Raw genomic sequence first — 72089 nt, forward strand, 5'->3', positions numbered from 1 at the left:
TTTACGATGCAGACGTCGTAGGTTGGAGACAGAGATAAAGAAGATGAGGCAGAGCTAACAAATAGAGATACAATTTCTGAGGGTTCATATTGACCAGTTTAAATCGTTATTCCAGAAGTTTGTTCCTCCTCAAGTAAATAACTATATCTATTTAAATATTTTACATAATTATTATATATATTTTTGTATGAGCTTAATAAATTATAATATCTTATAATTTTTGTATTTTTAACTTCTAAAGTTTCTATCTTTTTTTATAGATTTATAATACTTCCAGCAATGGACCACTGATAGCCCTTAGACTTTTTTTTAGGAGTTTTATATGTTTATATTTTTAAATTTTTTGAAACACATCAAGTTGCAATAGACATTCAATCATATTTGACAGCGTAAATGTAATCATATAAATATTTGCTATTTTGATATATGATACACGTGTTATTATATGACTTCTGATATATATATGTGTTTGGTATATATATATATATATATATATATGTATATATATATATATATATATATATATATATATATATGTATATATATGTATATATATATATATGTATGTATGTATGTATGTATACAGATTTTTTTAATTTTTTAAAATAAATTTTAAAAAATAGTTTATACTTACAATGTTACAAAGCATTGCCAAGTTAACGATACTTTAAAGTGTCATTACAAGATACACAAACGATGCAAATAAGCATCATCAATTGATAATTAGTGATGCTAATTTGCATTGTTAATTAGCAACGCAAATAATTGTTGTTAATTAGAGACGCTTTAGTGCTGGTGCTCTTCGTCGATTAACGACGCATAAAAACGTCGTTTTTCTCAGCTCATGATGCGAACTAAAAGCGTCATAAAATTATTTTCTCATGGTCATACTGCTGATGCTTTTGCAATGCTTTAGAAAATACCAGAGTTCGGTCACGCAGCACTTTTTTGTATCGACTGATGATTTAAAAAATATCAGCAATGCCAGAAGTTCTTGTAGTGTTACCATCCTATAGAATGGAATAGCGTATCAACTGTCTATAAATTTAAACCAGCAAGCTAATACTTTTTAAGTATTTTATTTAATTTTTCTCGATGTTTATAGACGTATTTTTCCAGCTCATGCTGTAACAACCCAGGACCTCACCCAAAATGACTAGCTGGAAGGTATTATTTGGGTTCCTTGATCCTGTATAAGTACCCAAGATCTACCCAGCGAATAATCGATGTGGGACTAAACACACGCCCGCACGGGTCCTCACACATGCCATCATGCCTTTCGATCCGTTCTAGTATGAATGATTTTAAGCTTCTCAACTGAAAAAGAAGGGGAGGAGCCAAGCATAATAAGGAGCTCATCATGGTTACGTAGATTTGCATCATTATAATGTCTTGAGAGAAACACATGCGAGCAAAATCCTTGAAGGGGATCTGACGGAATCTCTATATTCTATGGTCTAAAGAAGCACTCTATGGCTTTCCCCATGGCTTCTTTTGTTCATGCTGCACATCAACACATAATACCATCACCCAATGTATTATTGTTAGCCATCCAGTGGGGGCTCAATAAATTGTCCCAAAATGGCCTATATGTCCCCTTTCTCACATGGATAATGGAGGGCTCAGAGCACCAACAGGCTTCTCAGGGTCCACAACATTATGGCACTATTTTGAAATAGCAGATCTTTAGCTACTCATTATTCAGTGGCCTCCCATGGTGCCATCTTTTTATACAACTATTCCCAAAGATGTCTCAAGAAAGTAGAAACTGTTTCAATTGCAAGCCACCTACTTTCCTAAAAGCCCTCAATTATAGAGCTATAGTCATCATAAGCATCAAGATTTCTATCTGCAAGACCAGCTTCTGCAATGCTCTTGTTACCACCTCTAATTGGTATTTCATTTTCTTCACAGCATTTTTCTCCTCAAAGAAATCAAAAATTTGGGGGCTGCTACGCGGGGGTAGGCTTGTCCCTTCCTCCCTCCTACCCCTTTTTTTAAGCAAAAAAAAAAAAAAAAAAAAGAAATCAAAAATTTCTCTCTCAAAAATTTACTCTCCAACTTTTATGGAGATAAGTTTATTTTTGACCAACAAAAGAAATTTTAGCCCATTCTTTGCCAAGGACTTCACTGAAGTAACCCATATCCATCTTGGAGAGCAAATCTGGAGGGGTTATTTTAACTGCTCTTATGCAATGAAATACAGAGATCCATCTCTGTTTTGGAATCCATGTCACTTTTTTGGTGCACAAAAACCCCACTTTACTGCTTAATATCCGCATGCATGCAGCTGCAGCATGAAAGGCAAGTGGTGATTAAACAACTCCAGAGGCACTTACTTTAAAGCGATCCACCCATTCTAATATTATGACAAATCTCCTTGAATGCATCTCCATTCTTTGCATAATGAACTGCAGATTTGCTTAGATTTTTTAACATTAGTTAAATATTCAAGATGCCAGGAAGTTCTAAACAGCACACAACCATGCACGAGAAGATGGAGTAGAGCTTGCTCTAATTAGAAAACCGTGTATAATAAGCTTTGGAATCACGCTACATGTAAGAAATTGCGTAAGATGACAAAAGTAATGAGAGAACATTTGACCCGTTAAAAGGCTGAATAAAGATGAGCCAGCCATGAGTGGGAGCAGATTAGCTGTTCTGCATCAAATGGAAAAGCAGTGCATAAGTTCTAAGCTTTGCATCCCCACCTGCTGGCCAAGATGATGCCCTCCCTTTGTGGACCATGGCAGTCTTGCTGCTGGTTTCCCTACAGAGTTCTGAAACATATCCTCCTTGATGCTTTCTGGGATTTGGATTGAAGTAGTTGGAGTTTAGACAAAGCTAGGAGCTTGTTCTCTGATGGAAAGGAAACATACGGGAAAGAGTAGTCAAATGGCAAGAGGAGCGCTTCATATAGAAGGATGTTTAGCAGAGCACTCGTAAATGAGTTAAAGCTTCTAAGCAATTTTGTAGCACAAACACTCGGTATAAATTCGAATTGAGTTTATAAGAATTAATTATAGCTTTCTTAACGAGAATGGAAGAAGCATACATATCTTAAGCATCCGATCGATCTACATTAAGAGGTATGCTTCGAACCACAAACACAAGGAGGATTTCAGAAATTTGGTCATGGAAGAGCATTCAATTATTTCTAAACATGGAATTGGAATTTGAAGAAAAATCACTTTTTATGTACAATACATGATAACTATAAGCGACGTATGAAAAAGGAAAAAGAACAAAAACATGGGTTTTTATAGTCGATATAATACATTCACCGATGACGCTACAGGAAAATTTTTTCTCATACCACTGAAATGGTGAGAAATGATGGCTGAAACGCAGAGATATGGGAGGCTTAATTGATTCCATTGCCTCCCTTCTCTGAAAAGAATTCTGCCATTGTTATTCCACCCCCTCTTTAATCCTTCTCCTCTTTGCCTTCCTTCAGGCTCATATCGACCACCCCAAAACTCCCATCAACCGAAGCTGGAGGAGCCGAGTTTGAGGAATCCACTGTTGAGCCAGCTTGAATCTCCTTGAACATCGCCATCACTTTTAGCATCGTGGGGCGCCGTAATGGCCTGTCATCCAAGCAGACACAGGCAATCTTAAGGTGCTCTAAGAGCTCCAGCTCCATATTAGGGTCCTCCTTCAGCAGTTCTGGATCGAAGACATCGCTGATTCGAAGCTTGGAGTGCTGCTTCACCCAGCCGACCAAGTTATTATCCCCAAAATCTGATGAGTCTGTTGGCTGCCTCCCTGTGAGCAGCTCAAGCAAGACCACACCATAGCTATATACATCCCCTTTGGTGGTGCACCGGAAGCTCTGGTAGTACTCCGGTGGGACGTAACCCGGTGTGCCTGCAAGTGTGGAGACGCTCAAATGTGTGTCCATTGCGCTCATAAGCCTCGCCATTCCGAAATCCGACACCCTGGCTTCAAAGTTCTCGTCAAGGAGGACGTTGCTCGACTTCATATCTCTGTGAATTATGTGGGGGATGCAGCTATGGTGGAGGAATGCCAGACCTCTCGCTGCCCCAACTGCAATCTTTCTTCTCGCCGCCCAATTTAGCTTGATCCCGGCCTTCTTCCGGTCGTGCAAGACGTCCTCCAGACTTCCATACTTCATGTATTCATAGACCAAAAGCCGCTCTTCTCCAACCTTGCAGTAGCCCAGTAAAGGAACCAGGTTGCGGTGCTTGATCTTTCCAATGGTCTCCATCTCGGCCATGAACTCCCGGTCGCCTTGCCCGCTGACATGAATCAGCTTCTTGATGGCAACAACGCTGCCATCCTTAAGCTGGGCTTTGTAGACATCCCCAAATCCACCGGAGCCAATCAGGCTGTCGTCGTGGAAGCCGTTGGTCGCCTCAAGGAGATCGGCGAACGTGAGCTTGCGAAGAGGCTTCTCGAATGTGGCAAGGTTGATGCTCAGGGCCTCCGTGGCTGTCAGCTTCCAGTTGGAGTTGGCAGGGCCAGATTGAGATCGGCTGTCACTGATGTAGAAATCGAGCGAGCTGTTGCCGTTTTCTTTCTTCCTCCTCTTCCTCTTCCTGGTCTCCACCGCAATGATGATCGCACCAAAAATGCAGAAAAGGGAGAAGAGCAATCCCATTGCGACGCTCCCAGCGAGGGAGCCCCGCCCACCGCGAGGCCTCTGATGCTGGCTGCTCGCAGTGCCATTAGCACTCTGTCCACAAGATGGGAGAGGGAAGCCGCAGAGGCCGGAGTTGTTCTCATACCGGTACCGCGGGAAGGTGGCCAGCTGCCCCAGCACAGGGATGGTCCCATTGAGCTTGTTATTGGAGAGGTCGATCTCGGACAGCATGGAGAGGCCGGAGAAGGAAGACGGGATCGGACCTTCGAGGGCATTATGAGAAAGATCCAGGACACCAACAAAGCGCAGGTTGCCCAGGTCCGATGGGATCGGTCCGGAGAGCATATTGTGGCCCAGGTTCAAGATCATGAGGTAGTACATGCTCCCGAGCTCCCTCGGGATGACGCCGACCAGCTGGTTGTTAGAGAGATCGAGGAAGATCATCGAGCCATTGTTGTTGAAAGTGTACTGAGTGCTCCCCATGTAAACCCGGGTGAAGTTGCAGAACCGCCGGCTCGGCAGCCGGTTCAGATCCTCCGGCCGTATTCCGGCGAACTCCAGCAGGTTCCCGGACCCGCGGCACTCGCTGCTCCCGTCGTTCCTCAGGTACACGTACCGCTTCCCGGTGACCAAGCCGACGGCGATGTTGCCCGACTGCCTGGCGAGGGCCGGCGGGATGGTCCCGTTGAGCTGGTTGTTGTTGAGGTCCAACCAAATCAAGCTCTTGCAGTCCCCGAGCTCCGGCGGGATCGGGCCGGAGAAAGAATTGTTCCCGAGCTTGAGGATGGCGAGGCTGCCGAGCCGGCCGATCCAGGAGGGGATCGGGCCGCTCAGGTGGTTGCTCGACAGCGAGATCCAGTTCAAATCCGTGCAGTTGCTGAGGCCGGCCGGGATGGATCCTGTCAACCCATTATTGTCGAGGATGAGGTTCTCCAGGCTCCGGATGTTGGACAGCTGAGGCGGGATCTCGCCCTCGAGCAGATTCTGCCACATGATGAGATCGCGGAGCGAAGACAGAGAGCCCAGAGTGGCGGGAATGAATCCGCTGAGGTAATTGAAGCTGAGGTCCAGCGACACCAATTTGGAGCAGTTGCTGAGGGACTCCGGAATGCGACCGGTGAACTGGTTGTTCTGAAGGTAGAGCTCTTTCAAGCTACTTTCCTGGCTTTGGCAGAGAGCCGTGGGGATCGACCCGGAGAAGCCATTGGAGCTGAGGTCGAGCAGCTCGAGCATCGAGAGCTTCGAGACCGCGTCCGGGAGGGGCCCAGAGAAGTTGTTGAACGAGAGCTCGAGAATCTCGAGTTTCGGCATCGAAGAGACTAGGGTCTTGAAGGGGAACTCGCCGGAGAAGTTGTTGCTGGAGAGGGAAAGGGAGGCCAAGGAAGAGCACGAAGAGAGGTCGGAGGGAAGAGGGCCGGTGAAGTGGTTGGCAGAGAGGTTCAGGTAGCGCAAACTCCGGCACCCGCCGAAGACTCCCGCCCCTATCACGCCGGCGAGCTGGTTCGCCGACAGGTCCAGGTGTTGAAGACCGGAGCAGTCGGTCATCGCCGGGATCCTACCGGTGAGCCGGTTTCCGGTCAAGTCCAGCCGCCGGACGAGGCCGAGGCTGGAGAGCAACCACCGTAGGTCGGCCTCACCGGAGATCTTGTTGTATGAGAGGTCGAGGACCTCCACCGAGAACCCACCGGAAGGGCTTTTCCCGGCGGGAGGGATCCCAAAGGAGTTGCCGGAGAGATTGAGGGATCTCAGCCCCGAGCAGGCAGCGGCGAGGTTAAAAACATCAACCACCGCCCCCCTGAGGCCATTACCCGCGAGGTCCAGCACAGCGAGTTGGCTGCCACACCGGGACGCCGCCGCCGAGATATTTCCAGTGAGGTTAACGGAGCGGAGGGACAGACTCTCGAGACTCCCGAGGGTCAAGAGATAAGAGGAAACGGAGCGGAAGTCGACGCTGAGGACGAGGCTCTGGAGGGCGACGCCGGCTACGCGACCAGCCTTGCAGTTGACGCCGGCGAATGAGCAAGGGGTCTGGCTCGGGTCCCAGTTTTGGAGGACCTGAGGATTGGGGAGCGATCTCTTGAAGGACATCAGAAGCTCCAAGTCCCCGGCCTCGCTCGATCCAAGCCCTAAGAAGAGTAGTAATAGTAGAAGCAGAAGAGGGAGGAACTCCATGGATGCGCCGTCGAGGTCTCCTTCTCTTTCACTCATGGCGGTAGCAAGGGTTTCTAGAGTTTGAGTTCCGTCATTAGAGAGGCTAGGGGTGGCGAGGGGAGTCAAAAGGTTAGGAGCGAGGAAGAGGACCGGTTATTTATCGAGGAAGAACGGAGGAGGAACAGGCCGGACAGGGTTGTGGTGGGGCCCACAGGCCATGTGCCCAGCTAATTACCGCTTTTTAAACTTAATTAATTAACTATTAGGATAACTTAGTTTTATTCCCACGTTCGGATCTTTGACGGGAGTCCGCCGATCGGACGGCATCGATGGAGGGGAATCTGGCCGAGATTCGCAACGTGGAGAGCGCTCTGCTCGAGGTGGAGTCACGTGGTTCCGAACCTCCCGTTTACGGTTCCCTGTACCGGAAATACCCCTAGATATTGGAATTATTTTATATTTATAGAGGGGAGCTAGGATGGTATTTTGGTCATTTGACGAGGGACAGGGATGGCCGCAGGCTCCAGGCGGTGGCTTCGTGTCTACGGGAAGGGTTTTGGCTTCTTCGCGTAAGATCCGACCCAACGCTCGAGGTCCAGATCCTACGGTATTTCGATTTAGATGACAGACATGCCCTCGCTCTGCTGCATAAACTTCGTACTTGGTCATAGTCGCTCTCGTTTCCGATGCCGGAGCTGCTTCCTCTGGAGGAGGGCATTTTGGTCATCTGGAGTAATTCCACTGTAAAAAAAAAAATACAGTGGACATTTATGTTTTTATTACTTTTTTTTACCCTGCGTGAAATCGAACGCGTAGGTGAAGTCTGCCTCGGTCTAAGACATGGAATGAGCTGTCAACATCATACGAGATCTCGGGGAGTCGGTGGAGAATCGATCTCGGTCGTCTATTTACCTGACGATCAAAACCGTTCAATTGTCGATCTTGTGCATGATGGACGGTGATATTTGGGCCATAGCGGAAGAGGTAGCGGGAAAAGGAGGCAAAGCGGAGGATTTAAAAAAAATCCAAAAGATGATTTATAGCGTGAAAAGGACGAAGCGCAAAGCTAAGTATACTGCCCCAATACGCTCCCCAGTGTTTTAAAAGAAGCCACTCCTTGGGTAAAATTTTAGGCGATATTTGTTTATAGAAATTATAAGCGAAAGCAATTCTGTTGGGGGAAACCGAACGGGGGCGACATAGTAGCCTACGGCAAGTTGTGGCCACACACCCGTGCAATAAATGTAGATGGACCACGAGATGGCGTGGTAGGCCCCACTTGTCTCACGCTCCTGGCCTAACATACCGAACGAAGAGACCCAGGAATTGGACCACGAGAGTAAATCCAAACCCCAGAAAGCGGCGGAGGGTTAGAAAACCATGGAATGGGGCGAGATTACCGGTGCCTCAATATTCAGTCTTTTCAATGTCTAAACGGGCACGACGAGAGTCAAGAGAGATTGATAAGGGGGAAGTGGGACCCAGAGCCGGGAAGGACACGTGCGGCTGTCTGCTGACCGTGACGTGGCGCACGTAGTGCGGGCCCCACGCGGGGTTTGACCAATCGGCAGCGATCTCTGCCGTCCGATGGATGAAGGGGAGGGCCCACCGATCTAAGGGATCGATTGGGAGAGGTACACTTGGGTTTGTATGCGTATCTACGGAAGGGGTCGAGAAGGGCCGTTAGATCGACGGCGCATCTAACTTTAGATTTACCGGCTCCTTTTCGGCTTCCCCGGAGAACGCACGTGAGAGGCCGATGGTAGGCAATAATGGGGAGGAGAAGACAAAATAGAGTGGGGAAGAGACCCACCCTTTCAATGATGATGGTGAGGTGTGTTGTCTGAGAGAGCGAGATATATCATATATGAGAGAGAGAGAGAGAGAGTGAGTGTGTAAAGGGATTTGGGTTGGAGAGGGATTGCACACTTGAGTGTCTTTTGAGGGATGTGGGACTACTTGCCCTGTTTTTCTCCTGGTTCTTATCATGTACAAAAGAGTGTAGATGAACAGTGGACACACGTAGGAAGCAACTATTCCTTTGGATGCATCCCTGGTGAGTAATACCAATCATGGTATTCGCTATCAGTGGTGAAATCAAGGAGAAAAATCAGACATCAACAATATTTTTTTTTTTTGATTGGGATGATTTTTTTTTCCAATATACTAACATTTTTAATACATGGATAGAAAAAAATTTAAAAATAGTCTTCCTGCTCATAACATTTTTTTTGCCTTTGTGACTTGGACTGTCTTATTCTATCCCACCCATTGAAACGTAACAGTTGTTCATTTTGTTTTTATTGAATATAATAAATCACTTATAAATGATATTTTTGTGATAAGAGAAAGAAAGAGGGCTTGTTTAGAATGAAAATTTTAGAAGGAAAGAGCATGTTTAATCCCTACATATTCTCCTCTCTCACGTTTTATGATTAGAGATGTTGGGAACCACATTTTTAGTAGAACCTGGCTATGTTTTGGAATTACATGCTGGGGCCATTTTTTATTTAATGAAAACTAGTTCTTATTTTATATTCTCTTTTCTCTTCCTACCCTCTTTCCCATCCATGTCTTCTTCATCACCTATTACGAAAGTGACGTGTGTCACACAAGTCATTGAGGTGTGGGTGCATTTTTTTCCTAAAAATGTATTCTAAATCGGTTGTGTATCCTCGAATCCTAAATCCTGGAGGCCTTGACCACCGGTATAGCTCAAAAAAAAGAAGAAAAAAAAAAAGGCTCAACCATCAGAACACAACTTAAAGCACATAAAGTTGTTAAATTAAGTATATTATAATAAATTTTGTTATTCTAAGCAAGTTATGGTATCTTGATAGCCTATACTTCTTTTTTTACAGAAAAGTAATCAATAAATGAAACAAAAAGAAATATACTTCAATTTATTCATTTGATATTTTTGAAGCTTTACTGTATAGATTGTTCTATAATTTTACATTAGTATATAATTCTTTGTAATTTTTTAAAATTTGACGATTCATAATTATTTTTTATTTATATTACAGCTAAAGATTGGTGTAAAATATATATCAGTATAATTTAATGAATAGTATCAACTAATCAAGAACCTATCGATGCGCGTTTATATTGTTTTCTTGTATTATATCTAGATTTTGACCTAACCCTAAATATTTTTATTCGGGTCAAGTTGATTATTTAATTATATCTCTATAACTAGAAATATAATAGATGATAAAAAGCATGAAATTTTCAAATAAAATTAAACGAATGATGACCGAAACATGAATTTTCAATCAAAAAGTTAATAATCATTCTAAAGCTACCGAATACAAATTCCAATTTCAAAAATACATATTGATGCATTCGAGAACATCATAAATAAGAATCCAAGAGGAAGGCGTTCTTTTCTTTTCTAGAAAAGTTTTTTTGGAAAAAGAATGAATTTTATCCATTAGACAAATTGTTGTCTAATTTTTTATATTATGATCTTTGGCCATCAAATTTTTGATGATTGAAATTAAAGATGGACTTACTTTAATATTGACGATGCATCTTAGAAATAAAAAGAAAAAGAACCTACATTGTGCATATATATTGTCTTCAATTTGGTGGATTGAAATACCTAGTTTAGTTGGATGAAGTTCTTTAGTATATTAGCCCTTAGGAATCTCTCTCTTCAAGCTCGATCTAGCTCAAACAATAGAAGTTAGCCCTCAGAGCCATCAATGATCCTTTCATTTTTTTTATTTTTTATTTTTTGGTGAAAGATAGGAGGGGGAGGGGAGCGATCAGTCCACCCGCGTAGCAGCCCTCATTGGGCCCCTCTTCCACCAAAAAATATTCGATACAAGTCGCAGGTTTCGCGTGCCTTCTCCGACCCGTGGGCTCACCCCACTGGGCTCATCGCCTTCATGTGTGGGTACGTCACTCTAACGCCATCTTGGTACAAGTGGAAGGAAAGCATGACCGCCAACGAGCTAGTCGGGCGTAGGGCATCCGATCCCCTAATTTAATCGACGCTCGCGCGTTTCAAACTCAGATAACTCAAGCGGAATTATCGTCCCCTTACCACCAGACTACTATCTTGGTGGCATCCTTTTCATGTTTCATTTCCGGCTTTCACGCTAGGGAGGGACTATCCTTGTATTATTATTCTCTGCAACAATATGAGCCTCCATTCAAAGTTCCAATCAAATGAAGCACGGTCTGGCATTGTTGAGCTACCAATCATGGCCTGCAGACAGTGCGGGCTGGACCTCACGTCACATGGTGTTAATGGCGCAGCAGTCGCCGGTGGTGAGGTGTGGGGCTGCTGTTTTTCGGTTGGTTGTCTCCAAGTGAGACGAGACCTGCAGAGAAATCAAAGGGAGAGGCACGGCATGGCCACTGATAAGGACCGTCAAACTGCGAACTAGGTCCCCGCGCCCCTCGTGCTGGCCCCCTGGCGAACAGGTTTTCAAAACGGAATACGTGGCCTAAGGCCTAACTCTTTCCTGCTGTGCTCCGGCTTTCCGATGAGCCAAAGGACTGGAGACGAATGGCCGGTTGTTTCTGATGTGGACCGCCCTTTGCTCAAGACTCTCTCTCGTAGAAAGTCTATCGGCTTCTTTGACCCTAATCGCCATGCTTAACGTAAGGGCAAGCGATTTTTCTCACCTCTCGCTGTCACAGCCAGCGTTATCTGCGGGCTGCTGTTTAAGCCGAAACTAACGATTCATTTGGTTGGTGGGTTTAAGAAAAAAAAGCCGAAACTAAATATTTGACTGATAGTAATAAAATTCTCGCATTTTATTAGGAAAAAAATACTCATAAGCAACGGAATAAAATCTTTCCATCTATGAAAATCATAATCATAACAGACATGATTAATCAAATATGTACAAACCACTTCTTTCAAACATCAAATATTCAAGCATCGACTTTTTACAAAAATTATTTCAATTAAAAAAAATTCTTCCTATAAATCAAATGAGACCTAGTTTGAAAATAAAAAAGAGAGCACATCTTTATCTTCATTCTTTCCTCCGCGTTTGCTTGTGACGAGAATGAACCTGCATACAAAAAACTCGTCCGAAGAGTTCCATTTGAATCACGTGGTTTTCTGAAAAAAGATGTCGCATTTTGCATGCAACAGGCACCAAACCAACCTGCAAGGCTACAACAGAGAAACAGAGAAAAATGGCCGAAATGCTGCCAATCCGATCGGCGACAAAAGGGATATGATTAACATCCACACATCATTCTATCATGATTAGAGCCATGGCCCAAATTGAACACAATACGGTCTATGTGAATTGAAGTATGGACCTCCACCACCTTTACCACACCCATTAAGGATATAAATGTAACCAGACTCATGCAATTTTATACGCAACACAAAGTTCAGGTAAATTACTTCAAACCTGCAAGATTCCTACTCTAGCACCAGAGAAAACAAGTGGTCAAAATGCCAAGTGAATTATTATATGATATAATAAGAGAGTTCCAACATATATTTTATTTATATAAATGTAATTAAGAGCAGAGTTCCAAAAGTGCACAGACAACTTATATCGACCACTAGACAAGCATATGAAACCTAAAGCGGTTCAACAAAAGAAACGACCAAGAGAAACACCCTTGGGATTAACATACGACTACAACAACTTAAACCTCCAGGGCCCAACCTGAGAAACATATATTCCGCCTCTTCTTACCCTCTCTCACATCTACCCAACACGGAGTTGCAGATCAGAGAACACAATGCTGGATTAGCGAGGCTATTGAACTGGATACGGCGATATCATGTTGTATGGGGGCAGCCCTAGGAACAGCCCGTCATCAGTAAGATTCATGAGTCGGGCTGTCAGAATGCATATCCATGGATGAGTCGTTAGAGCTGGGACAATTGGGCTCCCGGCTTTGACTCTGAGTGTTCGCTTCATGGTTCCTAGCTCCATTTCCGGTGGGAAGACAACCACTTGCATAATATCCACTTCCCTGAGCCAGATGGTAGGGTTGAAGACTCCTACGAACGGGGCTGGAAAGAGCATTCGAGAAAACTGAATTTTTTGCCTGATCAGAGTGACTAGGCCGTGGAGCAAGTCCAATTGCTCCCTGCGCAAAAAAACCAGATGGCGGTTGCGAGTTCAAGTTCGTAAAATGCATTGCAGTTTGGAGATGTGGATGTTGGTGTTGAAATTGCAATCTTGGAGAAACTATTGCATCCTCTCCTCCATAATCCATCTCATTCTGCAAAAACAAACTTTAAGTTCCCTAGTAGTTGCCATATATAAATTCACCATCACCAACAAGACCTGTTTAGTGACATGGTAACTGCATATTGTAAAAGCATATGTAGAACATATGATACAGAACAAATCATGCAAGAAAAAAAAAAAGAATGTGCTAACTTCCATTCTTTTCTGCAGCAAGTTGCACATGCATTATTACCACTTTCAAACTCAAGATTAATTACAACGGAAATAACAAATCATATAAATTAAAAGAATGAACTTCCAAACAGGGATGATGAATATAGAAATGTGGAATCCTGACATGGCCTAAAGTGGCCTATAGTTTTGCAACAAGGTTACTAGGTTCATAATAATGATACCTGATTTTCAAACAGTAGGTACCGCATTTAGTTGAAGAATTTAAGATGCATCCAAGCAAAAGGAGAGGAAAAAAAGGGGAAAAAGGGATGTGTCATTTTGTTGGAAAACTAGATACGCATCTAAGCAAAATGAGGGAAATAAAAACCCAAAAAAGTAACAAATAAAAGCATCATATCTTTAGCACAATATGTGGTATGTATCCATGAATCAAAAACATGTTCTCAAAGACGAAAATCAGAAAAATATAGCCAGATAATAATAACAAGGTTAGATGATAATCATTGTGATAAAACCTGGATATATGTAAGTATATCATCTATGTTCACCCTTGACCCTTCCTCATGCTGTCTCAAGATCCATTGGTAGACCTTCTCCTGCATAAATCCAAAACCAACAACGAGCTTGGTAAGCACAAAAGAAGACATATTACACAAATTAACAACACAACGCAATTTATAAGAGAGCATCAGAAGACCTAAGCTACTCAGAATATATCACAATCACAAAATTAGAAGTCTTCTATACAGCATCCCTGCTGACTTGTTATAATCAACTAGTCCCCTGAAAGACAAAGTATATCTATTGAAAAGTGATTATGTAACTGCAAATGCAATCATTCAAGTCATTTGATGGAAAAAGAGGTCGGACATAGTTTCTCTCAGTAACAGAATATTTATAAAGCTCAATAATGGACTCAGCAGACACCTGGAAAACATGTGTATTTATGATGGGTGATTACATTTGGAGTTTGCCAAGGAGGAATAAAAAATCATAGATTAATATGTAATTGCAAAGAAACCCTAAATTGATTGCAAAGGAAGCATGTAATCAAAAGAGCATCCTAGCCAAATAATGACGGCATGTGAAGTGTAATCTTAATATGCTTTGTATGCCTATAGAAAAGAGATCGCTAGCAACCTAAGCAACATTAATTACCATAGCGAAGTCAAAAGCAGCATCAAAGGGACCTGCAAGTCAGCAAAGAAGTGGACAAAGACAAATCACCTCAATTAAGGGAATCGACCATCACAACAAAGTCAATAACAGACTAGCTGCCAATGTATTATTAATCTAATCAGCATATAGACAGGCATAAACTAAAGCTGAAAGGATGAGAGGAGGTGCTCAGCTGATGATGCTAAGAAGACAGTGGAAGATGATAGGAGTATAGCATCGCGAGGAGATTTTGTGATAGTGCACCAATTTGACAGACCACGTGAATGACATGAGAAAAAAAAAATCAAGGTCCAGCAGAGGTTCACCATCGCATGGCCTATGCTTCTTGTAACATTTGAAAAATATAACAGTCACAAGTGTCTGTCATTTCAAAACACAAGAATGGCTTTATTAGTGCATTTCCACTCATCTCCAATGATAATCACAACATCAATGGAGAGAGGTAGAGTGTTACGTCTGTGGTTGAAGGAGCTTAATTGAGACCATAAATAGTCCATGAAGATGGCAAATATGATAAGGATTAAAAAGTTCAACAGCAAAAAGTTTGCGAAGAAAGGTATTCTTCACATATAACTAATACAATGGCTGTTCAGAACTGCAAGAAATTGTGATTGATAATAGTACATTCTCATCCTAGTTATAGGATCAAAACTTACTAAGCATGAACTTGTGAATCACATATTGTTCGATTGAACTACTAAAGCAAGTTTCAATTTTGTAATTCCACTTGCAGGAGATGGAATATTAACAAGGGAGTCAAAATTCCACACCTAGATTAGCTAAAGTGCAGACAAACTGTCGGACACAACCTCCTAAAACTGAGAAATCTTGGCAACCTCACAAACAACATATAACTAATGTTGACCAAGGATAGCTGCAAGAAAGAAATGGTGGCTTCCAGAATTTGGTACTGGCATACATGGGTCATCACAATGGTTCACAATTTGAAATAGGATGCTGATACTCAAATGGAGACACCAGCAAGGGGAGCTCCCCTAGTTTTAAAGATGTGTCAGGTGCAATATTATAGGAAGAACCTCCATAAATGTGGTGGCATGAACCATCCAAGTGTAAACATTGGTAATGGGAGCCAAGAAAGGCATAAAGAGGATAGGAAGTCATATTATCAAAAGAATCTGGTTAAGTAAGATGGTTGCATATAGGAGGAGAGAAAGAACACCATAAATTCAGAGGGTAGATATTCAAAGATGTGTATAATCAGCATAGATATGATTTACGTAAATGCACTCATACATCTCCATATATACCAAACTAGAATCCTAACAGAAAGATTTGGACACTTAGGCTTAACTCTATTAATGCATACCCATTACTAGGTCATTTAGTTTGAATACCCGCACTATTAGGCATGAAGAATAAAGAATGCTTGTGCAAATGCTTTGTGCATTTAGTAGTTGCAAAACTAACAGTTTTAATGACATGATGGAATGTCTTCCTTTGAATTATAGTTTTGAAGCATCCGAACCAAATAGCAATTAGTTTTTATGTGCCTAAGTAGTGCAAATTATGATCACGGAACAATGAAACGGACTCCCAAATTAAATTCGAAGTTACATTCTAACACAGCAGCTGCATTTGTATCTACTTAATGCATAAAAATAAAAAGCTCCAACACATGATTTTATTTGTTTCTGGACATGTTTTAGTTTATGATCAACAGTGGCGTTTCTCAATTTACATTGAGCCATCATTAATTATATACAAATAGGAATGGTCTCAAAGTCTCTCAATGAGCTGTTTTATTAAAATGAATTCTACAGCCGCCTGAGCGCTTGTCTTCTCAATTAGTCAGGCAGATTGAAAAAAACTTTCTCAGCATCCCTTGAAGTTGAATAGCACAAGAGCAAGCAGGGCTTTTCTTTCTTTCTTTTTTTTCCATTTGCAGATGGGGCACTAAAAATGCCCATCTCATAATAAACAGTCTAACACATCCAAGGGTTTCTATCCACCACCTTGAATCATCAAAATATATCACCCTTATATTAAAATAATCTCTCACCCATTTTTTGTGTACATTTCTATGCATGTCCAAGTTATATGATTGATTACATTTCAGGTCCCAGCCTCTTCTTCTCTTATCCATACTCTTCCTCCTCCTCAAACTCCCAATCTAGCCAAATTTCTCTTAAAAGAGGTGAATTTCTTTATTTAATACATCTGTTCCATGGTTCACCTTATTTTATCTCAATTTTCTTCTGATTTTATCTCATAAATATAATGCATTGGAGGCACCACCTAGGGTCAACAAGGTGCCCTTCTCTTTTCTTATTCTTGGAATCCTTAATTTTTCAACAAAAGGCTTCTTGCACCTTTCTTACATCATATCCTTTTTCTCTTTTTTTTGGGGCTAAATCGGATGTATCATACATTATGAGTATGGATATAGCTAAAAAAATCAAAAGATAACAGGTCCCGGAGCGCACCGGATAACCCCCTCTCTATACACATGCTTTGCGGGTGTGGTTGACCACATATGAGGCCACCCAATCCGCTGCCTCTTTGCCTCTCTATATACATGCTTTACCTGCAAGACCATCCCACCACAAACCCTAACCCGGATGTCCCTAAGCAACGGGTGGTAGTCGCCCACCCCTCCCGCGCTCTGCTAGATCAACCAATGACCGTCGCCGAATCGCCCTCGAGTAATACAGCTCTAGTTTGCAGTGCCGCCGAGCATAACTCAAGCCAGCCTAAGCCGCCCTCAACTCAGCCCCCGAGATCGGGGTGTCGAAGATCTGGAAACCACCAGCTGCAATCATCCTCGACTCCGGACCTTTGATGATATAGCCGACACCTCCCCTTCTTCTGCCATCCAATACGCATCTGTCGAAATTTACCTTGAAAAAATTCGAGAGTGGGGGGCTCCCAGATGAAAAACATCGTACGAGACGCTCCACGAGCAGAAGTAGAACCTCAGGTATCTCGAGCTATCAAAGGTCCATCCAACAGTAGCGACTAAGCAATCTCGGACGCCTGGAGCTGGGCCCGCTTGACAACGAACCTCGGTGGAGGACAACTCTTACCAAACGTCCAGGCATTCCTGGCTAGCCAGATCTGATAAGCCATATAGGTCACCACAATAGTCGCCTGTCGGAATCGCGGAGCGATAGCCCACCATCTGATCACCTGTAGAAAGGACGCCGAGTGACATCAAACCTCCAATGGAATCATGGCAAGCTCCTAGATTGTCCTCGCATGATGGTATTGAAACAAGGCATAGTCCACTGAATCAACCACCTGGCACAAGAGGCACTAGGGGTGAATATCCAAACCCCTTCTACTAAGAATGAGTCACATCGAGAGCCAGCCCCAGACAACCTTCCAAAGGAATAAGGTCACCCTTGGGTGCAGGCCGAAGTGCCAGATCCGGGCACAATCCACCTTTGGATGATGCTCGCTCTAGAGTATGCTGTAAACATCATCCACCCTAACCCTGGATATGCAGGTCGAGCTCCACACCCTCACATCGGGGCTGGCATATCCCAAAACTAGCACTAATCGGATCCTCTCCGGAAGTTGGTCTCCAAATAGCTGGGCGATCCGGGTGGTATCCCATCCTGTCCCTTTGCGGCGAAGAAAGTCGCAGACTTGAAAGCCTCCCGAGGCCCCTGGGCCTCCTCAAGCCTCCCGCGCCCTCTGCCGGCATTCGCCGCCGCTTCTTCTCCCTCCCTCCCTCCCCCACTCGCTCTCTCTTTCTCTTCTTCTCCGCCTCCAGCGGCAAACCATTTTCTACGCCGGAACCATACCGATTAGCCATCGATACGGCTCGAAACGGGCAGAATCGTCTGGTTCGGAATGGTTCCGCATATCTTGGTTAGGACTGAGTGCTCTAAAAAGCCTCTTTAGTTGAGTTCTCGCTACCTCCAACAAATCCTTGTAGATAAAAATCAAACACGGAACTCGATCCAATCATGCACAACCCATGAGAGACCCCACATCTATCAATGGGAACTGAGACAACCTTACGTCATATCCCTTCATCCACCAGACACAATGTGGTGCAAATCCAGCTCAGACATCCCCAACAGGTTTAAAAATGGGCTGCTACATATTCACCTCACTATGGCAAGCAAAAAGCAATTGGATGAAAGTATTTTCTAGGAGCTATTACTTAGTCACAAAACAGATCCATGATGCTGTGTAAATTGATTAAATCTAGAGAAAGCAAAGCAATTAGAGAGAGAGGAAAAGATTTATGTGGTTCAGCTTACAGCCTACATTCAAAGGTGAAGACAATTGAGAAAGTTTCACTGGTGATGGAGAATGTACAAACAGAAGAGGAGAAAACCCCGATATAAAAGCCCCCAAATCTCTCAAGCTCTCGAAAAGGCCCAATACACAAAAGATGTAGTCCCAAAAACCCTAGGATAGGCGAATCCTATTTGCATATGAACACCTCAAAAAAAAAGGGGGTCAAGGCCTCAACCCCCGCTGTGGGTTTCAGCGCCCCCCCCCCCCCCCCCCCCCCCGCGGGCGAAAGAACCTAAGTGGAGAGGCCCCTTTAGCATTGAGACAATTGAGATCAGAAGTTTCTGATAATTAAAATGGAACTCATTAAACTGGAAGATAACATGCATAGCATGTCTAAAGATGATATGTCTTTTGTAAAGGTTTTTCCAATCAACAGCAAAACAAAAAAGCCTACAGGCATGTAGGGATGCCCCTGGAACATGTGGAACTAAGCTTCTGCTTTTTAGGAAGTGACAGCAATTGTTTTGTATGACATTCCTTTAGTTTTTCTGACATATATCAACGGTATATGTTGACTTATCAGACTCAAACTTCTAGTTAGCTAGTGTTAATATTGCAGAAGCTTGCAGGCACAAAATCTTTCTAATATTGAAAATGTGAATTCAGTTGCAAACTCGAGCTCAGTCTGAAACAAGAATTTTCTTATGAACTGGAGTACTATAACAAAATAAAATTTCCTTTCTAGAGACCCAATCAATATCAGATGTGAGATGCACAAGCTGTTGCACATCCAATCAATATGAAAAAAGACATCGACAATGATATCAACCTAACTCAATCTTAATGAACACACGTGATAATGAGGTGTGTTCCCCCGTTTTGTCTACCACCTCCGAATCATCTCCCCAAGAAAAGCCATATCTAGATGCTCATCTCATGGTAAGGAGCCCAACACATCCAAGGGTGCCTATCCATCATCTTGAATCATCAAAAATATCATCCTTATATTAAATAATTTCTCACGCACTCTTTATGTACATTTTTTATGCATGTCCAAGTTACATGGTTCATTACATTTCAGGTCCCAGCCTCTTCTTCTCTTATATCTACTCTTCCTCCTCCTCAAACTCACAATCTAGCCAAATTTCTCTTAAAAGAGGTGAATTCTGTATTTAATACATCTGTTCCATGGTTCAGCTTATCTTATTTTCAATTCTCTTTTGATTTTATCTCATAAATATAAATGCATCTGAAGGCACCACCTAGGGTCCCAAGGTGCCCTTCTCTTTTCTTACTCTTGGAATCCTTATTTGTTCAACAAAAGGCTTCTTGCACCTTTCTTACATCAGATCCCTTCATCCACCAGACACAGTGTGGTGCAAAGCCAACTTAGACATCCCCGACAGTTTTAAAAATGGACTACTACATACTCACCTCACCATGGTAAGCCAAAAGTAATTGGATGAAAGAATCTGCCAGGAATTATTCCTTAGACACAAAATATAACCATGATGTTGTGTAAACAGATTAGATCTAGAGATAGCAAATCAAACACACACACACACACACACACACACACACACACACACAGAGAGAGAGAGAGAGAGGAGAAAAGATTTATGTAGTTCAGCCTACGGCCAAATCCATAGGTGGAGACGATCGAGAAAGCTTCACTAATGATAGAGAAAGTACAAAGAGAAGAAGAGAAAACCCCAATATAAAAGAGCTCAAATCTCTCAAGCTCTCGAAAAGCCCCAATACACCTCAAAAAATTTGGTTCTGAGCCCCTGCCTTCGCTTTGGGTTTCAGCCCTCAGGCCAAGGACCCAAGCAGAGAGGCCCTTTTAGCAGTCTACCCTCTAAATACAAAACACCATAACACATGCATTGGCACAAACAAGAATGAAGCATGCTATTCTTTGTTTGGGAGGAATTAAGCACTGAGAAATGTCGATATGTAATTTGCGTCCAACCAGTTTGCTGATTTCATCAGATTTCTGTAGATTCCCCCCGTCCTCTATATCTGACCAAGAAGAAACTTCCGGTTCCACTATAAGGTTAAATTTTATCATAATTGCCACAGACTACAGACAAAATTCGAATTAAGAGGTCCTTAAAATTTCATTTATATTCTAGCCCACCACAAGCACTGAATAAACGAGCATACCATGCAGCAGCTTACAGTGTCCACTCAAAAATTAAAAGAACTGCTAAGAAGAGGAAGAAAGCAACAGAATATCTCCAGAAACTACTCACTCGCTCACGTAAGAACAGAACGAAATAGAATCAGATTGTTTAATCATTCGAAAAGAACGGGAGAAAGCTTAACTTGGCAAGATCATGAAATAAAGAAAATCACAAAACAAACATATCCACTAAATAAAAGAAAAGAAATTGCTCTCCGTCAAAGACAAAAACCACGATCAAGCGACTGAAGCAAACAAAAGTATTCAAAAAGAAGAAAAAAAGAAAAGACAGAAGAATTTCACAGAGATTCCATCCAAGAAGAGCCAGCACAAGTTCTATCAATCAATCTTGCAATCATCGATCAGAGTAACAGATCAGATCAGGGGAAAACAAAAGTTATCCATCCATCAACCAAAGAACCTCGGAACGAACGATTAATCGGTCGATGAGAAGGGGGGGGAGAGAGAGAGAGGCGAACCAGCGCATGGCGCTCGCCGGCCTGGAAGGAGATTTTCTGCTGGTTCATGGCCTGGGTGTACAGCTGGGAGAGCGAGTTGGCCGCGCTGCAGAAGGTGGAGTAGAGCGTCCGATCCACCTCGTCGAGGCGCGTCGCGTCCGATTTCCGCTTCCTCGCCATGCGTTCGATGGAGAAGAACGATCGACGACGAAACCCTAACAAAGGAGGAGAGAGGGAGGAGGAGGAGGAATTGGGGAAAGGAGAACAACTCCTCTCTCTCTCTCTCCCTCCTTCCTCTTTAAATCCCTAACGCGCTTCCGAAACGCCGAAGCCCAAAGAGAGTCGGATTGAGAAAAAAGAGGGTGTTTTATTTTTTGTCTGGTGGCGACGCCAGCTTGCCGACATGGAAAGGAAACGCACGGCTCCCACCCCGCGCCTTCGTATCCGCGAAGAAGGCGCACAGTCTCACCTGGACGAAACCTAGAATGTCTTTTATACGAGTGGTCGATCTGCCGTTTGATCTTTGGGGTGCATGGAAGATCTGGTATCTCGCATGCAATTTCTATGAGGGCATTTGTATGGAATGAGTAATCGACGTGCCACTTGAGCTGCCTACGTGAACTTGATGACGGGGTTACCCATTCACGAAGGCGAACTGGATGACGGGGTTACCCATCCACGGAGTGGAATTCAGCACGGCTATCCAAGGAGCCGAGGGATAACGGCTGCCACCACCCACTACTCTAAGATATCTAGGTCACAGGCCAAGCATATTTTTCGAGAAGTCAATGAAGTTGTTGCAGATTGGATGGCTGCTTATATGGCTAGTTATTTTGGTAGTATCTTGTGAGCTAGAGATGGAGAGTTGTTCTGTGCACTTCAAGACATTTCGTTTTCTGATTTTATTGAGTGCATCCGTACTCGTCGGATATAATCTATTCGCTTTAGCAAAAAAAAAAAGAAGAATGAAATTGGCAGAGGCTATATTCCATCTACTATACTCTTCTAATCTCGCCCGGCACATAGCCTAGGTCTCCAGATAAATCAAGCCATAGATCATGGATTGGGGTTTAGTATGGAGATCGAAGGGGTTATACTATCAAAACAAGATTCTATAGTAAAATTCAGGATTGTAGGATCAATTTGAGGATGTCGGTTCCTTTTTGTTTTTTAATGATTACCCTAGTCACAAGTTCATGCACAAGTAGGCTAAAAAAAACTTAAAAAAATTTAAAAAATATAAAATTGTGTATGATTATTCTTCTAGATGTAGCTTATTATATATTTGTTTTCTAAAAAATGCTATTTTGATATATATATATATATATATATATATATATACACTCTTTGGCCAATCTTGTTTTTGCCTGGATACTTCTCCTCTTGGAATTTTGACTAACAATGGTGATAAGTACATTACGTATAAAATAACTTTATTGACCTTTTTTCATTAATGTTCTAAAAAGTTATATGAAAATATAATATATTAAATTTGTCAAGGGTATTAACATTAAATGGTAGGGTTAAACGATTCTCAAAATGATTATTATTGATGGCGTTAGTCAAGATCCAGCAACGAGGGCATCCATACAAAAATATGATAATTTGAAGGGCACATACATAAATAATAATTGTGGAGGATAAACAAGGGTATATATGTAAAAATAAAAAGAAAAATATAATAGATGATCTATATTTATAATTTATAAAATAAATTTATAATTTAAAAAGAAGTAAAGATGCTTGCTGTACTGGTTGGTAAAGTCGTTGGGCTTAGTACTAATGACTTGGGTTTCATTTGTCTCCTTGATTTGGAATTAGGTTTCCTCCCCTTCTGTTTCTCAAAACTAAATAAATAACAAAAATAAATTATAAAACACAAGCACAATTCGAGGACATTTCAATAGATCGATGGAGGATAATTTGATGAATCACTAATTCAACGAAAAACTAGGAACAATTTGAGACTTTTCCAATAATTTAGAAAATATCAATATAGTGGTCATTAGTTGACTTAGAAAGCTATATGAACTGATGAATTCTTTCTGCTCAATGTGCCTCATGTTCTATTTTACATGCTATATAGCAGGAGGTGTATCCAATTTTGTTTGGTGGTAATCAAATTTAAATTGATATCTTTCCTCCGCACGTGGGTTGATCTCTTATGCTTGTCTGATTGTTTGCTCTTTTAGGATAGCAGCACTTCTTGAATTTAGAATGTTGATAGTGTAGATCACTCTTTAATATATGCTCTATTATTTTATGCTGCATCGTTAATTAGTTATTGATTAATAAATATGTATAATTTGATTAGGAGGAACAAGAGGATTTCTTTTAATATGCTTAACTTAGATCTTTCAAAAAAATATAGAAATAGGAGAATATTAAAGTAGGATTCTGGGACCCTTTTTCACTGGTTCTATATAAAATTGATCAAAATACCTCTATTTCTATTAGTGATGCTTGCCTTTACAAAATTCAGGTCCACCTTCTCCTTTAATTGGAAGCTATTATAGCTTCATTAAAATGGACATGACTCATGAAAATAATTGTGAAAAAAGCAAACTTCTATGAGAACTAGATTGTTGGGATTTGTATCCTAAATGTCAATCGTCAGCATATTGATGATTGAATTTTGTAAATGAATTGATAAATTAATAAAGTGTTATTTGGCATTATTCATCATTTCATCTTCAAATGAACTCTTATATGATGAAGTTCTTAGGACTTATGTTATGATAAAAGAGGATTTATCTTTGAGTCCTTAAACTTGTTCGCGACCAAATGATATGTTGTTACTAGGACGACAACATTATCGAGATTAGGTCGTTGTGTGACATATACGTTGGTTGTCCTCTTAACCAAGGAGTGTGGAGATACTGGTATGCTACACAAGTAAAGTGTAGGAGTACATTTCACTGAACGTGATCAATTCCGGAACGCTCTACTGTCGAGAGATGTTCCGAGTGAATATGGGTATAAGTTTGGCTCTCTGACATGAGACCGCAACCTGTGACTAGCAAACAACTCATTGTACTTTGGTACCGGACTACCTGAATTTCTAATTCAGTGACAGAAGGTCACTGGGTGCAGTCAAGTACTTGCGTAGTCAGTTGTGAGTCAAGATGGAATTGTCCCTTCCTGATAACTGGAGATAATGTCTTGTAATTAATTTAGCAAAACCTTGGCCAGAGTAATCCCAGTGAGGAGTCACGGGATATCTAAAATTAATCACATAATGGATGTACTAATTATAGGGTTGACAGTGAGCTCTAAGTCATCCTGGCATTAGGAGTCAAAGGGATTGAATTATACAGTAACCATAGTGTAGGGTTCCAGAATATTTGCTTCGTATATATTCGGCCTATCCGAACGTCGGGTACCATTGCTAGATGGTTACATCGATTAGTGTAAGAAGTCGTTCCTATACTACCGGCATAGGTTCGAACCTATGAGGTCACACGGATAGAAGATTCCTGATCGATCAAGAAGGCTGATGAATGATTAAGAATCATTCAGTGATAATTTGGTCAATTTAATTAGCAAATTATCTTATAAAATAATTAAAGTAATTATTGAAGGATTAATTAGTAATTAAATTACTAATAAACTCAATTTGATTGAGTAATTGTGCTAAGGATGAGCCAAATTGAATTAGATTCAACTTTGGGCTCAATCAGGGTTTTGACCTGATTGGATTAGGTCGGAACCAAAAAGGATTTAAGCTGATCAAATTAATTTTAAATTAATTTGTATTTAATTGGGGATTGACCTAATTGGATTAGGTCCAACACAAAGTAATTAATTCAATTTGATTGAGTTTGGATGAGCCAAAAATTGAATTGGATTCAATTTGAGCTCAATCAGGATCTGACCTGATTAGATTGGGTTCAACCAAATTGCTTTTTTTAATTCGGGTTTGACCAAATTTGATTAGGTGCAACCCAAGAGGATTAGGCTTAGATGATGTAGCAATTAGTGGTGACATGGAATTGGATTTCATGAATTTTAAATAAACCAAAATTATTGCATGGCGCATGGACCCATTGCTTGACACATGGCGACATTGTTTGTTGTTTGAATTTGAATTCAAACATTAAGCAATATATTAAATGATTTCATATATCAAATAACTTCCCTAGCTGGCGTGTGAATCTCTGAATCATTTAAATTCGAATTTCAAATGAAATATATGCGACAAGAGGAAGGAAAATTCTCCTGCATGGATTTCAAATTCCTCCCCTCTTGCATATGTGTAAAAAATTTGAATTTAAATTAGATTTGGTTGAGATCTTATTTGGGTTGTTCCTATTCCTTTGCATGCGCCAACTAAAGGAAGTTTTCTGAAGATAAATTTCGAATTTTGAATGAGAATTCGGAGGCCATTAAAAGGGGTCAAACATGGGCACCGAAAACACATCCATTGCAGCTTTCTTCCTCACACGCCTCCTCCTCCTCTTCTTCTCCATTTTAGATAGGATTTTTAGGGTGAATATCTAGAAGATTCAAGATCAGATATGAGTCCTCTACTTTCCTTACAAACCTCATCTCCATCTGCTTCAAGATGATTGATCAAGAGTTGATTGAATTCCGGCGAGCAGATTTCAGCTTTCAAGTGTTCTACAGCTGCTAGCACTGTTGCGGAAGAAGATCTTTTAGGGCTTCACATGTACTTCTTGTAGAGGCCATTCGTGTGCGTGGTTGCGAAGTCAAGAATCAGATCCACAACTTTCATCCATCATAAAAGGTATTAATCTAGCATTAATTATTTATTATTGTGTCAAGGTTTAGGTCCGATTCTTCAAGGTTTTACCCTCTTTTGGAGCTCCTCACGGAGATATCTCCAGAATCTATTCGATGGATATTCGGAGATTAATTGGAATAGAATTCTTAAGTTTTAGATCTGATAGTTAATCATGTATAAAAGTTTTAGTATAATTGTTTAAACGATTCCGGCATAATCCTATGTATTGTTAATGTGCTGATTTCTAGATTTGATCTTGTAAGCATGCATGAATTAAATTGTTTGATTTATTTTTCCGCTGCATTTTGAAACTTAAAAAGAACTACATGTGGCTTGATCCCCCTTGTGAAGGGGTACGTAGGCAACCCGATCGGTTCAGCCATGGTTTTCCAAAAAAAAAAATTCAGCATGCTAAACACCGAAGAACCTAGAATGCACTTTCAGTAGTATCAGAGCAAGGTTCATTTTAAAACTTTTATATTTTTATTTTTAAAATTAAATATGAAATTATTAACATGTTTAGATTACATCTAAAGTGTTTTTATGATTGATTTAATTGCTGATTATGCATGATTAAGTAGATCTAAAATTTTGGATGCATGTGATGCATGTTTATGTTAGGATTAGTAACATGAATAAATCTAAAATCATAATATTATTTAGATTAGATCTAAATAAAGTTTATGATTCATATGATCTTTGATTTTAATGAACAAATCAGATATGAAAATAAAAGTGAAAAAACAAATATATAAGATGTATGTTGTTTGTATTAATTCATGTTGTTATGTATATGTGATGCATGAACATAAAACATAATGACTTAAACATGAATTAAATCTGATTACATGTGACTAATTATAAAAACTCAGATCTGAAAATTTGTTTTAAGAACTAAAAGATTGAAATTAATATGTAATTAAAAAGAAATATGCAATGATCAAAACTTTCATAAGTATAAACTTAATTAAGAATTAAGTGTTATGATTGTAACTCAATTAATTGACATTGCATAATTCTTTGGGCATATGGGCTAGCTTGAATCAAGTTCTTAGGATTGGGTTAGACCTAAGGTTAGAATCATATATGGACTAATATAATTAATTGATCAAATCTAATTAAGTAGTAACTAGATTAGGTCAAGAAAATTCTTGGTCAATTTACAATAGTTGTAAATGGATCAAGTCCATGTCTTTGATTAGACCAAGATGGAACTTGATTTAGGCTCAGTGGTGTAGCTCGAGTTATTTGAGTAATCAAATCGAAATTGATTAACCAGTCGGTGTCTAAGATAAGTTTGGCAGACTCGATCAGTGGTTTTTAATTGGGAGCTACTCGTACTGATTCGTCTTTGTCGAGTTAATGGCATATTTCTTCCACCGATCTCACTTACCTGGCCGACATGGTCAATCACATTTTGATTGGATCACTTAATGATTCGAGTTAGCCCATACCTTAAAAAAAATCAGTATGACTAATTTAGGTGTCTTCTTAACCGGTTTCAGTCTAATCTGATTTGGTAAAGTCAGTGGGAGAAATTAGATTAACCGGATATTTTCATCTATCCTAATTATGAAATCCACTAAAATTATTAGGTCCTTAAAATAAAATGGTTATGGGGATAACTATGTCATAGCCTCCCATTAAGTTGGGTGATAATGGGTCCAATGTTTTGATAATTATTGGAGGCGCCACACGCGTGGTACTTATCAAGCATTGGAATTGTTATTCAATATATGATGAGTTAAGTGTACCTTTAATAGACGGTCAGGTGAGCCGAGCCATACTCGGGCTTGGTCGTCTATTAGTTGATTATACTTAACCCTATCATTTAATGGTTGGACCTGACTAGGGTATTCGGTGGAGGCGCCACACGCCTGCCGAAAAACGTAGGGCAAAATCATCACTAGAAGTTGCTTGGTGAAGCAATTGGTTAAGAACCTACCAATAGGTGCATATGGGTTGGTCGAGCCACACTCGAGCCTATATGCGATCTATTGGGTTCTAGTGTCCACTAAAGAATTAGGAGTAATTTTTCGAATTAGAGATAGAGGCTATCAATTTGTATAAAATGGTGGGAGTACCTTTAGACTAAAGTCCAAGTCTATTGAGTTTAGTCAATTCATATACTAATAGCCAAATTTTCTTTTTATACAGAAATGACCACTAATTTGTCACTTCGCTCATTGTTGGACAATGACAAGTTGACTGGTCCAAATTTCAATAATTGGCATAGGAAACTAAAAATAGTGCTAGAGCATGAGAGGATTCTTTATGTGATAACGGATCAAGCACCTAAGCAGCCTGCTGCTAATACATCAAGATCGGCCAGAGACACTTATCAGAAGTGGCTCAGTGACCGGATCACTGTTCGATGCATCATGTTGGTAGCAATGAGTGATGAGTTTAGTAGGCATTTTGAGAATATGCAACCGGAAGATATCATTCAAGTGTTGAATGAATCATTCGGCGTTCCTGACGACGTTGAGAGGCACAAAACTAGTTGTGCCATCTTCAGCGCCCGAATGAAAGATGGAACCTCGGTAACTGATCATGTATTGTACATGATTGAGTTGATCGAGCGTCTAAGCTCTCTTGGCATTCCCCTTCATGATCAATTGGGGAAGGATGCCATACTAAACTCATTGCCTAGATCATACCGTCCTTTTCTCACTCATTTTTGTATGACGAAATCTGTAGTGAATTATCACCAATTGTTGGGGTTACTACAGACGTTTGAGAATGATCACCAACTTCTTAAGAAGATGGTGAACTTAGTTGGAGGTTCATCCAAGGATCGCCCCTTTTAAGAAAGGGAAAAAGAAAAAAAAATCTAAACAAAACAGGTGCACCATGCTCAGCCTAGTCAGAAAAAGAATAAAAAGGCTGATCAGAGCAAGGTGGAGTACTTCTTCTGCAAGAAGCAAGGATATTGGAAGAGAAACTGTCGTCTTTACATTGCATCCCTCGATCCGAACCGGCCTAAAAAAATGGGCAATCAGTTGCCAATCAAGGTACTTATATAATAACACCTTGTAATTTTTCTATTTGTGATAATTCGATCTGGGTATTGGATACCGGTAGTTCTTTTAATATTTGCAATTCGTTGTAGGGGCTACAAGTCAGTAAGAGTTTTGAAGAAGGAGAAATGTTCCTGAATGTTGGAGATGGAAGACCAGTTCCAGTTCTAGCTTTAGGAATTTTTAAACTTGAATTCAGCTCTCATGTAAATGTCCTTAGTGATAGTCACTATTGTCCAAGTTTTCTATTGAATATCATTTATGTAGGCCTTTTGGCCAAAAATGGTTATGAAATATCAATAAAAAAGGATTATTATAATGTCATTTGGAATGGTGTTGTTGTAATGAATGGAATTCTGAGTAATGACATTTACATTTTGTCACAGCCTATTTATGTAATGTATAAATCCAATAAGCGCCCTATAATAGATAATGTCATGGATGTCTACCTTTGGCATCATAGGCTAGGTCATATTAACAAGAACAAGATGAACATATTAAGTAAAGAGGGAATCCTCGATGTGAATGATTGTGAATCATTGACAACCTAAGAATCATACCTTCTTGGTAAAATGACCAAATCATCTTTTACCGGAAAAGGTAAACGAGCCAGTAATTTATTGACCCTTGTACATTCTGATGTATGTAGACCAATGAGTACAAATGCTAGAGATGGGTATTTATATTTCATTACGTTTACAGACGACTTTTTTAGGTATGGTTATGTCTATTTAATGAGACATAAATTTGAATCATTTGAAATGTTCAAATTATATCGTAATGAAGTAGAAAAACAAACTGGAAAGAGTATTAAAACTCTTCGATCAGATCGAGGAGGTAAATACCTCTCCAGTGAGTTTTTGACATATGTAGGAGAAAATAGGATTCTCTCCCAATGGACTCCTTCTGGTACACTACAATATAATGGTGTGTCAGAAAGAAGAAATCGAACTTTGTTAGACATAGTTCGATCCATGATGGGGTTTGCTAATCTGCCCATATTCTTTTGGGGATATGCTCTTGAGTCAGCCTGCTATATTTTAAATAAGGTTCCAAGTAAGTCTGTAAATAAAACACCACATGAGATGTGGATTGGACGTAAGCCGATGCTCTCTCACCTTAGGGTTTGGGGGTGTCCGACGTACGTCAAACGTTTGAAGATAGACAAACTTGAACCCAAGTCTGACAAATGTTTCTTTGTTGGTTACCCTAAAGAAACTAAAAGATATTACTTCTACTTTGCTGGAGAACAAAAGTTGTTCATAAGCAATAGAGCAATTTTCTTATAAAAGAAATTCCTTGGTGAAGGAACAAAAAGCTCTAATGTTGAGCTTAGAGAAGTTCAACATGTAAAAAATCCGACACCATCTACTAAACCAGTTGAGTTGGATTTGATTAGATCAGATCCAGAACCTATATTAGATGCACTATTAAGGTGATCGGGTAAAAAACCACGTCAGCCGGACAGATACTACGATTTCTTGGTCCGAGACGGAGATCCTATCGAACTTGATGAAAACGATAAGGATCCGATCACATATATGGATGCAATGCAGAGGTATGATACTGATAAATGGCTTGGAGCCATGCAATCCGAAATGAAATCCATGAAGGTCAATGATGTATGGACATTAGTTGACCTATCCGAAGGGATTAAATCCATAGGGTGTAAGTGGATATTCAAAAGAAAACGGGGCGCAGACGAAAAGGTAGAGACCTATAAAGCCCGTCTGGTTGCCAAGGGATATCGTCAACGTTATGGTATTGACTATGACGAGACGTTTTTTCCTGTGGCAATGCTCAAGTCCATTCGGATTGTGCTTGCGATAGCAGCACATTTAGACTATAAAATCTGGCAAATGGATGTAAATACCGCATTTCTAAATGGAGATTTAGAAGAGGAAGTGTATATGATACAACCTGAAGATTTTACATCTGCAGATGAGTCTAAAGTGTGCATGCTTCAAAAATCCATTTATGGATTAAAGCAAGCTCCACGGAGTTGGAATATACGTTTTGATAAGGTAATCAAAACATATGGCTTCATTAAGAATGAAGAGGAACCTTGCATTTATAAATGGGCAAATAGTTCAGTTATTATATTCCTTATTTTGTATGTTGATGACATTCTTTCAATCGGAAATGATATTCCTGCATTACAAGGAATAAATGTATGTCTATCATCTCAATTTGCCATAAAGGATTTGGGAGAAGCATCTTACAACCTAGGGATGAATATCTATAGAGGTAGATCTAGAAGATTGCTTGGATTATTTCAATCCACATATATTGATACTATACTGAAAAGGTTCAGTATGATTAATTCCAAGAAAGGCTATCTTTCGATGGGCCATGAAATCAACCTCCCTAAAAGGGATTGTCCGACAACCCCTCAAGAAAGAGAGAGTATGGATAGAATTCCATATGCTTCGGCAGTGGGATCTATAATATATGCCACGACATGTACTAGATCAGACGTGGCATACTCACTAGGAGTAGTGAGCAGATACTAGTCTGTTGCCCAAGGTGACAAGCCAAGGGGGGGGTGAATTGGTTTCTCTTAATTTTTACTATCTTACTTTAGTCAATTGATGAGTGAGTAAAATTAGAACAATGCACAATATAAACACACAAGAAGTATAGTGGTTCGGTGCTTTCCTAAGCACCTACGTCCACTCTCCAAGCGACCCCTTGGGAATTCACTATAATCCCGCGGATTACAGTTGGATTGTTTTCCGGGCTCACAATCCAAAAACCTTTACACTTTGGTTTTCCGGGATCACCAAGAACCTATGTTGGTTTTATGGGCTCACCAACGAACCTTCACAATTAGTTTTACGGGTTCACCAATAAACCTACACCGTTGGTTTTACGGGCTCACCAACAAACCTTTACAAGGTGATTAAAAAGAAAGAAGAATGTTGAAACTCCTAGATGAGCAAATATAACATTTATAAGCTACAAAGAATAGTTTAGAGAATAGTTATCGCTTGATGAAACTTCTCTCTTCTTTGTCAGGAATGCTTCACTCTTCAAGGGTGGATGGAGCTCTTAATATCTCTTGAAATCTGCTCAACCACTTCCTTTTGACTCTTGAATGAAGCACTTTAATTATGTTGACCCCCTAATGGATTTTGATGAATACAAAACACTAGAGTATAATTCCATTTATCTTAACAATTTACTTGAGGATTTCATGTGTTTAATTAAGAATATTGTTAAGAAATGTCTAGGCAAGTTTCCATAATTTTTATGAATTTATTGAAGAATTTTTGAGATGAAGAAAACAGATCAGGGACAGCCGAGACGTCTCCGGTTTGTTCCAGAGATGTCTCTGGCACAAACAGGAAGAGCTGGTACGTTTGGAGACGTCCCCGGCACCTGGCGAGGCGTCTCGCAGGGTCGGAGTCGACTCTCTCAGAAGCGGAGTCGACTCTCTCAGTGGCGGCAGAAAGGCCGATTTCAAGAGATGCGCGCGAGCCATCTCCACAGTACGTGGAGTCGTCCCCGCAAGTAAAAGCTGAGTTTCCGAGTCGTCCCCAGAGAGTGCGGAGTCGACTCTCTCAGGGTATTCCAGAGGATGTCTTTTTCGGTGATAAGGCAGCGGAGACGTCCCCTGAAAGAGCGGAGTCGACTCTCTCAGAGAATTCCAGAAGACTTGTTTTTCGGAGATATATCGGCGGAGTCGTCCCCAAGGCAGCGGAGTCGTCCCCATGCAAAAAAGCGCAAACAAGCCGAGACGTCCCCGTAAAGTGCCGAGGCGACCCTCTCAGAAAAATAGAAAAACAAGGATTCAAACCGTTCATCATCGGAGTCGTCCCCGTAAAGCGCCGAGTCGACCCCAAACAACGTCAAAAGTAAAATCTTACAGCCGAGACGTCTCGCGTTGAAGCGGAGACGTCTCCGAAGCGCTTGGGACGCGACTGATAACTTTTTCAGGTTTGGTTTGAATTTCAAACTCCCTTAACTTTATCTCTAACGGCTATATTTGCTTTTTGGGCTATAAAAGGGAGCTCTTAAGTGCTTTCCAACAACTTCTTACAAACCCAACACAAGATCATTCAAGAGAGAAGAAAGAAAAAGAGGTTCAAGTGAGTTAGTGCATTTAAGTGAAGAAATCAAGTGCCTTCAAGCTTTCCAAGTGATTTCGTGCTCAACTACTCTCTTCCGCTAGGCATTCAAAGCTCACATTCAAGCCAACGCGATCCACATCGGAAGAACCACCATTTCCCACGCTTCCAACGGCTAAAAGGGTTCTTCCGGGTTCTATTATTTCTCACTGTTTTATTTGCTTCTTGAGAGCTTTTAAATCCTTGTAAAACTTTCTCAATATTGTGCTTGTTCCAGTCAAGGGACTTGGAACAAGGAAAAGGCGTCCCAAGCCTAGGTGAAATTGGGGGTTATAGGGTTCGTTGTTAGCCCGGTGTAAAACAACGAGTTGGGTAGTACACTCGCAAAACTACCGGACTGTAATCTTGGATTATAGTGGAAATTCCCAAAGGTGCTTTGGGGAGTGGATGTAGGAGCAGTGGAAGCTCCGAACCACTATAAAACCGTATATTTGCGATTGATTGTTCTCATACCTCTATCTTTACTTTAGTTCATACATTTGTGTGTTTTATTTTTAATTAGGCAAAAAGTTTTAAAACACCCAATTCACCCCCCTCTTGGGTGACCATCTCTGGGCAACAAGTGGTATCGGAGCAGGTGCTCTGTGTATTTCTTGAAAGACCTAACCGTCTTAGCCAAAGATCTAGATGGCAACACCCTTTAACAATGTTCCTGCTGAGGGGCAGGCAACCAATAGACATCCACTCTTCAATGGGACAAATTATACCTATTGGAAGACTAGAATGAGGATTTTTATTCAAGCACAAGATTATGCCTTGTGGAGGGTCATAATCAAGGGACCACACGAACCATCTCACATGGTTAATGGCATTCAAGTTCCCAAACCTGAGGAGGATTGGGATGAGAATGACAGTAAGATGGTTCAACTCAATTCTAGAGCCATGAACTCATTATTCTGTGCTCTAGATGTAAATGAGTTCAATAGAGTCTCCACCTGTAGTTCCGCCAAGGAAATATGGGATAGGCTTGAAGTTATCCACGAGGGTACGAATCAAGTCAAAGAGTCTAAAGTGAACATTCTAGTTCACAAATATGAGTTGTTTAAGATGGAACCCAATGAAACCATCACATGCATGTTTACACGCTTCACCGATATAATTAATGATCTAAAGAGTTTGGGTAAATCCTATACTAATCCGGAACTTGTGAGTAAAATTCTCAGGTCTTTGCCGAAAGCATGGGAAGCAAGGTCACGGCGATCATAGAAGCCAAAGATCTCAACACTTTGGGACTAGAACAACTATTGGGCTCATTGATGACGCATGTGTTAGATGTATGCCCTAGAAGCCAATTTGGCTGACACATTGTTGATTCTAGGGACATAATTTTGTACTTGACTGTTTATTATTGAATAAATAAAAGGCATCTTTTTCATTCATATTATTTATGTGTCTATGAATCGTCCAAGAAATTAATAAGATGATGATACATATTCTCAAGAGTTGAGAATTTGAGCCATGTATCATTGGTGATTAATTTCTAAATGCTCCTGATCAATGGATCATCACGAGGACGGTGATCGATCCGATCAGTGCACAGATCACTTTCCTTATGGATGGACGAGACTTGAGTCCACAGTGTAGGGACACTGAAGTGATAGTGCAGGTGCTTGTTAGAGAACAAGGGTACTGAGCGTGACCAAGACAAGAAGTCACTTGGATGTCTATCCACTCGTCAGTGACTTGCTTGATGTTGCAGTAGTGTGACTGGTCCTTTGACCTGCGGTGCTTCGGCTACTCACAGTGAGGTTATTGTAGTTTGACTGCACACATACATGGTCTCTAGCCATATGGGTCCATGCAGTGTAGATTGGCTGCAGTAAGTTCACTGTAGGAGTAGGGTATGCACCTATAAGGAATCTATCGACCTTGATAGAAGAGGAGTGATCCTATGTGATTTGTTAGACTGAGTTCTAAGACCTTGGCCAGGGCAGTAATATAAAGTGGAAAAAGAGTTTTCCACTATCGAACTCAAGTCAAATAAATCTTGACATATGACAGACGATGGGGTTTGACGAGTTGTCCATGACCTCCGTCCCATAGGGATCCACGATAGTAGGACTGTATCACACGTTAACTGCACCTAGAGGTTCATCTTTCTATTCTACTGGGTAGCCACTACATGCTGCTAGGTGTCACTGGTGGATGGTGGGACTCATAGGGATTATCTTGATGATCGATAAACCCTAACGAGTTGAGTTGGAATCGTTCCAACCCATTGAAAGGAGTTTTCAATGATATTGAGATAGAGATCACAATATATCTCACTACCAGTCAGAATAGAACCTATGGGGTCACACACACTAGAAGTATTGACCGATCCGATGGTTGAAATCGTGATTAGGAATCACAAGAAATCAATTTGATTGATAAGAAGTTGAAGAAGGAACAAAGGGAATTAATTAATTGGACTTAAACACAAATCCTACTTCGGATAGGATTTCTAGAGTCCTAATTGGATTAGGACTGGAAATCCTAGTTGGAGTAGGACTGGGATTCCTACTTGGAATAGGATTCCTACAATCCTAATGAGATTAGGAATTTTGAATTAAAATTGAATTCCTACTTGGAGTAGGATTCCTAGAAATCCTAATTAGATTAGGACTTCGGATTCAAATAAAGTCCTAATTGGATTAGGACTAAAATTAAACAAATCCTAATTGGATTAAGATTTCTTAAGTCTAAATTAATTATTAATCTTATAAATCAACATGACTCCTAATTGGATTAGGATTGAAGAGTTCAATTAAGTCATGATTCATTCAAGTCCTAATTGGATTAGGACTAGCGTAGATTGAACCCAATTTGGCTAATCCTAATTAGATTAGGATTAAACCATGAGAGAGGCACCTAATCCTCTTTGGAAGAGGATTAGGTTAACCAAGTAAGAGGGGCATAAGCCCCTCTCATCTTGGTTGGTGCGGCACAAGAGAGGGGGCCGGCGCCCCCCTCTTTGGAAAATCATCTAGGGCTCCTACTTTGGAGGAGCCCTTGATGCTTATAAAAGGGACCTAGGGCCGGCGCCCTAGGTAGAGCTCTCTTCCTCCTCTTGCTGCCGCCATCATCCCCTCTCCTCCCTTGGTTGGGCCGCAAGCAAGGTGCAAGCAAGTTGAAGCTTGGCGGCATCCCTTCTCCTTCCTCTTGGCTTCAACGCGTGTGAAGAGAAGAAGGCTGCGAAGGGCTTTGATCTTCTTCCTCTTCTTCTTCCTCCTCTCTAGTGCAATCAAGAGTTGATTGAAAGAGAGGACATCAGCCATCAAAGCTATCTCTGCAAGGGAGCTAGCACCCCGGTGAGATAGAGAGCTTGGATCGGATCCTGCTTCGTGTGGATACCCGTAGAGGCCGGACGTTTGAACGGCTTCAAGCGAACCCTCTTCCAAAAACCACGAATTCAGATTTGCGGTGATCATCTACCCGCGCAAGGTGAAGATTTGATCTTCCTAATAGTTTTAAAAGTTTTAATTCTTACCTAATTACGAAAGGTCTCGAAACAACGTTCATGCGATGAACGTCGAACCCGTGCATGCCGATTCCGCTGCCATCTGAAAAAAATTTTGAAATATCAGCGGCGTGGGCGGGTACCCAACAGTGGTATCAGAGCCTAGGCTTCGTAGATTAAGGTAAGAATTAAATATCTAAAGGCTTATTAGATCTGAAAATTGAATGATCATGCATGCTGAAAATTTCTGCATGCAGATTTTTTTAGGGGTGCTAATTTTTGCATGCTGATTTTTATGTGATAAAATGATGATTCTAATTGCGTTGTTAATGAGATTATAAAGTTTAGAATCATGATTAGCATGATCAGCAACCTATGTCATGACATAATCAGTTAGTTTTCAGATCTGAAAATTATAATTGTTGCATATGGTGATGATCATAGGATTCAAACCCTTTTGGTATCAAATGTAATGACCTGCGATGTGATCTGCGATGTCATGTAATTTTTTAGATGCTTGCATGCATCTTATTTGATGTTTTGAGAGGCCTGCGTGCCTCCTAAAAGGAGATGTAATTTATTTTTATTTTTATTTTTCATCTGGTTGTATTTCTGTGATGTGATGTACATCAACGATCAAGTCGAAGACGATGCATGAGATGAACAGGGGTCTAAGCGGTTGATGGCGATTGGATCAAGAGTTGGTCAAGGATCGAATCAAGGAGGCTTGGAACCAATTCAAGAGTTGAAGACCAGTTGATCGATTGACGTGCATGTGCTTGTAATACGACCTAACTAGAATCCATGATCATCACCTATTTAAAGTTTAGCTTTAATTTGATGCTGCGATTATAACTGCCCGTGATGTGCCGTTTGCATGTGATGTGAATGCGAGTCGGGTAGATAGGTTTACATGTGATGTAGCAAATCCAATTGAGACCTAAATCAAAACCTCCTCAATCAAGTCGAGAGTGAACCGACATGAGCAAGTCATATTAGATTAATTGATCTAATTGGTGTCTAGGAAAGCATGAAAGGTGGTTACTTAATTAGGACCTTACTCTCTGAGTAGGGGAGCCTCCCACCCGCTTACCTGGTCAATTGTTCGATTACCTCTTATGAAGAGCTCAAGTTGCAAACACTAAGACCTGATTAACCAATATTAAGTCAATAGGTCTTCCACTGTAGTAGAGCTGCTAAGGCCTTTCTGATGTTGATTTGTCTCGGCTGGATACAGTGGTCAAGTTGCATCGGGGGGCTGGACCTCTCTATAGACATGAGATGTTGTAGGATAAAGGTGGGGTTGGGCACCAATAACTGTTAGGTGAGGACCCAATGACGACTTTATTCCTACGGTTATACGGTGGGTCTGACTTAACTAAGAAATGGGACCAATAACTGTTAGGTGAGGTCTTCATGGCTTAGAGACCAAGTTACACTGCAATATGCTTGAGAAGCATTGTACAAGAGTTGTACACTCATCCATCTATGTGTCACCAATAACTGTTAGGTGAGGTGGCATGTAAATCGGTGGGACCGCAGTACCCACTAGAAACCCTAGTCGTGTGGGATTTCCGTTTTCCTACCAGGGAAGTGTGAGGAATTCGAGAAAATAGTGGGAGTTACATTCGTTCTAAAAGACCTTAGAACAGATTAGGATCAAGTACAAAAATCTAACTAGAATCTTTACTCTCTGCAGATACAATGTCGGCTTCAAACCCTTTGACCCGTATTCTTGAGACCAACCGACTGACCGGAACTAATTACAAAGACTGGCTTAGAAATCTCAAAATTATTTTGGACTGTGAGAAAATAGGCTACATACTCGATTCAGATATCTCCACACTACCAACACGTCCTACTGATATTCAGCGTGAGATGCATAAAAAGTGGTTGGATGATGACATTAGAGTAAAATGCTATATGATGGCATCCATGTCAAATGAACTCCAATGCCAGCATGAAAATATGAAGACTGCTAGGGACATACTGGCGCACCTGCAAGAGTTGTATGGTGAGCAGAGTCGCACAGCTCGTTTTGAAGTGTCCAAGAGGCTTTTTAAAACAAAGATGCGCGAGGGGCAGTCTGTCCATGATCACGGTCTGACCATGATCAAGGACCTAGAGGAGCTTGAGAAGCTCGGTATGGACATGCACAAGGAATTACAAGTGGATTTGATCCTACAGTCACTTCCTGATTCATTTGGTCAGTTTATAGTAAACTACCACATGAATAAGATTGAATGCACTAAGACTGAACTAATCAACATGTTGGTAACTGCTGAGGGAGCCTTGAAAGGTTCAAGGGGCAATGTCCTTGCTGCTGAGTTGACTTCTGGTTCCAAGAGAAAGTCTACTTGGAAGAAAAAGAAGCCTGCTAAGAAGCAGAAGAAAGACAAGAAGCCAAAGAAGGAAGTTCAAAAGAAAAAGGCTAACGACAAAGGAAAATGTTTCCACTGCAATATCGAAGGCCACTGGAAAAGAAACTGTCCTTCATACCTCGAGAGCCTGAAGAACAAGAAAGGTGACACACCTTCAGAAGGTATAGACTTGCTCATTATTGAAACTAATCTAACGGTTTCTTCTACTTCTAGTTGGGTTATAGATTCTGGTTCTAGTGCTCATTTGTGCACTACCATGCAGGGTCTAAAGGAAAGTAGAAGGCTGGTGGAAGGTGCGGTAACCCTTCGGGTTGGCAACGGGGCAAAAGTTGCTGCTGTGGCTGTGGGCACCTACCATCTGCGACTACCGTCTGGATTTAGTTTATTACTTAGAGACTGCTATTATGTACCTGCTGCTAGCAGAAATTTGATTTCTGTTTCATGTCTAGCACAGGAAGGTCATGTTTTTACATTTGACAAAGACTGCTGTTCTATTTATTTAAGGAATAAAATAGTCGCACGTGGTTTTATGATTGACAGTCTCTATCATTTACATATGGATGTATCTGTGAATGTTACCGAGCAAGATGTGAGTGCCAAAGGATCCAAAAGATCCAGAGATGAGATAAACTAAAAATATTTGTGGCACCTCAGGCTTGGCCATATTGGAGAGGACAGAATGAACAAAATGGATAAAGATGGGCTTTTAGGCTCATTGACTTCCGAGTCATATCCAGTTTGCGAGTCCTGTCTTCAAGAAAAAATGGCTAGACTGCCCTTTGTAGGACATGGGGAGAGGACCACTGAAATACTTACCCTAGTACATACAGATGTATGTGGCCCATTCGATGTGCTAGCCAGGGGACGTTATTCTTACTTCATTACCTTTACCGATGATTATTCACGGTATGGGTATGTGTATCTTATGAGACACAAGTCTGAATCTTTTGAAAAGTTCAAAGAGTTCAAGAATGAAGTAGAAAAACAAACTGGAAAACCTCTTAAGGCTCTTCGATCAGATCGAGGAGGAGAATACCTTAGTGGGGAATTTCGGGACTATCTCAAAGAAAACGGCATAGTCTCACAATGGACACCTCCGGGTACACCTCAACTCAATGGGGTGTCAGAGAGGAGGAATCGGACCTCGTTGGACATGGTCAGGTCCATGATGAGCTTCACTGATTTACCTATGTTCCTTTGGGGAGATGCCTTACTCACAGCGATTTATTTATTGAATAGAGTTCCCTCTAAATCCATTCCTACCACACCGTATGAGATATGGCATGGTAAGAAACCAAGTCTGGGTCATCTCAAGATTTGGGGATGTCCAGCCCACGTCAAGAGACTACAGGCGGACAAACTAGAGGCTAGGACCATAAGTGCTCGTTTTATAGGATATCCTAAAGAGTCATTAGGATACAATTTTTACGTCTCAGAGGATCACAATGTGTTTGTGAGCCGTCATGCCATCTTCTTGGAAAATCAGTTTATCCTTGATAGAGGCAGTGAGAGGAAAATTGAGCTTGAAGAGAAAGTCTCTGAAAAGCAACGAGTCATGGATCCTATTGAACCCATTCATACAGAGCCAGTACATGATGTCCCTCGACCACCTCGTAGATCTAGTAGGGTCTCCCATCCTCCCGATAGATACTTAGGTATACTAGAAGAGGATACCGAGGAAATATTCCTAGTGGGAGATAGGGATCACATACACGATCCCAAAACCTACAACGAGGCGATATCTGATATCGATTCCGAGAAATGGCTGGAAGCTATGAAATCAGAGTTAGACTCCATGCATTCCAACCAAGTCTGGACCTTAGTAAACCCACCAGAAGGTATTGTACCTATTGGATGCAAATGGATCTACAAAAGGAAAATAGGTTCGGATGGAAAGGTAGAGACCTTTAAGGCAAGGCTGGTGGCGAAAGGGTATAGTCAACGCGAAGGCATTGACTATCGGGAGACCTTTTCACCTGTAGCCATGCTGAAATCCATCCGAACACTGCTTGCCATTGCAGCATTTCATGATTATGAAATCTGGCAGATGGATGTGAAAACTGCTTTCCTGAATGGATATCTTAATGAAGACATCTATATGGAACAGCCTTTGGGTTTCACTTCCAGTGATGGAGATCACAAGGTCTGCAAGCTGCAAAGGTCCATCTATGGACTAAAGCAAGCATCTCGGAGTTGGAACACTCGTTTCGATGACGCAATCAAAACGTTTGATTTCATCAAAAACGAAGAGGAACCGTGTGTTTACAAAAAGGTTAGTGGGAGTGCTATCGTTTTTCTCGTACTGTACGTAGATGACATTCTCCTGATTGGGAATGATATTCCCATGCTAACCTCGGTCAAGGTCTGGTTGTCAAAAGAATTCTCCATGAAAGACCTTGGGGAAGCATCCTATATTTTGGGAATAAAGGTCTATAGAGATAGATCTAAAAGGATGCTTGGCCTTTCACAGAAAATGTACATAGAGGAGGTGCTGAAGAGGTTCAGCATGGAAAACTCCAAGAGGGGTCTCTTACCCCTAAGGCATGGAATTCATCTCTCCAAGAAGATGTGCCCCAACACATCTGAAGAGATTCAATGCATGAGCAAGATACCCTATGCATCGGCAATAGGGAGCCTCATGTATGCCATGCTATGTACACGACCTGATATAGCTCTTGCTGTGAGTGTCACAAGCAGATATCAGTCGAATCCAGGTGAAGAACACTGGACAGCTGTGAAGAATATTCTTAAGTACTTGAGAAGAACTAAAGATTTATTCTTGGTTTTTGGAGGATCATCAGAGTTAAAGATAGAAGGGTACACAGATTCAGACTTCATGACTGATGTCGATGACAGGAAGTCAACATCTGGATATGTGTTCTTGTGCAATGGTGGTACGGTAAATTGGAAGAGTTCTAAACAACCGATCATTGCTGATTCTACTATGAAAGCTGAATACATCGCCACCTCTGAAGCTGCTAAGGAAGGCTTCTGGTTCAAGAAATTCATTGCAGAGTTGGACGTGATGACATCAGATGCCATAACACTCTACTGCGATAATAATGGCGCCATAGCCCTTGCTAAGGAGCCAAGGTCTCATCAGAAGTCTAAGCATATAGAGCGGCGCTTCCATCTCATACGCGACTATGTTGAGAAGAAATATGTAAAGGTGCAGAGAGTAGACTCCGCGGATAACGTGGTGGACCCGTTCACTAAGCAGCTAAGTCAGCAAAAGACTGAAGCCCACCTTGAGAAGATGGGCCTAAGATATATAACCAATTGGCTTTAGTGCAAGTGGGAGATTGTTAGATGTATGCCCTAGAAGCCAATTTGGCTGACACATTGTTGATTCTAGGGATATAATTTTGTACTTGACTGTTTATTATTGAATAAATAAAAGGCATCTTTTTCATTCATATTATTTATGTGTCTATGAATCGTCCAAGAAATTAATAAGATGATGATACATATTCTCAAGAGTTGAGAATTTGAGCCATGTATCATTGGTGATTAATTTCTAAATGCTCCTGATCAATGGATCATCACGAGAACGGTGATCGATCCGATCAGTGCACAGATCACTTTCCTTATGAATGGACGAGACTTGAGTCCACAGTGTAGGGACACTGAAGTGATAGTGCGGGTGCTTGTTAGAGAACAAGGGTACTGAGCGTGACCAAGACAAGAAGTCACTTGGATGTCTATCCACTCGTCAGTGACTTGCTTGATGTTGCAGTAGTGTGACTGGTCCTTTGACCTGCAGTGCTTCGGCTACTCACAGTGAGGTTATTGTAGTTTGACTGCACACATACATGGTCTCTAGCCATATGGGTCCATGCAGTGTAGATTGGCTGCAGTAAGTTCACTGTAGGAGTAGGGTATGCACCTATAAGGAATCTATCGACCTTGATAGAAGAGGAGTGATCCTATGTGATTTGTTAGACTGAGTTCTAAGACCTTGGCCAGGGCAGTAATATAAAGTGGAAAAAGAGTTTTCCACTATCGAACTCAAGTCAAATAAATCTTGACATATGACAGACGATGGGGTTTGACGAGTTGTCCATGACCTCCGTCCCATAGGGATCCACGATAGTAGGACTGTATCACACGTTAACTGCATCTAGAGGTTCATCTTTCTATTCTACTGGGTAGCCACTACATGCTGCTAGGTGTCACTGGTGGATGGTGGGACTCATAGGGATTATCTTGATGATCGATAAACCCTAACGAGTTGAGTTGGAATCGTTCCAACCCATTAAAAGGAGTTTTCAATGATATTGAGATAGAGATCACAATATATCTCACTACCAGTCAGAATAGAACCTATGGAGTCACACACACTAGAAGTATTGACCGATCCGATGGTTGAAATCGTGATTAGGAATCACAAGAAATCAATTTGATTGATAAGAAGTTGAAGAAGGAACAAAGGAAATTAATTAATTGGACTTAAACACAAATCCTACTTCGGGTAGGATTCCTAGAGTCCTAATTGGATTAGGACTGGGAATCCTAGTTGGAGTAGGACTGGGATTCCTACTTGGAATAGGATTCCTACAATCCTAATGAGATTAGAAATTTTGAATTAAAATTGAATTCCTACTTGGAGTAGGATTCCTAGAAATCCTAATTAGATTAGGACTTCGGATTCAAATAAAGTCCTAATTGGATTAGGACTAAAATTAAACAAATCCTAATTGGATTAAGATTCCTTAAGTCTAAATTAATTATTAATCTTATAAATCAACATGACTCCTAATTGGATTAGGATTGAAGAGTTCAATTAAGTCATGATTCATTCAAGTCCTAATTGGATTAGGACTAGCGTAGATTGAACCCAATTTGGCTAATCCTAATTAGATTAGGATTAAACCATGAGAGAGGCACCTAATCCTCTTTGGAAGAGGATTAGGTTAACCAAGTAAGAGGGGCATAAGCCCCTCTCATCTTGGTTGGTGCGGCACAAGAGAGGGGGCCGGCGCCCCCCTCTTTGGAAAATCATCTAGGGCTCCTACTTTGGAGGAGCCCTTGATGCTTATAAAAGGGACCTAGGGCCGGCGCCCTAGGTAGAGCTCTCTTCCTCCTCTTGCTGCCGCCATCATCCCCTCTCCTCCCTTGGTTGGGCCGCAAGCAAGGTGCAAGCAAGTTGAAGCTTGGCGGCATCCCTTCTCCTTCCTCTTGGCTTCAACGCGTGTGAAGAGAAGAAGGCTGCGAAGGGCTTTGATCTTCTTCCTCTTCTTCTTCCTCCTCTCTAGTGCAATCAAGAGTTGATTGAAAGAGAGGACATCAGCCATCAAAGCTATCTCTGCAAGGGAGCTAGCACCCCGGTGAGATAGAGAGCTTGGATCGGATCCTGCTTCGTGTGGATACCCGTAGAGGCCGGACGTTTGAACGGCTTTAAGCGAACCCTCTTCCAAAAACCACGAATTCAGATTTGCGGTGATCATCTACCCGCGCAAGGTGAAGATTTGATCTTCCTAATAGTTTTAAAAGTTTTAATTCTTACCTAATTATGAAAGGTCTCGAAACAATGTTCATGCGATGAACGTCGAACCCGTGCATGCCGATTCCGCTGCCATCTGAAAAAAATTTTGAAATATCAGCGGCGTGGGCGGGTACCCAACAGCATGAGCTCACAATGAAGCAACATGAAGAAGAGTTGCCAAAGAAGAAGACAATTGCACTCAAGGCTACTTCGAGTGTGTGTGAAGAAGAAAGTAGTGAGAGTGAAGAAGAAAGCGAAGATGAGGACTTGGGTTTAATAGTAAGGAAGTTTAAGAAATTCATGAGAAGAAAGAAACCCTTCCCAAGAAAGAAATTTGGAGGAAGAAATGATTGGGAAAAAGAAAAGGAAAAAGAAAGAGACCCAATCATATGCTATGATTGCAAGAGACCGGGACACATTCGTTCCGAATGCCCTCAACAAAAGAAGCACTTTGGAAAGAAGAAGAAGAAGGCGTTGAAGGCAACGTGGGACGATAGTGACACATCCTCCTCCGAGGAAGAGAAGGAAGAGACCGCAAATTTGTGCTTCATGGCATTTGAAAACGACGAGGTATGTCAAAGCTCAACTATAAATTTTACTTTAGAAGAATTATATGAAGCTTTTCAAGAACTTATGAGTGATTGTAGTATGTTAGGAGCAAAGAATAAAGAACTAAAGGCCTCCAATCAGAAACTAAAGGATGATATTAAAAAACTATTGATTGAGAAAGAGAGCGTTGAAAATATTAACACCATTGATCTAGAAATTAAAAATTCAAAACTTAGCATTGAAAATGAAACGGCAAAAACACTAATTAAGGAATTGAATCTAAAAGTTAAATCTCTACTCAATAATAATACCTCACTTGCACAAAATGTTGAATCCTTTAAAAAGGATAAGGAAGAACTAGTTAAAGAAAATTTGGATCTTAAGAATGAGGTACATAAGTACAAACCAATTGTTGAAAAATTTACACAAAGCTCTGAAAAATTAAATCTTATTCTTTCAAATCAAAGAGCTGTTTTTAATAAAGCCGGATTAGGATATAAAACTAACAAGCAACAAAAGTATCTAAAGAATTTCTTTGTGAAAGCAAAAGATGTCAAAACTGAAAAACCTACATGCTTTCATTGTGGAAAAAGTGGACATAAAGCCTACTCTTGTATTCAAAGAAAGATCCAAACTAACAAGAGTACATTTGTAAAAGCTAAAAACATAACTAAAGTATGGGTGCCTAAGGGAACCAACTACACTAACCACGAAGGACCCAAGAAAACTTGGGTACCTAAGAGCTTCACATGATCATTTTGCAGGTATGCCTTGCAGCCAGGGATAAAAAGAGAATGTGGTATCTTGATAGTGGTTGCTCAAGGCATATGACCGGTGACAAGAGTCTCTTCGTCACTTTAAAATCAAAAGAAGGAGTAGTCACATTTGGAGACAATGCTAAAGGTCAAATCATTGGTGTTGGTAAAATCTCCATATCACCCTCCTCATTTATTGACAATGTATTGTTAGTTAATGGACTCAAACATAATTTATTAAGTATAAGTCAATTTTGTGACAAGGGCTTTAAAGTGTCATTTGAATCTTCACTTTGCATAATTAGTAGTCCAGTTGACAATGAGATCATACTTACAGGACATAGGCATGGAAATGTTTACATGGTAGATCTTGATGATCTCACCATGAAGGATGGCCAATGTCTTGTAGCCATGGATCCCAAAGTCAATGAGACTAGTTGGTTATGGCATCGTAGATTAGGGCATGCTAGCATGGATTTAATCTCTAAATTGATTACAAAAGATCTAGTCAAAGGACTACCAAAAATAGATTTTGAAAAGAACAAAATTTGTGCTGCATGTCAATTAGGAAAACAAACGAGAAGCTCTTTCAAGTCTAAAAACATAGTCTCAACATCAAAACCCTTAGAACTAATTCACATGGATTTATTTGGACCCACTAGAACTGCTAGTCTAGGGGGTAAGAAATTTGGTCTTGTAATCGTTGATGATTTTTTACGTTTTACATTGGTTTCATTTCTTGCACACAAAGATGAGTCCTTTCTCGCTTTTATCAAGTTTCATAATAGGGTTTCGAATGAACTCAATCTTAAACTAAAAGCAATTAGGAGTGATCATGGTACCGAGTTTGAAAATCAGTATTTTGAAAAATTTTGTGAAGAAAATGGTATCAATCACAATTTCTCGGCACCTAGGACACCCCAACAAAACGGGGTGGTAGAAAGAAAGAATCGCACACTAGCAGATATGGCTCGTACCATGTTGTGCGAATCGGATTTACCAAAGTACTTTTGGGCTGAAGCAATAAATACTTCATGTCATATTTTAAACCGTGCTTTAGTTAGATCCATCTTAAAGAAAATACCTTATGAGTTGATAAAAAGTAAGAAACCAAATATAAGCTATTTTCATGTTTTCGGTTGTCGATGCTTTATTTTAAACAATGGAAAGGACAATCTAAGTAAATTTAGTGCTAAATCAGATGAGGAGATCTTCTTAGGTTATTCCTCATCTAGTAGAGCATACAGGGTCTTCAACAAGAGAACTCTCGTTGTTGAAGAATCCATTCATGTTGTTTTTGATGAAGCTAATGGAGATTCTTCTAGAAAAGAAGAAGATGGTGATGCAGGTATACTTGAAGACCGAATGAAGGAATTCTCCATACAAGACAAACAACATGAGGATGAAGAAGATACAATTCAGCAAGATGAAGAAGATCAACCTCCATCGAGAAATCAAGATCTTCCTAAGGAATGGAGGTATGCACATGGTCATCCAAGGGATCTAATCCTTGGTGATCCTTCACAAGGAATAAGAACTAGATCCTCTTTAAGAAACACTAGTAATTATCTTGCATTCGTTTCACAAATCAAGCCTAAATCACTAGAAGAAGCTGAAAAAGATGAAAATTGAATGAATGCTATGCAAGAGGAATTAAACCAATTTGAAAGAAATGAAGTTTGGACTCTAATGAAAAGACCCCCTAATGTTTCAATTATAGGCACCAAATGGATATATAGAAATAAACTAGATGAAGATGGAATAGTAATAAGAAACAAAGCTAGGCTAGTGGCCAAAGGATATAATCAGGAGGAAGGAATAGACTTTGATGAAACTTTTGCTCCTGTTGCTAGATTAGAGGCTATTAGACTACTTTTGGCATATGCATGCTTTATGGAGTTCAAACTCTATCAAATGGATGTAAAAAGCGCCTTTTTAAATGGTTATATAATAGAGAAAGTTTATGTAGGACAACCTCCAGGTTTTGAGAACCACTTACATCCAGATTATGTTTTTAAATTGCATAAAGCATTATATGGACTTAAGCAAGCCTCTAGGGCATGGTATGAAAGATTAAGTAATTTCCTAATTGAAAATAAATTTAAAAGAGAAAATGTGGACAAAACCCTCTTCATTAAAAGAAAAGGAAATGACTTATTGCTTGTGCAAATTTATGTGGATGATATAATTTTTGGTGCTACTAATGATAGTCTTTGTCAAGAGTTTGCCAAGCTTATGCAGGGAGAATTTGAAATGAGCATGATGGGTGAGCTCAACTTCTTCCTTGGGCTACAAATAAAACAATCAGAGGAAGGCATCTTCATCAGTCAGTCCAAATATATCAAGGAGATGTTGGAAAAATTCAAGATGAAGGATGCAAAGGAAATCAGCACACCCATGGGCTCAAGTTGCAAGCTTGACAAAGATGAAAAAGGTAAAAGTATAGACTGCAAATTGTACAGAGGTATGATAGGCTCTTTACTTTACCTTACTGCTAGTAGACCAGATATATTATTCAGTGTTTGTATGTGTGCTAGATACCAAGCATGTCCTAAGGAATCACACTTGCAATCTATTAAAAGAATTTTTAGATATCTAGTAGGGACATCTAATGTAGGCTTATGGTATTCTAAACAATCTGACATAAATTTAATTGCTTATTCCGATGCTGATTTTGCCGGGTGCAAACTCGACAGAAAAAGCACAAGTGGCACATGTCAATTCTTGGGTGCTAATTTGGTTTCTTGGTTTAGCAAGAAACAGAATTCAGTTGCCTTATCCACAGCTGAGGCTGAGTACATTGCAGCTGGAAGCTGTTGTGCCCAAGTTCTATGGATTAAGCAACAACTTGAAGACTTCGGTATCAAAATGGACAATATACCAATTAAATGTGATAACACAAGTGCAATTAATTTAACAAAAAATCCTGTCCAACACTCAAAATCAAAACATATAGAGATTAGGCATCACTTTATTAGGGATCATGTGCTGAAAAATGATGTGATGATTGAGTATGTATGTACTGAAAATCAATTGGCCGATATCTTTACAAAGCCCCTTTGTAAAGATAGGTTCAACTTCTTAAGGAATGCATTGAGCTTGTATGATCCTAGCAATTAAATTGAACTTGCATTGCAATGCTTTGCTACTCAAACTAGTAATCCACCTCAAGGTCAACATAAGTGAAAGCATGAATCTATCTAAGTTAAATGACGAATTGTTCGACTTTCCGGAGGATGGTTACCCTCCCTTGGACTCATCATGGAGATATTTTCAGAGCCTATTTCATAGGTATTCGAAATTTGGTCAAACATTCCTCATTTCAATGTTAATAATTCAAAAAAAATCATTATCAAACTTTTATAGGATATATTATTAAGGGGGAGGATCACAAACAAACTCACTCTGTATTCACCAAAAGAAATCATGTTGATTAGTGTGATTGAGTAAAATAAATTGGGAAAAGATAGAAATTAGTCTGAAATTTTTCAGTGCCGGAGACGTCTCTGGCAAATCGCAGAGACGTCCCCCCGGCGAGACGTCTCGCATCAGTCGCGGAGACGTCTCGGGGACCGAACGAGGGTTTTTAAATAGGTGAAACAGCTTGAGCCGACCCGAGCTATTCTCTTCCATCTCCGACAAAAACAAAAACCCTAGCCTCCATTTGCTCTCCACCACAAACCCTAGCCTCCATTTGCTCTCCATCACAAACCCTAGCATCCATGGCACCTAAGAGGGCTAGACGAAACCGGTGGGAGGCGTCCTAGGGTAGCAACCGACGGTGAGGAACGGAGGGAAGAGCCATCCGCGCCGTCCCCTCCGGTTGCTCCGCCAACCACGACCATTTCCTGTGCGAATCGCACAGTAACCACCGGTAGGTACATAGAGTTCCATTTTCTAGATAGTGAGGGGTTCTCTATTGGAGAGAAACTCCGTGCCCAAGGGTGGGAATACCTTTGTACCCTCAATACATCGACCTACCCCGGCCTAGTTAGAGAGATGTTTAGTAATATGGCCTTAGGGGACTTAGGGTACACTGCACATGTCCGGGGGACGTTGGTAGAGATTAATGAGGATGTCCTATCTAGCGTCTTGCAAATCCCTAAGGACGGTGAGGCTCCGACCTCACATCCCCAAAGGGAAATAGCCCTAAACTTGCTTTTAGGACGAGAGGACTGCGGGCCTCTTGATGTAGTGAACTCACAAGACCTAAATGCCGAAATGAGACTACTTTTGAGTATTGTCAACCGAGTCTTGTTTCCAAAAACCGGTCGCTTCGATTTTGTTTCGGAGCGAGACCTAGTTATCATGCACCACATCCTACTAGGGATTCCCCTAAACCTCCCTAGACTTATGTTGAACTACATTGCTATATGTCATAGGTATTCTAGGTTTAGCATACCCTATGGGATGATCTTTACCCTAGTATTTAAACATTTTAAGGTTCACATTCCAGAAAATGAACCTGCAAAACCCTTGAGAAACACCGACTATTATAATGAGAGTACAATGCGTAGAATGGAGTTTCACAAGATAGATGGGTTATGGGTTAAGGTACCAAAAAGAAAAGCTCAAACCTTAGACCCTGAGATCCCACATCAGGAGCCTGACCACCACTCTCCTCCACTCAGCCACATGGACTTCTCTGATATACCCTCCAGCTCAGCTGGACCTTCCACCTCTATGCCACCTCCTCCTACAGTCACTGGGCCCTTCTCCCTATCAGAAGAACAGATGCACACTTTAGCATCTGTGATATGCCAGCAAATGAGGGAGGAAATGAGATCGATGATCTCTACTGAGTTGGCCCCCATCAGGGCCTCACATGAAGGGCTTCTACAAGAGTTGAAGGAAATCAGAACTCAGATAGAAGCTACAGCGCAAGAACTAGTTAGTGTGAGTGCCACCCAAACCTTCAGATCAATTGAGCTACAAGACAGCTTGAGGAACATTTCAGATGGTCTTCGAGAGTTGACAAGCCCTGGAAGCAATGTGGGCACCGTGGCTGCCCAACTTAGAGGAAGAATTGAAAGGGCAAGCATTGAATTTGAAGCACTAGTGGCAGCCTTCCATCAATCTCAAGGAGAGCAGTTCAAAACTCTACTGGACTCAATTAATGCATTTATAGATGCAGCTGCTAGGGCTTATGAGCAACGTCGCCGATGAGGGACATTTTGTAGACATCTAGAGTTCATCTGTTTTTGTAAAACCCTAGGCTCATTTTGAAACTTCTTTTGTATTAGGAATCAATACTTGTAATGATTTCCATTTTAACCTTGTAATGACTTCAAATGTTTACAATGAATGACATACAATTCCTTTTGAAACCTTGTGTATGTAAATTTGACACAACTTATCAATGCATATGAAATAGGGGGAGCACAATCTGAATTCATTAATAAAACAATAGACAGAGGGAGCATAACTTGAATATCCTTGAGTGGTTCATTGTAATATGCTGAATTCCCTAGGAATTGTGCTTTAAGTACCTACGTATAATTTGTCCCCTTCATTGTTGATGACAAAAAGGGGGAGTAGATATATAGAATTTATATATGGAGTAGAACCTGAATATGGAATGCAAAATTTACACTCATACTTAAAGTTGAATTAGAAAAGATAAAATTGAAGAATATTGGCTTTAAGATAATTGCCCTTCTGGAAAAGAAAGGGGGAGTCAAAAAGAACTTAGCTTTCAATTATCTTTAGTATCAATATTTCATTTTAACTTGATTCAAATTCAGTTGATATGCTAAAATTGCTTAAGAGCTATTAAGATCAATCTTATGCATAAGGATAGAACTGAAAATTGACTATTTTGAATTATGCACACTGTATCTAGCTCTAATCAAAACATTATACTTGTACATCTGATCAAATACTGTGTATATGTTTAAATTTCGAATTTTGCATATACTCAGTGTTTTGTCATCATCAAAAAGGGAGAGATTGTTGACCCCCTAATGGATTTTGATGAATACAAAACACTAGAGTATAATTCCATTTATCTTAACAATTTACTTGAGGATTTCATGTGTTTAATTAAGAATATTGTTAAGAAATGTCTAGGCAAGTTTCCATAATTTTTATGAATTTATTGAAGAATTTTTGAGATGAAGAAAACAGATCAGGGACAGCCGAGACGTCTCCGGTTTGTTCCAGAGACGTCTCTGGCACAAACAGGAAGAGCTGGCATGTTTGGAGACATCCCCGGCACCTGGCGAGGCGTCTCGCAGGGTCGGAGTCGACTCTCTCAGAAGCGGAGTCGACTCTCTCAGTGGCGGCAGAAAGGCCGATTTCAAGAGATGCGCGCGAGCTGTCTCCACAGTACGTGGAGTCGTCCCCGCAAGTAAAAGCTGAGTTTCCGAGTCGTCCCCAGAGAGTGCGGAGTCGACTCTCTCAGGGTATTCCAGAGGATGTCTTTTTCGGTGATAAGGCAACGGAGACGTCCCCTGAAAGAGCGGAGTCGACTCTCTCAGAGAATTCCAGAAGACTTGTTTTTCGGAGATATAACGGCGGAGTCGTCCCCAAGGCAGCGGAGTCGTCCCCATGCAAAAAAGCGCAAACAAGCCGAGACGTCCCTGTAAAGTGCCGAGGCGACCCTCTCAGAAAAACAGAAAAACAAGGATTCAAACCGTTCATCATCGGAGTCGTCCCCGTAAAGCGCCAAGTCGACCCCAAACAACGTCAAAAGTAAAATCTTACAGCCGAGACGTCTCGCGTTGAAGCGGAGACGTCTCCGAAGCGCCTGGGACGCGACTGACAACTTTTTCAGGTTTGGTTTGAATTTCAAACTCCCTTAACTTTATCTCTAACGGCTATATTTGCTTTTTGGGCTATAAAAGAGAGCTCTTAAGTGCTTTCCAACAACTTCTTACAAACCCAACACAAGATCATTCAAGAGAGAAGAAAGAAAAAGAGGTTCAAGGGAGTTAGTGCATTTAAGTGAAGAAATCAAGTGCCTTCAAGCTTCCCAAGTGATTTCGTGCTCAACTACTCTCTTCCGCTAGGCATTCAAAGCTCACATTCAAGCCAACGCGATCCACATCGGAAGAACCACCATTTCCCACGCTTCCAACGGCTAAAAGGGTTCTTCCGGGTTCTATTATTTCTCACTATTTTATTTGCTTCTTGAGAGCTTTTAAATCCTTGTAAAACTTTCTCAATATTGTGCTTGTTCCAGTCAAGGGACTTGGAACAAGGAAAAGGCGTCCCAAGCCTAGGTGAAATTGGGGGTTATAGGGTTCGTTGTTAGCCCGGTGTAAAACAACGAGTTGGGTAGTGCACTCGCAAAACTACCGGACTGTAATCTTGGATTATAGTGGAAATTCCCAAAGGTGCTTTGGGGAGTGGATGTAGGAGCAGTGGAAGCTCCGAACCACTATAAACCGTGTGTTTGCGATTGATTGTTCTCAGACCTCTATCTTTACTTTAGTTCATACATTTGTGTGTTTTATTTTTAATTGGGCAAAAAGTTTTAAAACACCCAATTCACCCCCCTCTTGGGTGACCATCTCTGGGCAACAAATTAAGAAGATTAGGGCACTTGTCTTTCTTGTGTAAGCTTTGATATTTTGCAAAAGGATGTTTCCTTTGATGAATAGTGTCACTTTAAATAGTTTCCTTCATCCATTGGACAAGCCCCAATGGTTAGAATTCAAAAACTAGCCGTTACTCATTGTTGGAAGGTCTGAAAGTACTTCTGCAGAACTAGCCGTTATGCTTCTGCCCGTGCTTGGGTCGACTCAACTTTTACTGGGGTCGATCCAACTTTCACTTAGGTCGACTCAAGCAACATTGGGGTCGACCCTCTCAGAAACCACAGAACCTTGTATTTCAGCCTTCCTTCACTTGGGTTGACTCAACACTTTTTGGGTCGACTCAAGGTTCAGTTGGGTCGACTCAACTTCCACTTGGGTCGACCCTCTCAGGATTTTCAGAGAACCTATTTTTGAATGTCATTGCCTTTGGGTCGACTCATGTTAACTCGGGGTCGACTCAAGTTTGGGTCGACTCATATTTTTGAATGTCATTGCCTTTGGGTCGACTCATGTTAACTCGGGGTCGACTCAAGTTTGGGTCGACCCTCTCAGGATTTCTAGAGAACTGTTTTCTTGAGGCTTGAGGATTGGGTCGACTCATCCTTTGCTTGGGTCGACCCAAGTACTGTTCATCCGTGCCATTTTTGCAGAAGTGTGCCAGATGGTTTCTTGATGTGCCGGGGTCGACTCAATCAATCTTGGGATCGACTCAATCCACACTTTGCTGCAACTTATGGTTAGATTCATCCATATAATCAATGAAATAAACTTTAAACAATTTTGAATATATGTCATGTGGTGCAAAAATAAAACTGTTCTCCCAAGTGCAGGAGAATCGCACAAGTAGTATAACTCGGAAGTCCGAGGTCGATTCCTCAGGGAACGATCTATGGATTATTAGCGTAATTTTTCGATGTAATTTTTAGTCGATCTTTAGAAATTAAAAGCAGAGAATAATATGTGATTAAACAACGTTCAAGAATATAGAGAAAGCTAGGGATCCGGAATCTTCCTTGACAATATTACTTTCAACAAATAAACTCGGCGATTCTTGATTAAGGATTAATAAGATGGGGTAGTTCTAATCATGGAGTATACAATCTGAAAACATGAATTAAATATCCAAGTATTTATCGTGCCGGTTTCGTCTACGACAAATTAAGCATCGAAACAATCCATGCATCAATATATATAAACCATGCAAGATCTATCTAATAAATAAATATGCAAGAACCCAAAACATACCAATGGATATAAAACAATTAGAATTAAAGTTTAGAGTGTACTTGATGAAAGCAACATGACAAGGGTTCATCCATCACCCTTTGCCAAAGGAATTAGCAAGCCATTACAAACATCAGCCTCTCTCCCTTTTCTCTCTCTCTATTTTTTTCTTTCTTCTTTTTATTTTCGGAAACAGGGCATACCCTGTTTCCTTTCTTTCTCACTTTCTCTCCTCTATTTTTTTCTTTTTCTTTCCACTGCAGCCGCCCGCCTCCTTTCTTCCTCCTGTTTTTTTTTTTCTTCAAATCGGGGCTCCCTTCTTTCGGATCAGAGGCCTCCTCATATAGATCCCCAGAGCCCATGGAATCGATGATTCCCCTGATCGCGCGTGGGGAGGAGCGGACGGCAAGGATCGTGCATTGCGGACGATGGGCTGATGCTGGTGCGGACGATGCGCGGACGTTGCGACGCTTCATGGGATGCTGGTGGTGCCGAGCCGCTCACGAATGGCTGGAATGGAGGAAGAATCGGGCGCTGATCTCGGCTGGGAGGTGAAGCGGACAGACGCCATGGATTACGGCTGGGAAGAAGGCTGAGAAGGCTGGGAAAGAAGATGATGCGGGAGAATCGTGGAAGGCTGCAGGGGGCGCTAATCTCGGCTGGAAGGACGGGATCAATGGCGCTTTGGGTGTTCTGGGATGAGACGCGGCAGATGGCTGGGATCGATTGGTGCCTGGGAGCCGATCGCGGTAGCTGGAGCTGGAGGGTGAGAGGACGGCTGTGGGATTGAAGCTTGGAATGTAGTGAAGACGGGGTGCTGGGAAGTGATCGCGGGAGGAGGCTTTGATCACGGTTGCTGCGACGTTGGAGCTGAAACGGGTCCCGAAAAAGGGGATCACGGGCTCGGAAGCTGTGGAGATGATCGCGGACTGTTGGGGAGGTCGCCGAGATGGTCATGAATGGCTGCAGGCGAGATGAACGGGATGCTGGGGGTTTCACGGGTGGCTGGGAGAAGCGTGAGATGGGCGCAGGTCACGGATCGCGATCTCCTCCGGACGGCGGCTGGGAAGCTTCACGGGCTGCAAGGATGGGAGAGTTGATCGCTTGCCAAAAGGGTGGATGGCTGTGATCGTTCCCTTTGAATGGTCACCAAGTGTTGCTCCAGTGTGATTAGGCTTGGCTGCTACTGTGGTTGTGAGCTTGATGAATGATAGGTTTGACCAAGCCATAGTGAGATTGGGTGCGTATGATTTGGGGCTATGCATCTTTCTGAACCCAATTATACCAAATGTGCATTTTATTTCTGATTTGTGCCAAATAAAAAAATATGAAATTAATGTAGCTCTTTTATCATTATTTGTTGGAAATAATATTAATTTAAGCTGTGTGTAGATCGCACTTTTGTGCTCTCATCATTATGGTAGTGCTACATACTCCAAATAATGAAAATTACTATTGTCCACTTAAGAGTATGTTTCACTTGAAACTTTGCCGAATTAGAATTTAGAATTCACTATCCCTTTCCTATCGCAAATTTTATCTCATTAATAATCATTGAAATACATCTTAATCTCATTATACTAATGTATCGAGAGTGACGGACTTATTAATGATGTATCGAATTAACTTGTAACATACTCTTAATCATTGTATTAATCATCAAAATACCACTATCATCCTCAATCTTCCCCTTTTTGATGATTACAAAATATTGAATATGAGCCTATTGATACTTATCTTAAAATTAGTTTTAGAAGGGCTCAAGTTGCTGAATTTCAGCTTTTCAAATTTGAGAGTGAAGTCTCCCCCTATTTCATCCAAATATTTCCAATTTGACCTTTTGAATTACTCCCCCTTTCTTTTATATTTCATTAAAGATGAAACTTCAAAAATTTGAGATAAAGCATGAGTTTCAGATTATGTATCGAGGTGTGAAAGGTATGTGCCAAATTCTGAAATTCTATGTGCCAAATTCTGAAATTCGATTTAAATCTTAGACTTTAACATTTTCATTGTTACAGATTACTCCCCCTTAAATGTACAGTCTTTCCTAATATAATGTTCAACCTTGTTTGTCAACTCATTTCTCTTTCTTTGCTTACACATTTCTCTTTCCTTGCTTCTCCCCCTTTTTGTTATCATCAAATAGACACAATAAGTCGACACAATAAATAATAAACAGTTAAATTTCATTGATCAAAATGGAACATTGTAATACATTAATGCCAAAACAAAACAATGTTCCTCAATCAAAGTACAAAGTACATGATCAACACAAAATACAAATGAGAACTAGATAAATCCTAGGCACTAATACCAAAGGTGCTAACATCAGCCTAAGGGGTATCTAATGGCTGTGATCTAATCCTCATCCTCCTAGCATAAGTGGCGAGGGAAGGTCGAGCCTGATGGGACTGAGTCTGGCGTAGAGCTCGGTGAGCTGGATGACTCTGTGCCGAAATCTCTGACTCAGCTGCCTGGGGCACAGATGGTCCATGAACCTCTCTCTCTCTTCGTAGAGCTCCTACCTGCTCTCTAAGATCGCTAATCTCAGCAGTCATAATATCCAATCTGCTCGTCAGTCCATCAGTGATAATCCTCGCCTGAGCTGACATAAGCTCAGTCATCCTACTCCAAAACTCATCCGTGTATCCTGCAGGAACAGATGACGAAGGTCCAGCCTCTGAAGGTGCTGTAGGATGATCCGTAGGCTCCTCATCCTCAGGGATGGGGTCTCTAATCTCTGGTGCATCACCCTCTGGTGCATCACCCTGAATCCCAGCTCCTGCACGTACCCACTGCCCGTTCACCTTCTCATAACCCATGCGAATAAGGGATCGTGCAGTGTATGTGTCAGTGAATAGTAGATGCCTGGAGATCTCTCCTTCTACTGATATGTCATGCTGTCGGAAGATCAGGATGAGTATCATACCATAAGGCAGGGAGACTCTCGAATTGCATATGACCTTTCTCATCTGCCTAAGTATCATAGCTGGGAGGTTCAGGGGAATGCCCTGAATAATGTGCTCCATGACGACCAGGTCTCGCTCAGAAATGAGATCAAATCTTCCGCTTTTCGGAAACAAAATCCGACCTATGAAGTTGTGCAACAACCTCATTTCAGCTGAAAGAGAGTTTGCTATTATATTTTCGGAATAGTCAAAATCATTATCCTCAAGAATCAACTGTAGAGCTCTCAACTTATTTTCAGGCTTTTCTGGAGTTGCTCCTTCGCAGGGGAGATGAAGCAACTCACTTAAACTTCTTCGAAAACCCTAACCCTTACTCCTCGGACTTCAGATATAAGTCCTCCCATTCCAGTTTTCAGGAAGGCATAGAACTCACGAACCAATCCTGGGTAGATCACCACATCTAGGGAGCAAAGATGCTCCCATCCTTGCCTTCGGATCCAATCACCCAACCGAAACCCTTATTGATCCAAAAACTCGGAGTGGATTCTTCTTTCCGTGGTAACCGGTCTCCCCGCAAATTTCGCAAGTTGGACTGAAGGGGAGGGAGGAGGAGGCTCACCTTGTGGAGACACTGTAGAAGGCTCTGTAGCATCTCTTTCAACACGGGTGGTCCGTGAAACCCTCCCGGATCGCTTGGCTACGGCTTTCTTAGGTCCCATTTCTTCAAGATCTTGATCTAACGGCTTGGGGAAGCTTCCTTCTACTGTTTGGAGATGATTGGAAGAGATTTGAGAGTGGGGAATAGGATTTTTGGAAGAGGACAAAGTGAAAACAGTGCCCTAGATTGCTCACGAGTCCCCCTTTTAACAGTGGGGTCCCGTCATTGGGTCGACCCTAGATTTTTCTTGGGTCGACTCAACGTTGGGTCGACCCCATTCTGGGTTGGGTCGACCCTAGTTCAGAAATTTTTTCTTTCTCTTCCTTTTTCCTTTTAAAAATTTTTCTTTCTTCCAATCCTTACAAATTCTTACTAGGACAATGATACATGAGTAAGGAATCTATAAATGACTAGTTTGACTAATATTTCATGGGTTTTCAGAAATGGGAGGAGAGTATCATGAGACAGCTTGCTCCTTTTTATATCTCCTCAATCAAAAGGATCACATATGCCTAATTTCCTCCTAAGCATGCAAAATCTATCTTCACTCAAAGATTTTGTGAATATGTCAGCTAATTGTTTCTCTGTACATACATGCTCAATACCTATGTTTCCATTTTGCACATGATCTCTAATAAAATGATATCTTATTTCAATGTGTTTGGCTTTAGAGTGCTGAACCGGATTTTTAGTAAGGTTGATGGCACTAGTATTATCACACTTTATAGGAATGTTATCTAGTTTAACTCCATAGTCCTCTAGTTGTTGTTTAAGCCATAGTACTTGAGCACAACAACTGCCGGCAGCTATATATTCAGCTTCAGCCATTGACAGTGCTACTGAATTCTGCTTTTTGCTAAACCATGATACTAAGTTATTTCCTAAAAATTGACATGTTCCACTAGTGCTCTTCCTATCTAATTTGCATCCAGCAAAATCTGCATCTGAGTAGGCAAGCAAATCTAGACAGGAGTCTCTTGAGTACCATAATCCTATGTTTGTAGTTCCTTTTAAATATCTAAGGATTTTTTTAACAGCACTTAAATGTGACTCCTTAGGATCTGATTGGTATCTAGCACATATTCCCACACTAAATACTATGTCTGGTCTACTAGCAGTAAGGTAGAGCAAAGATCCAATTAAGCCTCTATAAAGCTTCATATCTATACTTTTTCCTTTCTCATCTTTGTCTAGCTTACTAGTGGGATTCATTGGGGTGCCTATTCCCTTGTGATTTTCATTCCCAAACTTCTTTAATATTTCCTTTGTATACTTAGTTTGATGAATGAAAATACCTTCTTTGGTTTGCTTGATTTGTAATCCGAGAAGGAAACTTAGTTCTCCCATCAAACTCATCTTGAATTCTCCGTGCATTAAATTAGCAAACTCTTTGCAAAGATTATCATTTGTGGCACCAAAGATTATGTCATCTACATATATTTGTACCACTAGCAGATTTTTATCTTTTCTTTTGAGAAAAAGTGTTTTATCTATATTTTCTCTACTGAAGTCATTATTTAGTAGAAATTTGCTTAGTCGATCATACCAAGCTCTAGGTGCTTGCTTCAATCCATACAATGCCTTATGTAGTCTAAACACATGATTTGGCAATTCATGATTCTCAAAACCAGGAGGTTGCTCTACATATACTTCTTCCTCTATAAAACCGTTTAAGAAGGCACTTTTTACATCCATTTGATACAATTTGAAATCAATGAAACATGCAAAAGCTAGAAGTAATCTAATAGCCTCTAATCTAGCTACAGGAGCAAATGTTTCCTCAAAATCTATCTCTTCTTCTTGATTGTATCCCTTAGCTACAAGTCTAGCTTTATTTCTTATAACTACCCCATTTTCATCTAATTTATTTCTAAAGATCCATTTTGTTCCAATTACAGAGTTATGCTTTGGTCTCTCAGTTAATGTCCATACATTACTTCTTTTGAATTGATTTAATTCTTCTTGCATAGCATTTATCCAATTGGTATCTTTTTCAGCTTCTTCATAAGTCTTAGGTTCTAACTGTGAAACAAAAGCAAGATAATCATTTAAATTTCTGAGAGAGGATCGAGTTCCTACCCCTTGAGATGGATCACCAATGATTAAGTCTTTAAGGTGTCCATATGCATACCTCCATTCCTTTGGCAAGTCTTGAGATTGTGGTGGCACGCGATCATTTTCCTTATCTTGATTTGGTACGTCATCAAGATTCAATTTTTCAAAGTTAATAATTCCTGCATCATCATCAAGGATATTTTCTTTCCTAGCAGACTCACTATCAGACTCATCAAATATGATATTAATTGACTCTTCGACTACAAGAGTTCTTTTATTAAACACTCTGTATGCCCTGCTAGATGTGGAGTATCCTAAGAAGATACCTTCATCTGACTTGGCATCAAATTTACTTAGATCCTCCTTGCCATTGTTTAAAATGAAACATCTACATCCAAATACTCTAAGATATTTAGCGGTTGGTTTCTTATTCTTCCAAAGTTCATAAGGAGTTTTTTTGGTTATAGGTCGTATTAAAATCTGATTTAGAATATGGCAAGCAGTGCTTATAGCTTCAGCCCAAAAGTACTTTGGAAGATTTGACTCGCACAACATCGTGCGTGCCATTTCTGCCAAGGTCCTATTTTTTCTTTCAACAACCCCATTTTGTTGAGGCATTCTAGGTGCTGAAAATTGATGTGAGATACCATTTTCATTACAAAATTCTTCAAAGTGTTGATTTTCAAATTCAGTTCCATGATCACTTCGAATTACTATTAAGGTGAGCTTCTTTTCATTTATGATATTATTATAATATTTCAAGAATGTTGAAAATGCTTCATTCTTATGTGCCAAAAATGAAACCCATATATATCTTGAAAAAATCATCTACTATAACTAGTCCATACTTCTTCCCTCCGAGACTCGCAGTTCTAGTGGGTCCAAATAGATCCATATGTATGAGTTCAAAAGGTCTAGTTGTTGATACTATATTCTTTGATTTGAAGGATGATTTTGTTTGTTTTCCTAATGAGCATGGTCCACAAATTTTGTCCTTTTTCAAAGATCAATTTTGGCACATCTTTTATTAATTCCTTCTTGACTAGTTTTGTTATTAAATCCATACTAGCATGTCCTAGTCTACGATGCCAAAGCCAACTTGTTTCATTTTTCTTTTCTTCATTAGTAATTAAACATAATCCATTTTTCTTGCCTAATATTCATGAAGATCTACCATGTAAATATTTCTTTGCCTTTGTCCTATAAGTACAATGCTATTATCTTTAGGATTTGTGATTATGCATACTGATGCTTCAAATGTGACTTTAAATCCTTTATCACAAAATTGACTTATGCTAAGTAGGTTATGTTTCAAACCATTAACTAATAAGACATTTTCTATGAAGGTAGATGGAGTAATAAAAATTTTAACCTTTCCAATGATATACCCTTTTCCATTGTCTCCATAGGTTACTACTCCACCCTTCTTAGACTCCAAGGTGACAAATTGGTCTACATCACCGGTCATGTGTCTTGAACAGCCGCTATCTACATACCATCGTTTATCCACCTTATTAGCTGCAAGACACCCCTGCAATCAAGATCAAGAATGAGCTTTAGGTATCCAAACTATGTTGGGTCCTTTAGGGTTAGTACTTGATGTTCCTTTTGTAATCCAAACTTTCTTGGATTTAAGCTTATAATTATTACTCAATTTGTTGTAGCTAGACTTTCTATAGTTACATTCATATGCTTTATGTCCTAATTTATTGCAACAATGACAAGTTATATTTTCATTTTTAGCTTTTACAAATATGTTCTTTAAGTATTTTTGTTTCCTATTTGTTTTATATCCTAATCCAGCCTTATCATATATAGCTTTTTGACTATCAAGAATCATATTTAATTTGGTTGAGCTAAGTGTAAACTTGTCTACTAAGGATTTATATTTTTCAGCATCTTCTTTTAACTTGACATTTTCAGCAATTAGATTCTTGGTTTCATTTGTGAGTCTCCTACTTAATGTTTCATAGTTACTAGATAGTTTCAGCTTATCTTTGATAAGAGATTGATTTTCTTCTTTTAGAACTTTATTTTTATTGATCAGTTTTTTGTGTTCTTCCATGAGTTCTAAAAATGCATCATGTAATTCATCAACAGTAAAATCACATTATATTCAAGTTCAGAATCTACCTCATCGTCATTGGCCATATGGCAGATTTGGGCCGTCTCTTGATGATCTTCCTTTTCCGAACTTGACTCCTCACTTTCACTCCATTCAGCCATGAAGTTCTTCTTCTTAAGTTTTCTTGCCATTCACTTTAATTTCGGGCAATCTATCTTGAAATGCCCGGGCTTGTTACACTCATAATAAATTTGTGTTTCCTTTTCTTTCTCTTTGTCCTTACCCTTTTCTTTGCTTGAGCTACCTTTGAAGAAGGGTTTCTTTTTATGAAATCTCTTCTTACCTCTCATAAATTTTCTGAATTTTCTTCCAAGCATAGCTATTCCTTCTTCATCAAATTCATCATCATCATCAGATTCTTCCGATTCATTTTCTTGTTTTGGAGTGGTAGACTTTAGGGCAATGGTCTTTCTTCTCTTGACCTCATCTTCTGAATTTTGCTTCATGGTCAACTCATGGGTCATGAGTGATCCTAGAAGTTTCTCCAATTGCAGTATATTGAGGTCCTTTGCTTCCTGAATTGCGGTTATCTTGGCCTTCCAAACTCTTGGTAGAGACTTGAGAATTTTTCGCACCAATTCAGAGTTAGTATAAGACTTTCCTAGACTCTTTAGCCCATTTATGATTTTCGTGAAACGAGTAAACATTTCAGTTATGGACTCAGTGGATTCCATTTTAAACAACTCATACTTATGTACTAATATGTTTATTTTTGACTCCTTAACTTGATTAGTTCCTTCATGTGTGACCTCAAGTTTATCCCAAATTTCTTTTGCAGAGATGCATGTAGATATTGTGGAGTGATTGATCATAACCCTATTTGATTTTGATGAGCTCAAAGCATTTGAGTATATCTTATGTTTACTAATGAATTCAATCTAGTGTTTCAGTGAAAATCTTACAAATTTATGGTTAAGTGCATCTAGATTTGGTTCAAGATATTTTGGATAAGTTAAGAAGTCAAGTTGAACCAAAGTCTGAGACTCGAGTCGACTCCGGGATATTACGAGTCGACTCCAGGCGTATCAGAAGCATTGGCACAGGCTCGAGTCGACTCCGGAACGTTATGAGTCGACTCCGACTGAGAATAGACAGACGAATAGAAAGACTCAACTCAAAACCTGTTAGTGAGTCGACTCCTGAAGTGCGCGAGTCGACTCCGATGCTTACCGAGTCGACTCCGGAGTAGTATGAGTCGACTCCAGGAAGTTACAGACGAAAAAGTCAGAGAGCAATTTTCAACCTTGAGAGCCGAGTCGACTCCTGAGGAACGCGAGTCGACTCCGATGGTTGGCAGGTCGACTCCAAAGAAAGCAAGAGTCGACTCTCAGTGTTGTACAAGGCAAAAGTCAGAGAGCAGTTTTCGGACATTGAGAGCCAAGTCGACTCCCGCAAAGCCCGAGTCGACTCCGAGATAGCGCGACCCCAAAAAGACAGAAGACAGAATTGTTGTCTCTGAGACGCGAGTCGACTCCAAGACAGTTCGAGTCGACTCCAAGGCAGCGCTACTCCAAAAAGACAGAAAGCTATTTTTCGGATATTGAGAGCCGAGTCGACTCCAGAACAGTTCGAGTCGACTCCAAGACTGCAGAAGCCAAAAGACAGAAGATCGGAAGTTCGGGCTCTGAGCGCCGAGTCGACTCCCAGAATTTTCGAGTCGACTCGAGTGAGCCAAGTTGAAGAATGGCTCTATGGATTCCATGGGATGAGCCGACTCCAAAAATGCCAGGTCAGCTCTAGGTTTTGGCGAGTCGACTCCGGGTTAAGTCGAGTCGACTCCCAGTCGAGAAGCTCACTTTAATTCAAATCCGGAACAAGTTGCCGAGCCGACTCCAGAAGAGCATGAGTCGACTCCTGCTACAGCCGAGTCGACTCTAGATCGCGCGAGTCGACTCCGATCCCAACGGACACATTGTCAGGATGTGCAGAATGTGCAGTATGGCTAGTAAAGTGAGTCTAACGGCTAGTTTCCGTAGGGAATGGCTTAAATAGCCACAGAGGACTGTAGCAAAGCAGAGAAGTGATATTCCACTCAAAGAAAATAAGAATCCTCCATCTGCAAACTGATTTCAACGGAAAAGAAGGAAGAGAGCTATTAACTCCATTCAACCAACTCTTCCCAGCATTAAAGAAGTCTCCATCTGCCTTCAAGTCTTCAAGACATTCAAGAGGAGACCCAGAGTTCAAGAAGTCCTCCTCTACATCGTCATAAAATAGTTTGAGGGCTCTTAACTTCTCTATTGTTTATATTGCTGAATATCTGCTTTCCTAGAAGCTGTACTTTTTCTCTTTGTTCTTTCTTTCCATTTGGTTCTTACTTGATTCAATCAGGGGATTGAATCAAGGGTGTATAGGTTTGTTGGTGAGCCTAGGTTGAAACCAACGTGTAAGGGTTCGATTGTGATCCCGGAAAAACAATCGGGGTGGTTCTAGTCGGCGAGCCTGGGAAAACCGACCGAGTTCGTTGTGACCTCGTAAAACAACAAGTTTGGTTGTGAGCTTGTAAAACAACCGGCTGTAATCCGAGGGGTTATAGTGAATTCCCAAGTGAGGCTTGGGGAGTGGACGTAGGAGCAAGGGTTAGCTCCGAACCACTATAAAATCATTGTGTTTGTGATTGCATTTGTCTCTCTTACTTTCATTTCATTCACTGCACATAGTATCTAATTAATCAACTTGCAAAAAGGATTAATTAGTATCTCACAAACCATTTAATTGTAATAATTATTTTAAAACCCAATTCACCCCCCCTCTTGGGTTGTCTATCTGGGCAACAAGTGGTATCAGAGCCTGAACTCTTTTACCCAAAGAGTAAAAGATCAAAATGACAACCCCATTTGGATCTTCCCACATTGAGGGCCAGTCCACCCAAAGACCCCCATTCTTTAATGGATCCGACTACTCATATTGGAAGGCTAGGATGAGAATATTTATCCAAGCCCAAGACTATGAGATGTGGACCATTATACTAAATGGACCATACATCCCATCCATCTATGTAGAGGGTGTCACTGTACCCAAACTTGAAAAGGATTGGGATGACCATGACTTTAGGAAGGCACAACTCAATGCCAAAGCAATGAATGTGCTTTACTGCGCATTAGATAGAAATGAATTCAATAGAGTCTCTACTTGCAATTCTGCAAAAGAGATTTGGGATAGACTTGAAGTGACCCATGAGGGCACGAATCAAGTCAAAGAATCCAAAATAAACATATTAGTTCATAAGTATGAATTGTTTAAGATGGATTCTAATGAAACTATCACTTGCATGTTCACTAGATTTACTGACATTGTCAATGGCCTAAAAAGCCTTGGCAAAAATTATACTAACAGTGAGCTTGTCAAGAAGATTCTTCGCTGTCTACCAAGGTCATGGGAAGCCAAGGTGACGACAATCCAAGAAGCCAAGGACTTGAACAAGCTTCCACTTGAGGAGCTTCTTGGATCCCTAATGACGCACGAGCTCGCAATGAAACAACACAGCGAAGAAGAGTCCTCTCACAAGAAAAAGGTAATAGCATTAAAATCTGTTTCAACTAACAAAAACTTATCTTGCAGTAGTAGCAGTGAAGAGGAAGATAATGAGGGAGATGATGATGAGGCTCTCCTTATAAGAAAATTCAGAAGATTCATGAACCGGAAGAAATCCTCACATCAAAGGAGAGGCCCCTCAAGTTCCTATCACAAGGATAAAGGTAAGGAAAGGAAAAATGAGGGGATCGGTTGTTATGAGTGTAAGAAGCCGGGGCACTTCAGAGCTGAGTGTCCTTTGCTGAAGAAGGGGAGCAAGCACAAGAAAAAGAAAGTCCTCGTCTCCACCCTATCGGACTCCGATACATCTTCATCATCATCGGATGAAGAACAAGAAGAAAAGGCCAACCTTTGCTTTATGGCTAATGACAATGAGGTAATATCCGGAACACATTTAGATTTTACTTTCGATGAATTATATGATGCTTTCAATGAATTAATGGATGAGTACAAGACAATAAACCTTAAAAACAAAGAATTAAAAGTAACTAACCAAACTCACCTCCGTAAGTATGATACATTAGTTAAGGATAAAGATGTTTTTATTAAAGAAAATGCAGAACTTAAGACAAGCAACCAAATCTTGATTCAAAAGAATAATACCTTAACTAAAAATAACGAAAGGCTGAACAAAGAAATATTAGAACTTAAAAATAATAAACATATCTTAAAAGAGAGTCTCACAAAAGAACTAAGTAATCTAAAAACAGAAAAACAAAAATTGACACTAGAACTTGAAAAGTACAAGCCTCTTGTAGAAAAATTTACATATAGCTCAGAAAAATTAGAGATGATACTTAATAGTCAACGAGCTGTATTCAATAGAGCGAGTTTAGGGTATAAATCTAAAAATAAGCAAAAACTCCTTAGTAATTTCTTTGTTAAAGCAGGGGAGAGTAAAAATAAGAAAATAACATATTTTTGCTGTGGAACATTAGGACATAAAGCAAATGTGTGTGATTATAGAAAAGGAAAAACTAAAAAAAAAATTAAAAGGGTTTGGGTTCCAAAAGGAACCAACATTACTAACCATGAAGGACCCAAGAAAACTTGGGTACCTAAAGTTGTATGATTTGCTTGTGTAGGAGTGTCTTGCAGCCAAGGTAGACAAAAATTGTTGGTACTTGGATAGTGGCTGCTCAAGACACATGACGGGTGACAAGGATCAATTCTTCACCCTTGAAGCTAAGAAGGGAGGTGCTGTGACTTTTGGAGACAATAACCAAGATCACATCATTGGTATAGGTAAAGTACAAATTATCCCTTCAACCTTTATTGATAATGTTCGATATGTTGATGGTCTAAAGCATAATTTACTTAGCATTAGTCAATTGTGTGATAGAGGTTTTGATGTTTTGTTCAAACCATCTCTATGCATCATAACCAACTCAAATGACAATAGTTTAGTTTTTAAAGGAATAAGACGTGGGAATGTGTATGTTGTAGACCTTGAGAATCTTGCCAAACATAACCCATGTTTAGTTATTAATGAAACTAAGGACAATGATGCTAGTTGGTTATGGCACCGTAAGTTAGGTCATGCAAGCATGGACACAATATCAAAACTAATTAAAAGAGATTCCGTGATAGGTTTGCCAAAACTAAAGTTTGAAAAGAATAAAATATGTGAAGCATGTTAATTTAGCAAACAATCAAGGAACTCCTTTAAATCTATAAATTGTGTCTCTACCTCTAGACCTCTAGAACTACTACACATGGATCTATTCGGACCAACTAGAACCACAAGTCTAGGTGGAAATAAATATGGTCTAGTTATTGTAGATGATTATTCTAGATACACTTGGGTCATGTTCTTAGCTCATAAGGATCAAGCATTTTCAGTTTTCAAGAAATTTTATAAAGAAGTAACAAATGCTAGAGATACTTCAGTCATAGCTATTAGAAGTGACCATGGAACCGAATTTGAAAATCATTTATTTGATGAGTTTTGTGGTAAAAAGGGGATAACTCATAATTTTTCTGCACCTAGGACACCACAACAAAATGGAGTTGTGGAAAGGAAAAATAGAACTCTAGAGGAAATGGCTAAAACCATGTTATGTGAAAGTAACCTCCCTAAGTACTTTTGGGGAGAAGCCATCAATACCTCATGTCATATACTAAATAGAGTTTTATTGAGACCCATTATAAAGAAAACACCTTATGAACTTTGGAAAAACAGAAAACCAAAAGTGAACTATTTTCATGTCTTTGGATGTAGGTGTTTTGTTCATAATAATGGGAAAGATAATCTAAGAAAATTTGACTCTAAATCTGATGAGGGTATATTCTTGGGGTACTCTACAACTAGTAAAGCCTATAGAGTCTTTAATAAAAGAACCCTAGTTATAGAAGAATCCATACATGTTGTTTTTGATGATTCTAGTGATATCTCTTCTAGCAAGAGAGTTAATATTGATGATGATGCTGAAATTCTTGAAGAAAAAATTGATGAGATGACATTACAAGATGATGAACAAAAATTAATTGAAAATGCATCATCAAGCCAAGAGGCTATGGTGGATCATGGGCTGACTAAGGCTTGGAGGTTTGCTCACGGGCATCCTAAGAAATTAATTTTAGATGATCCATCTCAACCTGTTAGGACTAGAGCTTCCCTTAGGAACTTAAATAATCATCTAGCTTTTGTCTCACATTTTGAGCCCAAACACATAGAAGAAGCTGAAAAAGATGTAAATTGGATAAATGCAATGCAAGAAGAATTAAACCAATTTACTAGAAACAAGGTATGGAATCTAGTTGAACGACCTTCTGAATATTCAATTATAGGTACCAAATGGATATATAAAAACAAACTTGACGAAAATGGAATTGTGATAAGGAATAAGGCTAGACTAGTAGCAAAGGGGTATAATCAAGAAGAAGGTATAGATTTTGATGAAACCTTTGCTCCTGTAGCTAGACTCGAGGCAATTAGATTATTATTAGCATTTGCATGCTCTAAGGATTTCAAGTTATTTCAAATGGATGTAAAAAGTGCATTTTTAAATGGGTATATTAATGAGGAGGTGTATGTAGAACAACCTCCTGGTTTTGAGAATCATCAATACCCTAATCATGTGTATAAACTGAACAAAGCACTTTATGGTTTGAAACAAGCACCTAGAGCATGGTATGAAAGGCTTAGCAAATTCTTACTAGAACATGAGTTCTCTAGGAGAAATGTAGATACAACATTGTTTCTAAAGAAGAAAAATAAAGATATGTTATTAGTGCAGATTTATGTTGATGATATTATTTTCGGTGCTACTAACAATCGCCTCTGCGAAGAATTTGCTGACTTGATGCAGAGTGAGTTTGAGATGAGCATGATGGGAGAGCTGAACTATTTCCTCGGGCTTCAAATCAAACAATCTGAAGAAGGGATCTTCATCAATCAAGCCAAATACATCAAGGAGATGCTTAAGAAGTTGGATATGGAGGGAAACAAGTCAATCAGCACACCCATGAGCTCATCATGCAAATTAGACCAAGATGAATCAGGTAAATCTGTAGATCAAAAGTTATATAGAGGTATGATAGGATCTTTATTGTATCTCACTGCAAGCAGACCTGATATCATGTTTAGTGTATGCATGTGTGCTAGATATCAGTCTAATCCTAAGGAATCTCATCTAATTGCAGTCAAGAGAATCTTTAAATACCTAATAGGAACAAAAAATATAGGTCTATGGTATTCTAAAGAATCTAGCTTGAACTTAATAGGATACACAGATTCAGACTTTGCTGAATGTAAACTTGATAGAAAAAGCACCAGCGGGTCATGTCAGTTCCTAGGAGAAAACTTAATCTCATGGTTTAGCAAGAAACAAAACTCGGTTGCATTATCTACTGCTGAAGCTGAATATGTTGCAGCCGGAAGTTGTTGTGCTCAAATCATGTGGATCAAACAACAATTGGAAGATTATGGCATTAAACAAGATAAAATTCTCATTAATTGTGATAATACAAGTGCCATTAATCTAACTAAAAATCCAATTCAGCATTCAAGAACTAAACATATTGAGATAAGACATCACTTCATAAGAGATCATGTACTAAATGGTGATGTGACACTTCAATTTGTTTGCACTGATGATCAATTAGCTGATATCTTCACTAAACCCTTGAGTGAAGAGAGATTTAGTGTGCTTAGGAGAGGATTAGGAATGATTGATCCATCCTAGTGATATTCTCTTCTAGTTCATTGATTTTGATGATTAGATTGTGCTAAATATAGAGTTTCTCATCTATGATCATCAAATCAGATCATAACTTAGTGATTGTCCCTCATTTGGTATGATAATAGCAAGATTTTTAGGTGCGTGCCAGAGTTCGAGACGACTCGAGTAAGTTTCAGAGTCGGCTCGTACGGGGGAGTCGACTCGCACATAGACGGGAGTCGACTCGAGATCGATGGCCGCATAAGGGGAGTCGACTCGCCCATAGACGGGAGTCGACTCGAGGTCGATGACAGCATTAGGAGAGTTGACTCGCACATATTTTGGAGTCGACTCGAGGTCGAGTCGACTCGCGACTTACAGGAGTTGACTCGCGGTCGGGATCCAGATTTTTAACCCTAATCCAAGCGTTTAATCAAAACTTCTATTCACCGCCGCCACTGTTCACAAACCCTAGAGCCGTCTCCTACGTCGTCTCCGACGGTTCTTAGGGTTTTTCCCGTCGATCTTCTTCCGTCCTTTAGGTTCATTCCCCTTCCCTAGGTCAAGAATGCCTCGCAAGTCGGTTGTCTCGAGCCGGAAGAGGCCCCAACCCGCGACCGGTGCCGAGCGACGGTCCAAAGCTCGAAACGATCCCGCGAGGCCACAACCTCCGGTTCGTTCCCCGCCGAGGCCCGTTCCCTCGCGACCGTGCGCCGGGAAGGCGGTCTCCACCGGGAGATACGTCAACTTTGACTATCTCTCCCGGGAGGGCTTCACTATAGGAGAGAGGTTAAGGACCCAAGGTTTAGAGTTCTTGTGTTCATTAGATCTCGCCACATACCCCGGTCTAGTTAGGAAGTTCTATGGAACCGTGCATAGGGGCAATGGGGGTATAGAGGGAACCGTAGCGGGTGTCCCATTATTTATTTCGGAGGATTTCATAGCTCAAATCCTCCATCTTCTCCAAGTAGGGGTATCTCCTACACACCCCGAGGATAGGACTGAGGCCCTTACGGCCATTTTAGGGAGTCCACCCCAGTCCCCACTAGACGAGGTGTCCGCTAGTTCACTGTCAGTGGAAATGCGGCTCCTCTTGAGCATCATCTCTAGGACCCTTTTCCCTAAGACTGGCCGATTTGACTTTGTATCTGAAAGGGACCTAGCCCTCATGTATTACATTCTCCAAGACACACCTATTAACTTCCCCAAGATGATCTATAGATACCTATGTGAGCCACTAGACAGACCTAAGCTCACCCTCCCTTATGGGATGCTATACACTCTTATCTTTAGGAAGTCCGAGATCCCAATTCCTGAGGGGGAACCCTCTTGCGCATTGCGATGGACAGATCGCATGGGTGAGGGAATCCTACACAGGATGGGGTTTCATAAGGTAGAGGGAACATGGGTCAGAAAACCATCTTCCTCCACACCTACTACCAGACATTCCCCCAGTCCTGACCCTGATTCAGACTTTCCCACCTTTCCCTCCACCTCAGCTCCACCCACCTCAGCCGGACCCTCCTCCTCAGCTCCACCCATTCAGTCGATGGATGTTCGGATTTCTCCTGAGCAGCTCCGGGAGTTGCGGCAGGAGATTGTTAGAGATCTTCGGGACGATCTTCTGAGGGAGCTCAGAGGTCCAGCCACTGCCCCCTCTTCTGCATTGGTTCCCTCCCTATCAGCCGTGACCGAGATGACGGCTCATCTGAGGGAGGAGATCTTCAACGTCAGGAGCCTGATACAAGCCCAGTTCTCCAACATGAGCGATGTCACGAGCAACACAAGACAGATGCGAGATGACATCCGACACGATATGGGCACTACCAGTCAGGGGGCCGAGCGCTTGGCGAATGTCTTGATTGCCAAGCTGGACACACTCCAGCAGACTCTGACCGAGCTATCCACGACGCACAGTAGGGCCACCTCGGCCATTATCACCCAGCTAGGGAATGTCACGGACGGGGTCAGTCTCCTCATGGAGCAAAACAGACTGAGAGGAGGAGCCACATCCTCGAGGAAGCCCTAGCTGATTATGTTTACTTTGACATGTATTTACTGCTTTACTTATTGTATTCACAACTGTACTTACATATACATCAATACAATGAGTAGACAAATTTCTTCAAAATTGTGCATATTGATCCCTACTGGCTTGTGTGTTCAACTCTCTTCCTTTTTGATACGATGACAAAAAGGGGGAGAATATATTTAATAGATATGTAAA

The 72089-nt window shown here is 40.7% G+C and overlaps 2 protein-coding genes across 2 annotated transcripts; both read right to left on the minus strand.

Moving 5' to 3' along the window:
• Positions 1-3175: 3175 nt before the first annotated feature.
• On the minus strand, positions 3176-6944 carry LOC103696970 (brassinosteroid LRR receptor kinase-like). Its single transcript, XM_008778713.5, has one exon. The coding sequence runs from the start codon at positions 6812-6814 to the stop codon at positions 3428-3430; it is 3387 nt and encodes a 1128-aa protein (XP_008776935.2). The 5' UTR covers positions 6815-6944; the 3' UTR covers positions 3176-3427.
• Positions 6945-12197: 5253 nt separating this feature from the next.
• Positions 12198-21614, minus strand: LOC103696971 (uncharacterized). Its single transcript, XM_039120266.2, has 3 exons — positions 21169-21614; positions 13629-13709; positions 12198-12970 (listed from the first exon to the last, which is right to left on the minus strand). Exons 1-3 carry the CDS (start codon positions 21325-21327, stop codon positions 12560-12562), a joined length of 651 nt encoding a protein of 216 aa, XP_038976194.1. The 5' UTR covers positions 21328-21614; the 3' UTR covers positions 12198-12559.
• Between the last annotated feature and the right edge of the window lie 50475 nt (positions 21615-72089).

Source organism: Phoenix dactylifera, chromosome 1, assembly GCF_051530095.1.
Source record: "Phoenix dactylifera cultivar Ajwa chromosome 1, Ajwa_hap1_PhDact_Kaust_v1.1, whole genome shotgun sequence".
NCBI lineage: Eukaryota > Viridiplantae > Streptophyta > Magnoliopsida > Arecales > Arecaceae > Phoenix > Phoenix dactylifera.

What these genes read in the sequence shown, in the direction of transcription:
- LOC103696970 (XM_008778713.5), bottom strand. Translation starts at nt 6,814, where the DNA reads ATGAGTGAAAGAGAAGGAGACCTCGACGGCGCATCCATGGAGTTCCTC.
- LOC103696971 (XM_039120266.2), bottom strand. Translation starts at nt 21,327, where the DNA reads ATGGCGAGGAAGCGGAAATCGGACGCGACGCGCCTCGACGAGGTGGAT. An exon ending in CCGGCGAGCGCCATGCGCTG is followed by an intron (nt 13,710 to 21,168) that starts GTTCGCCTCTCT and finishes GGATTTATGCAG; the next exon opens with GAGAAGGTCTACCAATGGAT. An exon ending in ATATACTTACATATATCCAG is followed by an intron (nt 12,971 to 13,628) that starts GTTTTATCACAA and finishes TTGTTTTTGCAG; the next exon opens with AATGAGATGGATTATGGAGG.